At 42.1% G+C, this 59,781-nt stretch overlaps 1 protein-coding gene and 1 pseudogene across 3 annotated transcripts; one reads left to right on the forward strand and one right to left on the reverse strand.

The window, feature by feature from the left end:
* Positions 1–24,229: 24,229 nt before the first annotated feature.
* Positions 24,230–49,084, forward strand: Nmi (N-myc and STAT interactor). Of its 3 annotated transcripts, none has more exons than XM_021178105.3 (8): positions 24,231–24,577; positions 36,621–36,701; positions 38,307–38,402; positions 41,237–41,399; positions 44,765–44,871; positions 45,017–45,203; positions 47,498–47,604; positions 48,810–49,084. In XM_021178105.3, the coding sequence occupies exons 2-8, from the start codon at positions 36,627–36,629 to the stop codon at positions 49,008–49,010; spliced, it is 936 nt and encodes a 311-aa protein (XP_021033764.2). In that variant the 5' UTR covers positions 24,231–24,577; positions 36,621–36,626; the 3' UTR covers positions 49,011–49,084. The 3 variants fall into 3 exon arrangements, with proteins under 3 accessions (XP_085691043.1, XP_021033764.2, XP_085691042.1); XM_085834916.1 differs by lacking the exon at positions 24,231–24,577 and adding an exon at positions 24,753–24,899; XM_085834917.1 differs by lacking the exon at positions 36,621–36,701 and having other exon boundaries at positions 24,230–24,577.
* Positions 49,085–54,892: 5,808 nt separating this feature from the next.
* On the reverse strand, positions 54,893–55,955 carry LOC110305919 (T-complex protein 1 subunit theta pseudogene; annotated as a pseudogene).
* Positions 55,956–59,781: the final 3,826 nt, after the last annotated feature.

The raw sequence follows: 59,781 nt of genomic DNA on the forward strand, positions 1-59,781 counted from the left end.
TACAGTGAATTGTTTGCAGTTGCTGCTATTACATGTGGGGCCATTAGGAACGTTCTGTGTCCTTGAGTGAACATGTTTTATTTTGGGCTGGAGAGATGGCTCAGAGGTTAAGAGCACTATTCTTGCAGTATTCTTGCATCCTTAAAAGTAGTTTTGTTCGGAGGCAGGGTCTCAGTCTACGCTGCACTCTGACCTTAGGCTAGCAGCTGTCCTCCTAGCTCAGTCTCCCTCATGCACAAGCCGCTATCTCCAGCTTTAATCGGTTTCTTGTGAGTAACACCGGATTGGGGTCCTCCCTCATTGACCAGCCTTACAGTCTGTGTGTCAATGGCTTGTTAGATGGAGTTTCTGATCTGTAAGGTTTTAGTCAACAGTGGTGTCATTTGTTTCCCACTTTTCCCTGTCTCTTTCTCTTGCCTACTCTTGGCTGATATCAACTAATGAAAAAAATGCCCATTCCTTCTTATCTATTGACATGAGTTTTTTTAACCTATCCATTTGTTATTATTATTATTATTATTTTCCTTTTTTGAGACAGGGTTTCTCTGTATAGCCCTGGCTGTCCTGGAACTCATTTTGTAGACCAGGCTAGCCTCAAACTCAGAAATCCGCCTGCCTCTGCCTCCCGAGTGCTGGGATTAAAGGCTTGCGCCACCACGCCCGGCTATTATTCTTTTTTAGTGTTACTGAGAATATGAGAGTCATCTCTAATTTGTCACCAACTACAAATACTATTTTGCTCTTTAAAACAATATTATCATTTTATAACTGGGCAACAGCTCTGTTATTATTCTGGTTAACATGTATGTTACTTCTACAACACACTGCTAGTTTATTATTTGCTATTATTTATTACACATAAATAAAATGATAATAATGCATTGTGAGGTGCATATAAATTTTAGAAAATATAAAAGTAATGCCTGTAATTTACACTTGATTTACTTAATTATTTTCAGTTTAAGGCATCTTATATTCTATCTTGGATCTCAGAGTTTCATGTGATAACATTTTCCTTAGCTTTTAACTCGAAGAACTTCTCTTAGTGTTGGAGACAAATTCTTTACTGGATGTTTTCTTGGAAAAAAAAAAGCCTTAAGTAAAGGGCTGGAGAGACGGCTCAGCAGTTAAGAGAACTCTTAAGTTAAGAAATGGCTCTGGGTAGCTATACTAGGCTACTAGCTCCCATCTGCAACTCAAGCTTATGTAATCCAGCTCTGCTGGTTTCTATAAACACCAGCAATCACACACACACACACACACACTCACACACACACACAATTAAATAGAATATTTTAAAATATCTTCAGTTCGCTTTTAACATGGATATTCAATGAGTGCTTTTAATTCTCCATTTTTGAAAGTTTCCCTTCCCCTAGTATTAAATAATTTATCTTTAATAATTTCATATATTACATATTTTGTACATTTTACCCCTCCTCCATGACTCTCTTTCTACCCCCACTACCCACCATGACCCATTCTCAACCTTAATAGATCCTCCTCCTATCTTTGTGTCTTTTGTTTGTGTGATCTTGAGTTAGGATGCTTGCATGAGCTTAGGTATTGGAGCAGAGACAAATTAACAGTGGCTACGTACGCTGCTGGCGAAAGTGCTGTCACATGTTTGGGAGTAACGTTCTCTGTACCAGTGCTCCTCTGCACTTTAGTGATAGTACTCCATTAGCTTCTAGACTTTAGTACTAGTGGTATTTTTTGGGGGGTAAAAAAATCAGTAGTACTTCAAATTTTTGTTTCCCTGTTTATGTTGTTTTCTCTTTTTTAAGATTTCCTTTTCAAGGCTGGGCAGTGATGGCGCACACTTTCAATCTCAGCATTCCGGAAGTAGGTGGCTCTCTGTGAGTTAGGGCCAGCCTGGTTTATAGAGTGAGTTTCAGGACAGCCAGTGCTACACAGAGAAACACTTCTTGAAAAACCAAAGTGGGGAAAAAGATTTTGTTTTTGGTAGCTGGCCTGCACTGTAATTGTTGTCTGGGAGGCTTCCTACCTCTGTCTGCTAACCGAGGCCTTGTCCTGGAAGTATGTCGCCTGGGGGCCGTCTTATGTAGGCCTTGATTCAGCCTGAGACTTACTGCTGATTAAGCTCATCCTTTGTAGTTCTTTCTGGACTGAGGCTGGCTGGTTCAACTCAGCTGTTCCCGCTCAAACTCCTCTCCCAGCTGACTGATTCAATCTGGCTTTTCTCAACTTTGTCTCCTGAATTGCTTCCCTTGGCCTCATAATAACTTTGGCAATCTGTTCTAATCCTCTGGCTCCTCTTCATTCTCTGCTCGCTGTCTTTACCTGTGTCAGCTTGTTCTCTCTCTGCAACCTGTGTCTGGACAACTCTCCTGGTCTCTCTCCTTCTGTGCTGCTCTCCATGAACTCTACTGTATTCCTGCACTGTATTCTCTTCCTGTACTGAGTCTTCTGTAAGTAGCTTCCTTTCCCTCTCTCTTCTGGTGAGAGTGGGGTGTATCCTAATCTGTCAAATCGTTCCCTGACTCATCATCTTTTCTGTCACTCAATTAGACATCACTCGAAAAGGGTGCTTCCTTCCACAAACTAACTTTACCTTCATTGTTTGGCATTAAAGGTATATACTAAGGGTATGTCTGTATTCCAGCCAAAAAGATTAAAGGTGTGTGCTAAAAGAGCTGTGCCACACCACAACTAGAAACTAGAAACAGGTTTTTTTTTTTTTTTTTTTTTTTACAGTGAACAACACAATCTTGGGGTTTAGAGTGTGATCAAATATCCTGCAACCTTACCCTGTTCTTAGGATGTAGAGTTTTATTTGTTTGTTTATTTTTGAGACAGAGTCTAGTTACCTGTGGCTGGCCTGGAAATAGAACTGGATATGTAGACCAGGCTGGCCTTGGAATTTCAGTGTGAGCCATTGTCCCAGGCTTGTGTGTGTGTGTGTGTGTGTGTGTGTGTGTGTATGTATGTATGTATGTATGTATTTTGTAACAGGGTCTTATGTGGTAGAGGGTGCCCTCAAACTTGCTGTGTAGCCTATCCTTGAAATCCTGATCCTCTTGCCTCTGCCTCCAAAATGCTGAGATTATTGGTGTGTGTCACTGTGCCCAGCTATGCATATTTTCTCTATTAAGTTTTACTGAACTGTCTGTATATATAGAGAATAATAAATTTTAGAGAATTACTGACCATTAGTCATTTCACATGTTTCTTTTGTTCCATCCTCTCTCCTCACAGGAAATGTTGAGGATCCACCAGCATACATATTAGACCATTTTTACCCAATCTTGGATTATCTGTTCTATTTTTTTTTTTTTAATCTTTGTGGTGCTGAGCATAGAACGCAGGATTTATACATGTTAAGTGATCTAGTACTTTGAGTTGTATTCAAGTTCATTGATCCTTTTCTGTTTCAGATTGCTGTCAAACCCCTCTAAGTGATTTATTATTATCTATTTTTAAGTTTTTTTTTTTACTTTGTGTGTGTGCATGTGTATGTGTGTATTATGTATGTGTGTAGATTGTGTGTGTAGAGAAAGTACACATAGCTGGGCACAGTGACACACATCAATAATCTCAGTAATTTTGGAGGCAGGAGGAAAGAGGATCAGCATTTCTGGGATAGGCTACATAGCAAGATTGCACACAGATATCAAAGGAAGATTTGTGGTAGCCCTCCTTTTTACCCTATCGGTCTTCTCAGGCTTGAAGCAAACACTGTTAGCTGATGGCCCAAATTGATATTTAAATATTTATATGTGTAAATATATTTTAAAATTAAAATTAAAGGTTAATATACAAACATGAATATATACATTAAAAATTTAGATTTATTTATTTTGTTTATGAATGAGTGTTTTTCCTGCATGTTTGTAAGTGCACCACATGTGTGCCCGGTACCCGTGGAGGTCAGAGGAGGGAGTCAGAGCTCCTGGAAGTGGAATTATACTTGTGAGCCTCTATATGGGTGCAGGTCCTTTGCAAGAGCAGTCAGGGCTCTTGGTTTTTGTTTTTTAGAGAATGGATTTCTCTGTGTTACCCTGGCTATCCTGGAAGTCTCTCTAGAGACAAGGCTGCCTGTGAACTCGAAGATCTGCCTGCCTCTGCCTCCCAAATGCTGGGATTAATGGACTGCATCACTACTGCCTGCCCTGAATTCTTGTTTTTGATTCCCTGGACCCTTATGAAGGTTTCAAGAATCCCTCAGATTCACTTTCAACTTTGGTCTCCAGCTGGTGGGACTGTTTTTTTGGGGGGGGGGAGTAGAAACTTCAGGAGGCGTGGCCTAGCTACAGGAAATATTTGGGGTTGGGGTCCTTGGGGCATCTTATCTCTGATCCTTCCTTTCTCTGCTTTCTGTCTGCTCTGAGCTGAGCCTCTGCTTCTCCACATTGTCCCACAGTCAGCATCACTGTGGGGGTTCAACTATGGGCTGACCCTTTCTGAACCTGAGAGCCAAAAGAAACCCTTTCTCCTGTAAGTTGTTTGTGTTGGATATTTAATGCCAGGAATCATAAAATTAATACCGTTCTCTAGAAGAGAAAAACAAGGTAACAAAGAGTAAAGACCAAATCTGTGCCTGTAAGAGTCCTTGGCAAGACCCCTGAAAACCTTCATGTGTATCTGGTAGAACCATAGACAGCCAAAATGGTTTCTAAGGCTCATGCGTGTGAAGCCTCATACTGCAGCCTCATACCAGTCATGAACAAAGATCATCTTGCTGCCCAGCTCTCATCATATGGCCAGCTGTTCCTTCAGCATGTTGGCAAGGGGGATAATAGCAGTAGGACCTAGGTGAGTGCTAGAAACATAGTAGCTGGTAGCAACACACATGTATTAGTTCATACATTTTTCGAAGGCCAGAAATCCAGGAGTGGCGTAAATGGGTGGTTCTGGCTCTTGGTTTCTGATGAAGTCATAGGCTGTGGCTGGAGGCATTTCAGAGCCAAAGTTGGCCTGGAGAACCCACTTCCAAGCTTACGCACATGATGAATGACTGGCGTGGATTCTGTCATAGGCGATGGCTTAGGAGTCTCCGTTCTTTGCAAGGGGGGCTTTCCCTTGGATGCTTGAGTATTCTCATAAGATAGCTGGCTTCTCTAGGATGAGAGAGAGACAGAGAGACAGAGAGACAGAGAGACAGAGAGACAGAGAGACAGAGAGACAGAGAGACAGATCAGAGACAGAGACACAGAGAGAGTACTCAAGTAGGAAGCCAGTCTTTTGTGTACTAATCTAAGAGGAGACATCTGCTGTCTGCTGCTGATCTCACAGATCAAACTTGACCTTATGTGGGAATACCAGGAGGAGGGTGTTGGTAGCAAAAGACCAGTTTTGCAGATCCGGCTCCAAACTCAGGATGTCACACATAGGTGACACCTGTTGCTATGACAACCACATACCATCCTAGAGTCTACTTCACACACTTACCTGGGAACAGCTTAGTCACAGCCTAAATAAAAATCAGACCCTTTCCACCTTTGCCCCCCCTTTTCCCTTTGTCTTTCTCTCTTTCCCCTCTTCGTCCCCAGTAAACCTCTTCCACGTGGAACTGCTTTGGCCTGGTGTGGAATGTCCAGACGCAAGCCGCTATTCTAACACATCAGATATTATTTTCCTGTTTATTTAATACTTTTATATTCTATTTATTGTGTTGCTCAGGTGTGTTGGTATACACCTTTAATCTCAGCATTTGGGAGACAGTAGGGGGAACTGTGAGTGGAGCTTAGCCTGAGGTTAGTTCTAGGCCAACCAAGGTCACATAGTGACACCCTTGTCTTTCAAAACAGACAGACAAAACAAAAGCCCAACAAAACAAAAAGTTGTGTGTGTGTGTGCACACGTGTGTGCATGTGTGTGTGTACTGCAAGCTCACTGCACAGTGCACATGTGGAGGTGAGAGGACACTTGTGGATGCCAGTGCTCTTCTTCCCCCATGTGGGTCCTCGTTATAGAACTGTCAATCAGGCTTAACGCAGACACTTTACCCAAAGATCTGTCTTGTGGACTCCCACCTTGTTTGTTTGTATATCTTAAGACGAGTCTCTGGTAACTCAGGCAGGATTCAGACTCAATACATAGGGGAGACTGGCCATGAACTGCTACTCTTTCAGTGTTAGGTCTGCAGACATGCCTACCAAGCCTGGAAGCATTTATCCATCCTCACTAGGCTGGTGATGGACTGTTAGTCCTTAGTCTTTCACCATGCCCACACCCAAGATTCTGTGACCCATAAAAGGGCAGAGCCTTTCCCTTTGGTCTTAAACATTATTGCACAAGCTAAATCAGAGTGATATGTGATACCACTAGAATCGTCAGAGCTGGGCACCACGGTATATACCTCTAACTCTAGCACGTGAGATACTAAAGCTGGAGCAACACAAGTTTGAGACCTGCTTGCGCCATCAAGTGCTCTCCAGGCCGGATACCATGTGTCAGAACACCAAATCACATGCCAAACCAAACTGAAACCAAACTTAGTTATGTGGGACTTCTAGTTGTTCTCTGGTTCTGCGTTCCTCGGCATGGCTTTCAGCTGCATTTACTCATGTTTCCACAAGCTCTCTAAACCTTCCCTTAAACTCTCCTCTCCATATTTCTCTCTCTGCAGATATCCTGTTCCCCTACATAATAACAAAGATTTAAAAAGGCCTAGTAAACAAAAATGGAACAATTTGGAAGTGAAATTCAACGCTTTTCTGCCCAAGTCCCTCTCCTTTTAAAAACTAAAGAAGTACTTGCCCTGGGCCGTGGTGGCGCACGCCTTTAATCCCAGCACTTGGGAGGCAGAGGTAGGCAGATTTCTGAGTTTGAGGCCAGCCTGGTCTACGAGTGAGTTCCAGGACAGCTAGGACTACACAGAGAAACCCTGTCTCAAAAAAACAAAAAACAAAACCCAAAAAAACAAACAAACAAAAAGAAGTACGTGCGCACACTTCCATTCTCCTTGGGAATTAATTCTAAGGTCAGGAACTGCACACGGGAAGGCACAGAGTTTAGCACCATACTGAGTACTGTCCCATTGCTCCCTGCACCTGAGTACTGTCCCATTGCTCCATGCACCACTCAATCTCAGTCATCTGAGAGACAGCTCAAAGTTAAGCCACCAGGCCTGACAAACACCACCATCTGCCCAAGAGCTGTGCTTGCTTACAGTAGACTTGAAGATGAGAGACCTAAGAGCAGATGGAAGAAGAGGAGAATGAGAAGGGGGAGGAGAAGAAGAAAATGGTAGATATGATGGACACAGGAGTATGTATTTGCCATTTCTCAGGATGAGGCAGGAGAATGCTTGAAGCTACAGCCAGCTGATCTTAAACAGATGCAGCCTTCCTTATGGGTAACCCTGGGTGATGAATGCACAGTCAAGTTTGCCTCCCCCTCCCCCTTCCAGCCCCTCCATTGTGTGTAGAGTTCCCATGCATTGCTACCTATCTGCTTTGGAGGGTCCTATTTGACATGGATTTTGCTTTGTTTATTTATTTATAGTCTCTTTCTTGCTCCCTCCTTTTATTCCTCCCCTCCCCACCAAGTGTGCGTGTGCGAGCGCTTCTCATCTATTTCTCCTCTTCTGCAAGGCTAATCTTTCACCTTTGCTCCAGAGGGTCCCCACCATCCTTGGCTGTCTCATCTCCTTCACAAATGCATCTAAATGCTCTATCTTCACCCATGCCTAAAAACCTTTCCCTCCCTTGACTCCCTTTGGCTGTTGCTTTCCTCATAGCATAACGATAGCCAGGAATCTTCCTTCTGCCCCTGTCACAGGAACCTGAGGTCAGCTGACCATTTTCAGTATTTTAATTTTACTTCAATGAATTACGATGTCCTATATTCTTCTGACTTAAAACGTTATCTCTCCTTGCTCTGATAGAAATACAGAAAGTTAGATAGATTCCCCATTTTCCATCAATATTTTATTCATATTCTAATAGGAAAATGAGCCCATTATCCAGGGGTGAAAATGCTTACTACCAGCTTTCTTCTCCAGGCTCCTCATCTTCAGAGTTCAGAGACCTCCTAATACTTCTGTGAAAGAAAGGCAAGCCGTGATTCACTGCTCCGTGGCAGTCAATGACACAGTAACCGAGTAGTCACTTGCAGTGGTGGTCTGGATCTCAGCTCTGCCGTCCACCCACTGACCCAACACCACTGTCTCTGAAATGAGATAATTAGATAAGAAAATCTAATCTACATGGTGATTTGAGGCCAAATGCTGATCACGCCTGTCTGGCTTGTAGTTATTCATGGCGAATTATAGTTATGGTCGCTGTGGTTGCTGTGGCTGCTTTTATAGTTGTTGCCATGCATACTCTGTGTGGGTGGCCTCTGACCCTTTCCCTGCCTGTTTCATCTTTCAAAGTTTCCCGTTAGGCCTTTTCTAGTTGCACAGTGAACTAAGATTCTCTCAGACTCATTGTTCTTGCTAGTTTGTTCTCTGTAATTTCCTTTATTCCAGCACTTGGGAGGCAGAGGCAGGAGAATTTCTGAGTTTGAGGCCAGATTGGTCTACAGAGTGAGCTCCAGGACAGTTAGGGCTACTCAGAGAAAACCTGTCTTGAAAAACCAATAAGCAAACTATAAATATAAAAAATAAGTACTTGATTTCTGTATTAAGGAACCATGAAACTTAATTGACTAAAAACTAGAAGACACAAAAAAAGGCAGAAAATTAGTCATTCCTCAACATTATTTCCGAATAAACTGAATACATTTATGTTGGGAGCTTTTCAGTGTGTATAGAAATACCAGAAGTGGGGACAAAGGTGGGATTGCTATAGACTTAATTTATTTCTTCTCTTTACTTTTTTCCCTGAGACCTTATTGTATTCTGTCTTTTAGTTTAGCAGTGCTGTGGACAGATACTGGGCCTTAAGTACACAAAGCAAACAGTCTACCTCTGAGCCACATTTCCATGGGACACACAGGCACAAAGTAAATAGACATGGTTCTAAAATGCAAAAAATAATTTGAAGTTGGCTGTGTGTATATATGTGCATGTGTGTGTGTGTGTATGCACACGCTCATGTGCGCGTACACACACATGACATGATATGCATGTGGCAATCAGAGGACAACTTTGTGGGACTCAGTACTTTCCTTTTACCATGTGGGTCCTAGGGATGGAATTCAGGTCATTAGGCTTGGCAGTGGATAAAAAGCTGAGATAGCTCATCTTTTTGAAAAAAAAAATTAAAGGAAAATTATTCCGTAAACTTAACAGGGGAAATGAATGGAAGTCCACTAAGGAAGAAATCAAACCTAAGCATGGACAGAATGGTTCATGCTGGTAATTCTAGCTTTTGAGTGGCTGAGGCAATAGAGTTGCTAAATATTTGACAAGGCCAGCAAGGGCTGTGAGTTTCAGGCTAGTTTGAGTCAAAAGGTGTGTCCCTGTTTCAAAGCAAGCAAACAAACAAACAAACAAAAAGCAAAAACAACAGAAAACCTCTAAGGCTCTCTTAACTAACAACTGTGAAAAGTAGACCCAGGCGCTTGATAGATAGTTTGGATAAGATGAACGCTGATTTCCTCATTAGAGAGGTTCTGTGAATGAAGACAGGAAATGGGAATGTGTAACACTAATTGGACCGAAATGACAAATAGGCAATTCTCAGAAATTAGACTAGAAAGTCAGATTTGGGCTGTCATGACGGCCAGGCAGGCCAGAGTGCTGCGTTCAGAAAGTTGATTTATAGCCTGGTTGATTTTGTCTGTGCTCGGGAGCTGGGTGTGTTATGTGTACTGTGGGGGAAACTCAGAGGAGTTGATTTCCGTAAGTGATGAATGTGTGGTCATAAACATTTCTTTTCTTGTTCATCCCCCCTTCTGTCCTGCACCCCACACTGCCTTTCTTTCACATCTACAGGAGATGATCAATGGGGCACACACAATCAACTTTACTGTCAACTTTTAGCTGTTGAGTGCTGAGGTTTGAACCCAAGGCTTTCTGCAGACCAGGCAAATGTTTGCCATTGAGCTACATCCCCATTCCATTATTAACCACTTAAAATGGTCCAGTGGTACCCAACACACTCTCACTGTAACACAGTTCATCTCTGGACTCTTTGTCTTGCACAACGAAACTCTGAAGCAAACAACCGCTCATCCGTCCTTTCTTAAGGTTCTGGCAGCCTTAGCTGCACTTCCCTATGCGTGAATTGATTTCCCTAGGCACCACCTTAATCTGCTGTGAATGACAGATTCAGCCAGTATGCTGTCATCCCATAGCCTTTGTCCATGGTTACTTCTCTGAAATACAATAAACACCCAATAAGTCTCTAGCAAGTGACAGAATCATTCAATGAGCTGAATTTATCTGCGTCATCACTGTATGGCCAATAGTTCTTTCAAGGAGCCAGATTTCTGGGGCCTGGGTTAGTTTCTGTTGAACCACTTAAAAGTTGTCCAGCATCTTAAAGTTTCATCATCTGGCAGTCTACAGGTCTTAGAGACTTGTGATTTGTAGATAGATCTTCTATTCTCCCAAGAAGTAAGGCATTTTAGGGATAGAGTTGGGGTCAGACAGGTAAAGAGTAAAGTTAAGGCTATTTATTTATTTATTTATTTATTTATTTTGTTTTTCGAGACAGGGTTTCTCTGTGTAGTCATGGCTGTCCTGGAACTCACTCTGTAGCCCAGGCTGGCCTCGAACTCAGAAATCCGCCTGCCTCTGCCTCCGGAGTGCTGGGATTAAAGGCGTGCGCCACCACGCCCGGCTAAGGCTATTTATAAGTAAGCTCAGGTTACTTTATTCCAAAGGTATTTGTAGGTCATGTCTGTGAGGAGTAATGTTAACTGAAGTTGCTATAGTAACACTCCATCATGTTTCCCAGATGGTGTTTGATGGAGGAAGAAGATGTAAGTGCCTGCCTGATCAGGGGGCTTGACAGTACTTACATTCCGTGTACAGCAACCAAGACAGATGCTCGGAGGATGCTGTGTTTTTTACTCCCATGCAGCTGTGGCTGCAAAGTAAGAAGCAGCTAAAAGTGGGCAAGAGACTTTGCCCCACTCTCCTTTGCATGGTACCTGTCCCCACCCATCTCCTAGGTCCAACACCTTGCTTCTGAGGATACGCTGTCAATTAACTGCGGAGGAAAACCAGGGAAGATGCTTCACTTAGCTCTCTTCCTTCCCTGTGGTACCTGAGCCCAACCTGACCTGTACAGTATTTTTACTGTGTAAATGTGTCCATGTGTAAGGACCAGTACTGCAACATTTGGAATGACATAGAGTGGACCTTTCCCTTCCAGACACTTGGGTACATTATCACTGTTGCCACAGTAGATAAAATGGGATTGCCTCTGAGTCACAGCCCCCAGTCACATACACTCTCCCCCATGTGTCAGCAGACTGATGCAATCTCTTTGGTGATTTTCTGGAAAACAGTGACTTTTTTTTGTGTGTGTGCCTCTCTGTAATACTTTGATTTGTAGCCAACAAATCGTAGATGGGCTGTAATCTTCATAAGTACACACTGAGCTAATTTTTTTGTTGTTGTTTTCTTCTCGAGTTCTCCTTAATAACATTTTCATCATAGCAGCAGGCTCCAAGAAGTTTCAAACCATGGAAGCCAATCCAAAGATTAAAAACATATAAACCATTTTCTCAAGTAGTGAAGCCAACCAGAATGAAATCTGAGAAAGTGTCGTTTTTCTATTCTTTCATGTTTGCACCACGGAAGAGAAATTTCCCTGTAAATAAGTTCTCTTCTTTCTTCCAGAACAGAGTCAATTACAAAGGAGCTTTTTGAGAGCCTCTGCGAATGGAAATCCTGTTTCTTTGACTCATCCGAGTAACTCAGTGTGAATCGATGCCACAAACTTTGGTGGCGATGATCTCACTGTTTTATGTATCATGTCTACAACGTTAGTTTACATAGTAAGGCTGTCTTCTCTGATGAAACTCCTCCTGTCTGAGACCAAATTGTTGCTGCAGCTTAATAAATCCTCCCTGTTAGCTGTGACTCACTCTGCACTTTGGTGTGTGGTACCTGTGAGTTAAGTCAACCAGGAGAAGACGGTCTGGCTCCTGGTCATTCCTGGCGTTTGTCGTTTAGCTTCTGTGAGTAGAGCAGGTGAGAGTTACTGAGATGCAGCCGTAAGTTATCAGCATGACACTTTAGGAGAGGCAGTGGCCATGGCCAGGGCCTGGATTCTGCTTTTCTGTCTCCACGGTAAGGCCACTTACTTAGATGCAGTGCTCCAAGGGGTGAACAAGAACAAGCTCTTCTACAGTGTCTCCCTTACTGCAGCCAAGCTAACATTGCACTAAGTGTTTTAGTTCCGTAAAACATTACTCAAACTACAGTTCTTGGCTTAGGTTCCAAACGTCTATGGTTGGCATAGAGATAAAGACATTTCAGGCAGTTTTGTGGATTTGTGGCTGTTACTAGGAAGAGAATGCATAGCTCACGTCAGAGATTCAAGAATGCCACAGTTTTGCCTTCTGCCATAGGTGATCTTCACTGTCTACTTGAATTTAGAGTCACCATGGCAGCACGTGGCTGGGTGTGTCTGTGAGGGTGTGTCAGGTTCCATTCAGCATGGAAAACTCACCCTGAAAATGAACAGCATCACCCTATGGGCTGTGGTCCTGAGTTGAATAAAAAGGAGAAAGTGAGCCCATTGCCCGCTCTCATCTCCGTGTTTCCTGACATTGGCACGCAGTAGCCAGCCACCACTGGCTCCTGCCGTCGTGCTTCGCCACCCTGACTCTCCTTCAGAGAGAGAGGATGTATCCTTGAACTATAACAAGTCATAACAAGCCCTTTCCTCCAGAAGCTGCTGAGTCTGGTGTCTTTGCCTCAGCAGTACTCGATGTGACCGGTGCCTCTTCTCAGTGATTTAGGATGACGTAACTGGGATATCCGTAGTTTCTAATTATTTACTCAATTTGTTAAAAGATAAACAATATGAACGGGATTTAGCAGCTCACCCCTCTAATCCCAGCATTAGGAGGCTGAAGCAGGAGGATCACCACAAGTTTGAGGGGAGCATGGGCTACATGGTGAGTTTCAGGTCAGACTGGATTACAGAATGAGATCTCACCACTATTACCACCCTCCAAAACCAAGAAAAAACTCAAAATGCTTAGAGTAGGGAGTGAGTGAAGCCCTGCATGGATGTGTGTTATTTGCCATGGGAACATGCCCAGTGTCCAGAAAGGGTTCTCTGAGGCAGGCCATTCTCTAGCTTGCTGCCTGAAGCCATTTTGTGGGTAGGCTGCAACTCACTATGTAGCATAAGAGGGCTTCAAACTCATAGAAATTCTCCTGCCTCTTCCTGCTTAGAGGGATTACAGGCATGAGATACCATGCCTGGCTAGATAGCACCACTCAGAGGGTCTGGCATGATGCTGGGGCATCACCACTATAAATAAGAATGTGATGGGTGTTCGTTGAAAGCTCGATTGTCTGAGCATTTGCTGAAGTATAGGAAGAGCAGAAGCGGGGCCTCAAGCAAGGTGGGAGGGACAAGGGGCCTTGTTTGTTCTGGAGCTGGGTAGCTGACTTAGTCAGGGTTTCTATTCTTGCATAAAACATCAGACCAAGAAGCAAGTTGGGGAGGAAATGGTTTATTCCCTGGGCTGGATTCTATAAGAAAGCAAGCTGAGCAAGCCAGGGGAAGCAATCTAGTTAGCAACACCCCTCCATGGCCTCTGCAATAGCTCCTGCTTCCAAGTTCCTGCCCTGTGTGAGTTCCTGTCCTGACTTCCTTTGGTGATGAACAGCAGTGTGGAAGGGTAAGCTGAATAAACCCTTTCCTCACCAACTTGCTTCTTGGTCATGATGTTTTGTGCAGGAATGCAAACCCTGACTAAGACCATAGCTATCTAACTCTGTTGGGTTCACAGAAAGGAAGTGATGGATGCTACAACCAGAAAGGCATGTTTAGGCAGCCGATCATGGTGACAGAGGATCTTGGGACCAGGAAAGAGCATACTGAACACTCCGTGTTTGGACGTTATATATTGGCTGTCATCTGTAAGTGGAATAACATGATAAAAGTAGAAATTTTAGAAGGATGATCTTCCAAGGTGAGTAGGATGAAAGGAAAAGGGGTGCCCGATGTAAATTGGCCACCATGCAAAGCTCTGTGGCAACAAAACAACCAGCCTTGGATTTCAGTGTAAGGGTGTGGAGAGGTGTCATAGGCCACTGCCTATGACATTGGGAATAAAATGGCACCGAATGGCATTTCTCAGTTGCTCTCTTAAGAATACTGGGCTGAGCCGGGCGTGGTGGCACACGCCTTTAATCCCAGCACTCCGGAGGCAGAGGCAGGCGGATTTCTGAGTTCGAGGCCAGCCTGGTCTACAAAGTGAGTTCCAGGACAGCCAGGGCTATACAGAGAAACCCTGTCTCGAAAAACAAAAAACAAAACAAAAGAAAAGAATACTGGGCTGTCAGATCACATTGCTTCTGGGAGGAGGGCAGATTTGGTCAGTGGTCATGCATGCAGAGGCTCTGTGGAAGCAGGGAAATAGCACTGTGCTGTGCTGGGTGACTTCAAGGCGGCAGGCAGAATGTATTGATCAGATGGAAAAAAATATCTAATCCAATTACCAATACAGAGAGAGAGAGAGACATCTCAGACTTTTTAATTTGATTTACTGAATTTAAGACCAGCAGCTAACCAAGTTAGGTCTTGGCAGCCCAGTAGCTTTGCCTATCCATATTGCACAACTACAGTGCACATCAGGAGGCCTGTGCAGTACACCATGGGGAGATGACTTAAGACCCAAACTTCATTAAGTCATCTAGTTATTTTCTCCTGTATAACACTCACCCATTTCAGCTTTTCCAATCCTAGCTTAAACCTGGAAAACCATCGTAATGCTAGGCTCTGGTTCTGTACTGTTTAAAGGGCCGCTAGTGTTCTGTGCCTTACTGGGACTCAGATTCAGTGCTCTGCACACACCAGCCAACCACTGCTCAGCCGAGACTAAGCATGTTAGCTCACTTAATCCTCACAAAACAGACCCCACAAGATGACTCTGTGGCTAAAAAATCTTGCCTTGCAAAGCTGGGTAACCACATTCAGTCCCCAGAACCTTCATTGAAAGAAAGACTTCATTCCTAGTAGTTATTCTCTGACTTCCACACCAGTGCCATGGCACACATACACACACACACACACACACACACACACACACACACACACACGTACACACGCATACATACATACACACATACACAAACACACAAAAATAAATTTAAAATATTAAAAAAAATCTCCACAATACCCTATATTATTTAGGTGAACATAATTTATAATAATATTTATTATTATTATTATTATTATTATTATTATTATTATTATTATTTTGTTTTAGTTTGGAAGTGCCACTGAAAACCAGGTTTTCAGCCAGTAGTTCCATGGGGGGAGATATGGAACCTGTAAGAAATGAAGCCTTATGTTAGGAAGCTAAGTCACTGGAGGTGTACTTTGAAGAAGACGTTGACCCAGGACCCTTCATCTCTGTGAGTATTGACTTTGAGGAAGTGGTCACCTTTGCTGTGTGCTCTCTCTACCTTGAAGCTCTGACTTGCAGCAGTCCAGAAAGTAATGTGATCAGGCGACCATGAACTGAAGCCGCAGGATCCACCAGGCACCATGTCAGGCTTACACCCCTCTCGGAGTTGATTTCCTTAGGCATTTTGTCAAAGCAGTGTAAGATTAACACCCTCCTGGTTGAGGACTCAGAAAGGTGCGAGGAAGTATAACGAGCAGTGCAGTTAGGTTTGCTGAGCACTTAGGAGGTGCCAGTTCCACTGCATGTCTCCAAGGTCACAAAGCCACCAAGCCACCGAGGTCAGAGCAGAGACTCACGGAGTTCTCCTGGCATTCTAAGGTGACGTAGTTTCTGTCACAAGTCAACTTCCTGGTGTGTTTGCTTACCCGCTCAACTCTGAGTGCTGGCACCAGAATCCAAGCTCTTAGACTTCAGAAGATTGAAGAACAGTGGGGGTCAAACGTCCCTGAAGGCAACAGTGTTTCCCTTTCAGTTTACAAAGTCAGCAAGAGATAAAATCTGGAAGGATACTTCTGTGTTTTATTTTCTTAGGGGATGAAGTTTGTTTTTATTTATAATTTCCCTGGAGGAGTTTCAGTCCTAAGGGGGATAAATTAACACTGGTTTTATAATATCAAACATCATCAAACTGCCCTGTGCAGATATCATGTTATTAAAATGAGCCCTGTGTGTGAGATCATTTTATCTTGTTACACTGCACACTAGGGCAAACTGCTCAGAATCAATGGGAATGAATAATTAATTAAAGAGAAAAGAATATTCCTTTTAAGTTCCAAGATATATTAGTCTTGTTCTTCTTCCCCCTGGCTTCTCCCTACTTCCTCTTTCCACTCTACCGTCATTGTAAACCATTCACCCCCTTGGTTTATTCCTTCCTTTCTGGCTCAGAGTAGCCACAATGTCGCTCGAAATGCAGGCAAGGAGCCAGTCCTGAGGCCACAGGAAACCAGGACCGACGCTGTTCTTCCCTCAGGAAAAGGGCATCTTAGGCTCCGAGAAATAACCCCCTTCCCACTGATGGATCCACCGCCAACCAGGCTGGCTGACAGGAAGAAAGCCCTGGGGTTTCCGGCCAAATCGAGGCAGGCTTCAAACAGATTCTTCCCATGGAAGGGCCATTTCCTCTGATTCTTTGCTTCACCGACACACAGCCTGGTTAAGCTGAGGGAAATCAAAAATCCAACACCGTTCACACTATCTGGGAACCTTAGACCTGAAGACTCTTCAGCCCAAACCTATAGGATCTGCATAGATATTCTAGCAGGTCTGCCATGGTTGTCTGGACGCTGAAGTCTGAGAAGAGCTGGTCTACAGATGTCTTCTTGCAAACAAATATCATTTTTTTTTCTTTTCTTGAAACCATGACACATACTTGAAAGGAAACAAGCAGAATTAAGTATACTAAAATATGAATTACTAAAAAAACTGTATCTTTCTTTACATTAAATAAAGTTTACTAACATTAACTAAAAAGCAAATGTAACTTAGATTAAAAGAACGTTGAGCTATTTCTCCCGTTTTATTTTTAACACTGAATTGATTAATGACTTTCTTTTCCGAAACCATTGCTATCTCTTGCAAGTTCTGTTCAGGACAGGAAATTGATACTCAGGAAAATAATTAGAAACATTTCTCTAACACATATCCAAATATGGTCTCTTGGCAATTTCTAGAATATAGCCCTGTAGGCAAAGAGAAATGACAAAAATCTGAAGAAAAAAAAAAGTACAACTGAAGATTGTCCAGCAGAACAAGACCTTCAATGTTTATTCAAGTTTAAAACAAAACAAAACAAAACAAACTCAGCTCATTGAGAAACTGCAATGATTAATTTAATGCTCTACTTATTTTCCATGTGTGATTTTTGTAGTTAAAAAAGAAGAACCTTATACGTTGTATCTTCCCACTGTTTTTTGGAGACATTGTGTCCCTTAGCTCAGGCTGGTCTGGAACTTGTTATGCAAAAGAAGATGACCTCCAATTTCTCTTCCTCCTGCTTCTACTATTCAAGTGCTAGGATTATATGTGTGCATCAAACCCAGAGCATGGGACATGCTCAGCAGAGCAGGAGACTTCAGCAACATTTTCAGATTTCCTTGATTTCGTTTTATAGGTGGTTGCCCCAGGTTTGGGGGATCAAATTTTACATGTATTAGGGAAGTGCTCTACAGCTGAGCTGAATTTTGGTCATCTACATGAGGCTTAGTAGCACTCTTAGTTAGGGTTTTACTGCTGTGAACAGACAAGGACAACATTTAACTGGGGCTGGCTTACAGGTTCAGAAGTTCAGTCCATTATCATCAAGGTGGGAGCACGGTAGCATCCAGGCAGGCATGGTGCAGAGGAGCTGTGAATTCTACATCTTCATCTGAAGGCTACTAGGAGAAGGCTAGCTCCCATGTAGTTAGAAGGGTCTTTAACACCCCCCCCCCAGTGACACACTTTCTCCAACAAGGCCAAATATCCTAATACTGCCATTTCCTGGGCCAAGCACATTCAAACCACCACTGTACTTGATATCACATGAGATTGGATATTAACTGCTGTTTACTTTGAGTCTCAGGTTTGTAAGCCTCGGTTTTTCCCCTTTACACTCTGCATATACTTTAACAGCACAGAAGCTTCTGACTGATCATGGGTGTATATCCATGACCCAGGAAAGATTTAATAAGATGACACCTGTTAGTTACTCTTTAAGTTTATGATTATTATTTCACTAGGCCTTATTTATTTCATTACATTTGATTTATTTTACGGTATTGCTATTTTATATTTGCTTGCATAAATTTACTCACAGAAGTCAACATAAAATCTTACATTGAGCTTTAACATTAGGCTCAGATCAGTCAACTGATGCTGTGGTACCCAATTGGTAGACAGAAATAAATCACCACACAGCAGGCACTAATGTAGTAGATTCTGCAGGATATCTGATCACATTGTGAACCCTGAGATTGTATTGTTTGCTGAAAAAAACTTGGTTCTAGTTGTGGTGTGGTTCAGCCTTAGCACATACTTTAAATCCCTTTGGCTAGATATAGCCCTTAGCACATACCTTTAATTTCAAACAATGAAGGTAAACTTAGTTTATAGAAAAAAAGCACCCATGTTTGAAAGCGATATCTAATTGAGTGGCAGGCAAAGTGATGAACCAGAGAAAGATTTAACAAAATAGGATACTTCCAACTTTCACAAGGACAAAGAGGAAAGAGAAGTGACTTGAGAAAGAGAGTAGGCGGGGTAGCAAGAGCAGTTTTACTGGGACAGTTGTACAGAGAGAGGTTACAGAGAAAGAACAAGCTAGACACAGGTGAAGACAGAATGAGCCAGAGAATGAGAAGGAGTCAGAAGATTAGAGCAAATTATCAAAAGTTAGTTTGAGGGCAAGCAGAGCAATTCAGTCAGAAGCTGAGAGAAGCCAGATTGAAGCAGTCACCTTGAAGAGGAATTTTGAAAAGCCAGAAGAGCTGAATTGAACCAGTCAGCCTGAGTTCAGAAAGAACTAGAAAGGGTGAACTTATTCAGCACTATGCCTCAGAGGTTGAAACCATCCTAGACCTAGATAAGATTGTATGATGGCTGGAAGCTTCCAGGACTAGGCCTACATTAGCAGACAGAGGTAGTAAGCCTCAAACAGGACAATTACATCAGGTGAATAAAGGTTACTTTTACAAGATGCAGTCACAGTGTCAGTAACTGCAGCTAACACAAGTGAAACAAAACCCCACATTGCCTTGACAGTGCTCCTCTAGGTAAGAGAGACAGAACAACAGAGATATACTACATTGAGACATTGAGAGAAAGGAGAATAAGAAGCCAGGTGTGATGTCAAAGGCTAGTGATCCCAGCTCTTGGGAGGGAGAAGTAGGTGGATCAGGAGTTCAAGGCCAGCCTTGACTATAATGTGAATTTTAAGACAACCTGATTTATATAACACTTCTTCTAAAAGAAAAACAAACAAACAAACAAACAAACAACAACAACAAAACAACAACAAAAGCAAGACAAATCAATGGGGTTGGCTGTGTAGTTGAGAGTACTTGCTGTTCTTCCAGAGGACCTGGGTTAAATTCCCAATACTCACATGTCTGCATACAACCATCTATACATCCAGTTCTAATGGATCTAGTTCCCTCTTCTGTACTTTGCCAGCATGTACTTGGTACCCATGTTTGCATGCTGGCAAAATACCCATACACTTAAAAAAAAAGTAAGAAAAAGGCCATGTGTGGAAGTGCACACCTTTAATCCCTGCAACTAGGAGGCAGAGGCATGTGGCTGTCTGTGAATTCCAGGCCAGCCCCCATCTCCTTTTGGAGTTCTAGACCAGCCAAGGCTATACAGTGAGACCCTGTCTGAAAGGAGGTAGGGAGGGAGATTAAGAAGGGTAGTATGATGTTAATGATTTCTGGAGAGAGAGAGTCAACTTTCTTTAAGGAGGTGGCTCCTGGTAGGTTGCCTGCACTAGAGTGAGTAGTCCCATTCCATAAATATGTGGGCAGAAGACATTTAAACCAGTGGGCTATTAAAAAAAGGGGAGAGAACATGAAAATGAGAAGGATATGTTTGGGAGGAGTTAGATGAAGGAGCTGAGGGGACTGTGATCAATACAGTGTATATATGTATAAAAATTTCAAAAACAATACAAATATTATGTTTATGAAAAGAATGATCTGGTCATGGCTGTCAGTCATCGAGGCTCACCATGGACAGGGTGTATGTCCTTTGACATACAGCTCCCTGAGCTCCATTTTCCAGATGAGAACACTGAGTCAGGGAGACTTTGGCCATTAAAATTGATACTTAAACCAATATTTATCTCTGTTGCTCTGTCCATCTGATAGAGTAAAGCATTTTTCATACCATTTATACATTGAGATCGATAACCTCTTGATACAAAGTTTACTTTGTATCCCTCAAGGTCTTGCACAGAGCTGAGTTTAAGTGCCCACAATCCCCAAGGATGAACCACAAACTGGGTCACCATGTGACTATTCTTGGCTCTGCTCTGTCTTTTCTGAAAGGAAGAGCATTAAATGATGGGAATCAAGTCTCTTGATTTGCATCCCCTTGGAATTGTGTTGCTTTCTAAAATGTTCCATATTCTTTAGTCCATTTGGTCTAACAGAACACCACTCATTGGTGTACCTCATAAACGATAGACATTGATTCTTTATCAAGTTGGAAAGGCTGGAAACTGAAGACCTAAGTGCCACAAGATTCAGTGTTAGGAAGTGAAGATAGGTAATGCTTTCCCTGACTCACAGATGTTGCTTTAAATGGTTAAAGGGGCCAAGAGTCTTTGGGGCCTGTTTTATAAGGGTGCTAATCTTTCTTATTCATATCGATTTCCTTGATTTAATCCTCTGCCAAAGACCACAACCTTAATAATGCCAACTTGAGGGGAGGGGGTCAGAATTTTAACGTGTAAATCTTAGGTTATACAGACAATCTGTCCATTGCACAGGCTTTTGAGATTTTTCTCTTGACTTTTTGTCTCAGTTCACCAACTCTACTTCTGAGAACCGATATGGTCTTTACCACTTCCGTGATGGAAACTGCCCTGCCCTCCTCTCTGCCTTGTCTTCTACTCTTCCTGTTCTCTCAACTCAGTATAGCATACATTACACTTTGTAAAGGCCCCCCTCTTCTCCCCACTTCTCTGTAGTTATGGACTGTGTGGGGAGAGTTCATTCTGTTTGGTGAGGGAGACAGAGGTGTTACAGAATATCCATCTATGTTTGTGAGATTTTCCTGTGATACCTAAGCTACAGATGTTGTATTCAGTGAGGACGAGGCAGACACTTTATATACATTATCTGGTGGAATGTGATAAGGAGTACTCAAATGCTCCAGCAGAATTTCCCCAAGGTTTTGGGGCTGGGGTTGTAGCTCAGTGGCAGAGAAATGGTTTGGAACATATAAAGACCTAGGTTTGCTCTCTAGTACTACAAAAATAAATAAATAAACAAACAAACAAACAAACACACACACACATATATATGTATATATATATAAATAAATAGTTATCTAAGATTTTAATATCTGTTTCTTGAAAAGAAATGTTTGACTATAGTAGTCTGCCAAATTCCAGGTTGAGTAAAGTAAAATTATTATTATAATTATTCACTGTATCCTTGTATTAGTCATTGTATTCCCGGGTGGCCTAGAATTTGCTAACTAGACCAGGGTGTCCTCAAACTCACAGAAATCTGTTGGCTTCTGATTCTTGGGATTAATGGTGTGTACCACCATGCCCAGGCTAAAGTTAAAAATTGTAACGTGTGCTTAATTTTCCCCTGCAGTACTCCTGAGACTCTCAGTAGGTTAGTGGACACTATAACTCTCTAAAAGCAAACCCAACATGTAACATTCCCTAATCACATCTAAAGACATAGTTTATAAAACGAGTTATGTGTCTTAGGGTTTCATTTATGTGAAGAGACACCATGACCAAGGCAACTTTTATAAAGGACAACATTTAGTTGGGGCTGCCTTACGGTGTCAGAGGTTCAGTCCATTATCATCATGGTAGGAAGCATGGCAGTGTTCAGGCAGACATGGTGCTGGAAAAGGAGCAGTTGAGAGCTCAACATGTTGATCCAAAGGCAGCCAGAAAGAGAACGACTCTTCTTCACTGGGCAGAGCTTGAGCACTAGGAACCTTCAAGCTTACCTATGCAGTGACACGCTTCCTCTGACAAGGCTACACCTCCTAATAGTAGCACTTCCCATGAGCCAAGCATATTCAAATCACCATAAAAATGTTTGACGACTTAGATCCATCCCAGAGTCCAGATAAAAAAACCAGATGCAGTGGCCCACTGATGTCTGTATTTCTTGTACTCCCACTTTTTGGTGGGAGGGAAAGATGGGAGGGGATCATCTAGAAGCTCCCGTGGCACCTGGCACCGTGCCCTCCCACCCCCCCCACCCCGCCAACACGACAACAGCAAAGGATGGTTGTGTCTCAAAGTCTCCTCCCCACCCATCCCTTAGCTTCTCCTTAAGTCTGCATCAGATTAGATCTTTGTGGTCATTCTTATGCCTCCTAGTATCTCCTTCCAAAACAAAGATAAGGACAGGATGAAAAATTTACTGAATAACTCATTTTTTGTCCAAAGACAAAAATTACAACTATTTTAGTTTAAAAACCAAGTTGACTTTTTGTGATTCTAGAATCAGAGTCTGACAAGTTGGGCAGATACTTGTTTCATAGATCAAAAAAGCAAGGGGGTGACTGAAGAATGTACCCCCCCCCAAAAAAAACCACCCAAACATGCTGTTAAAAAACACATTTTTAGATTTATTTTTATTTAATGGGTTTGTGTTTTGTCTTCATGTATATGCATCTCTATTCTGCCCACAGAAGCCACAGAGGGCATTCATTTTCTGGAACAGGAGTGACAGCAGGTTGTGTGGAGCTGGGAATAGAACCTAGTGTCCCTGCAACAGAAACAAGTGCCTTTAATCACTAAGTGATCTCTCTAGCACCCCAAAGGACGTTTTAAAGATCTTGTGTTGTAAAGGTTAAAGCTATTATTCTGCCGTGTAGAACTGGTTTGCGTAGGGACTTGGCTGTGACTTCTCATCTGATTTCTCGGAACAATAACTTTCTTTTTGGCAACCTGGGATTTCAGCATAAGTGACTTCGCTTTTGCTCTGGAACTCGGTCCAAATCAATGACCTCTTATGAGTTTTAATTGACATATTCATGGTCCCGCTCAAATTCAGAAGAAAACCTAAGTAATACGCAGACCACTTGTTTCTTTCTTAAAATAAGTAATTTGTTTATTCACTTTATATCCCAACATCAACTCCTCCTCTCCTCCCAGTCCCACCCTCTCACATCTTCTCAGCCCCTCCCATCTCCTTTCCGAAGGGGAAACCCACCCCTGTGTCCCGTTCCCCCCATTCCTCATCCAGTGCACCAGTCACTGAGCGTTTGTTCTTTCCTATTGGGCTGACAACTCAAAAGAAACCCTTAACCCGTTTTAAAAGACAGGGTCTCACCATGTGGCTCTGGTGTCACTGAAAACTAGGTCCTATCACTGCCTTCACTCTTCCCTTACCCCCGCATATATCCCCCCCCCCCCTTCTGCGTCCTACCCAGACAAGGTCTCTCTGTGTAGCCTTAGCTGTTCTGGGACTCTGGCCTTCAACTCACAGAGATCCTCCTACCAACTGGGGGCGCCATCACTTTTTTTTTTTAAGACAGGGTTTCTCTGCATAGCCCTGGCTGTCCTGGAACTCACTCTTAAGACCAGGCTGGCCTCGAACTCAGAAACTCACCTGACTCTGCCTCCCAAGTGCTAAGATTAAAGGCGTGCGCCACCACTGCCCGGCTCCATCACTGTTCTTGATGGAAAGAATTTTGCTTCTGCCAAGTGCATCATTTTATTCCGAGCCATTAGTTACTATGCACAGATATAGAGCGCCACCATGTAGAAGGAAGGCCTTGATAGCTCTTTGCTGTCTTCCACAGCTCTGTGCTCATGTGCTGCCTAGCTGTGGAGTAACCAGTTCTTGATGTAGGATTAGGGAACACTGCTGTTCTTGACAGAAGCCAGCTATTTTTCTAGCAAAGGAAAAGTTCACATCTAGCGAAGTGTTTGTTTACAAAATCTTCACAACAAAAACAAAGCTTAGAAGATGACTTTCAAGGGTCATAAAATCCAACCCAGGAAGCAGCTTTCTCAGCTTCCTGGTTTATCTTGTGCGTGTGTCAAACTTTATAACCGTCTAGAAAGTTACAGAGAGAGAGGATTTGCATAGAGAGCTCTGGTTTCCATCCAGTTTTTCAACAGCGCGTTCCGCATAATGCACATAAATAAGCTTTTCTAAGCAGGTCTTGGAATTACTGCCAATATAGAGACAGCAGCAATGGCGCCTTGGACGAAGTCCTCAGGGCATGGAGCAGAAGCATCCTGTTTCTAAAATAACCGAAAGTGAAAGTAAGGCCTGGGACTGAGCTCAGCTCGTCGCTGAGGCCAGGTTTGTGTTTTCGAGGTGGAGTTCGGTTCTAAGGCTCCGGCTTCCGGGAGCTGCGTGGCGAGCGGGTGAGTGCTTGTCCCATCCGTTCGGTCCGCCGCGTTCCTGCGGTCCCACCACCCGCGCACAGGGATGCTCCACCCGGCGCGCAGTGGGCGGCGGCTTCCAGCCCCGCGTCTCGGGGTCTGGGTCTCCAGTGCGCTGCCTGGAGACTCGCCCGCTCCAGGCGCTCCGGCCTTGGGCTGCTTCCCTTCCTGGGAAAAGGAAACTTACAGTCATTGGGACTGGCTCCAGAAGGTTCTTAGAAAAATGGATTTCTCAGGAAGACTATTATTTGTATTTCGTTGGCAGGTCTGAGTTCTGTAGTCCTGCCTCACTTTTTCAGAATATGTAAGTTGTTGTTGTTGTTGTTTTTGGAAGGAGATGTTGAAAGGAGACTATTCAATGTAAGTTCTAGGGGGCCACTGGTTTGGACTAAGAGGACTCCTGCTCCAGAAGCACCCAAGCTAACTTGTGTGCCCCTGAAGGAAACTTTTCCTGTGTCCTGTCCAGCCAGGAGAGAGGGGAAGCAGCAGGTTCCACTGGGCCAGAGAATGAAATCACCTCTCCTTTACTCCCCACAAAAAGCTCTTGGACATTCACCAATCAGTTATTCTGTTTCCGTCTCCCCGTCCCTGTCTTGTAGAGAACTTTTAACTGTGAACCAATCACTTCAGTTTCTGCTTTTTCAGCTTTCTTCTCTGCCTATAAAGCAAACTTCTGCATAGCAGTTGAAAACATTTGAGGCAACTGCTTTCTATTTACATTGTGCTGGCGTTGAACTCTTGATCCTCCTGTTACAGACCTGTGCCACTACACTCAGACAGACCTTTACTGTATTTATTCAATCAAGTGTGCCCTGATTGTAAAAGAAATACAATTAGGATCTTTTAATTATTACAATTGTATCCATCTTTTGACCTGTTTCTGGTCTATATACAACATGGATACATTATAATTTCTTCCTTCCTTCCTTTCTTTTAATTTAATGTATATGAGTACCCTGTAGCTGTCTTCAGACACACCAGAAGAGGGTATCAGATCCCATTACAGGTGGTTGTGAGCCAACATGTGGTTGCTGGGAATTGAACTCAGGACCTCTGGAAGAGCAGTCAGTGCTCTTAACCGCTGAGTCATCTCTCCAGCCCATTTTCTCCCTTCCTTATGCTGCCAGGAACTCTGTGTACCCCCATCCCCCTACCCCCCACCACCATATAAGTATCCCTAGGAAAATGAGATGATTTTTTTTAAAGTTTACTGCCATAATAAATTACATGGCCTTGGTGGCTTATGCATATATGTGTGTGCAAGTACACACTTTTCAATTTAAAAATATTTACTTTTAGTACCATTTTAAAATTAGATGTGTGCCTGTGTGTGCCTGTGTGTGTCTGTGTGTCAGTTGTAGGCATCTGCTGGTCTCCCTGGATAAAGTAAAAGGGCTAGCAGAACTGTCTTCTGTTCTGGGAGCTCTCTCAGGATGAACTCATTCTGTCTCCATTTCCAAAGTTAGGACCAGCATTGCTTCTCTGATCATGTTTCTGCCTCCTATCTCAGTCTAACTCTGGTGTTATCCCCTTCTTACTCTAGAGGGCCTTCTGGATTATGTTAAGTTTTCACACACAATGCAGGATGATTTGCATATTGTGTGTGTGTGTGTGTGCACTCGTGCAGGCGAGCACGTGCATATGTGTACATACCTGAGCATGCACCTGTGGAGGCCAGAGGTGGAAGGCTGGATATTGTCTTCTCTTTTGCTCCAATTATTTTCTGAGTCAGGCTCTCTCAATGGACCTGGACTTTGGCTAGATTGAGAGTGACTTTCAGGACACCTTCGAACCTTGCCCAGGATGGGAAGTACCAGTGCTTACCCAGCAAGCTCTTTACCCTGGAGCCATCTCTCCAGCTTCCACCTCTGTATTTTACAATCAGCATCCTGAATTCAGTTTGCAGCCTTAAATCTTCTCTGCAATGTAATCTAATGTTTTCACAAGTTCTTGGGACTAGAACATAGATGTCTTTGAAGGTGTCATTTTTCTGCTTACTATAAGATTGCTTGAAAGGGAAGAATTACCACACATTCCACACAGTGTGAAAGGGAAAATATTTAGATGAGAAATATGATGAACATATTCTGGGGGCGCTATGTAATAGACCACTTACAGCAAGAGATTTTAAGAATATTGGTATTTTGGGCTGGAGAGATGGCACAGAGGTTAAGAGCATTGGCTGCTCTTCCAGAGGTCCTGAGCTCAGTTCCCAGCAACCACACGGCGGCTCATAACTATCTGTAATGGGATCCGATGCTCTTTTCTGGTGTGTCTGAAGACGGTGACAGTGTACTCATATATAAAAATATATCAAAATAAATAAATGAATCTTAAAAAAAAACAAAATGAATCTAAAAATGTTTAAAAGAAGAATATTGGTGTTTTAATAACAATATTTAAAAACAATTATAAATGTTATAATTTCTTTCTTAAGAAATGTAATAAGAGGAATTCATATCTATATGAACATGAATATATTTTCCTGGGAAGAAAAAATATCCAATATAAAATGCACAGTATAAAGTGTACAGTTCTTGGTTGCATAGGTTCCTGCCATAAATGTGAGCAGGAGTGCCTGCCTGTAATCCCAGTCTTTAGAAATTTGTTGATTATTCAAAGAAAATGACACATGTAATCAAAGTGCCTTGTAAGCAATCAAGAAGAACTAATGTCCTCTGGGAAGGTCAGAAAAGGCTTTAGGAACTTTCTGGAGGTTTGCTCTGATCCTTGAAGAACCAAAGGATTTCATTTGGTGGAGGTTGAGGCAGCGAAGGACCCTTGAAGAGATCTTTGTGAGTTCAGGATGTGCTTAATTAAGGCTGAGGGTTCAATTGTGGTGAGACTGTTAGATCTTAGATGCATGCATATGTCTACGTAATTTTAAAGAATGCACCTAAAATCATCTTACATTTATAGAAAAGTTGCATGTCATATAAAATGATATTTCTCTCTAGATTATTTGAGAGTAGATTTTCAAGCTAATGAGCTTGATCCAGCAATACTTCAGTGTATAGTTCTTACTAAAAGGGTGTTGGGTGGAAGTTCCTGTTTGAGTATATCACAGTCTGAAAAATCAAGAAACTAATTTGTGATATTCACTAACATCTAATCATTTTACCATTTGTCCCAATATGAGCATCATAGATTACAATAATTGTGTTTCTGTAGTTTCCTTTAATCTGGAAATTTTCCTATCTTTCTTGAAAAAAAAATTCACTTAAATAAAAAAATCAAAACAGACAAATTGTAGCATAGACAGCGTCTGACTCTGAGTTTGTCTGTGACCTCTTCCTGCTTTTGTTCAGACTGTGCATATTTGGTCACGGCGTCTCGTCAGCTTAGTCCAGCTTATCAGGGGCCATTTAGCCTATTATTTATTTTGAGGATCTAATTTTGGTCCCTTATGCTGGGTTTCCTGCACTGTGAAATTACTCTTGTTTAAAATTTATTTTGAATTAGTTTTCAGTTCGCATACAAAGAAAGGGTTTGCTCTATGGCATTTTCACATGTGTGCTACTGCACTCTTCATATTTGCTCTCTCGCTGCTTTGGCTGGCCTCCTGTGCCCCTCTTGTTGAGTCCCTCTTCTCCAAATACTCTTCCCCTCTACTTTCATAATATATGTATATATGTTAGCATAGTACAATACACATATATGTACATGTATGTATATATACATATAGATGTATATATGTTTTTGTGTGTATGTGTATGTATATATGTATACACACACACACACACACACACACACACACACACACACACACACACAGAGCCCAGGTCTGACATGGCTGTGTAAGGCAAGGGTGACACAGTTTCTGCCTCTGGAGCATCTCTGGAGCCATTGATCCTCACAATCCCCACATGTGCTGATGACTGCTGTTGGCTTGAAACTGATCTACTGTCTCTTCTATTTGACTTTCAAGCTCTCTTTCTGAGGAATGAACTTTCCCCATTACTCAGAGCTAATGATGTCATAATAAATGAAACAGATGTGGTTCTCAGGAATGAGGAATGGAGGTGGTCATGAGTCTCTGAAGGATGAGGAGCTGGCCTTCTGCTTAGCCTTTAGGGCCATGGGAAAGGATCAGGACGATGTTTTAACCACAGAGTCCATAAAAGCCTACATGGGCCTTTGTATAAATAGTTCATTGCCAGACTTGGCCTTGAATTTGGAATCATGAGGAGATACATTTCCCTCTGGGCCAATGGCTGTTGTATTAATTAATTAGCCAGGGTGAACTTGGGGACATCAAGGATAGAGAGGTAAAGTGCTCTCCAGAAGACAAGGCATGGATAGGAAAAGAAGGAATCTATTAAAAAAACAAGCAAAAGATAGATGTGTTTATTTTATAGGAGAAAGGCTTGTATACGGTCTAGAAACAAATGATATTAGAAGGAGAGTATGTGAGGCCATGGATGAGGAAACAAAGGTTAGAGAATTAAAAGATGATGTATAAGCATATAAAAAGTTAATGCTGAGTTCTCTTGGCTACTTGAAGCACTGGAGATGACAGTGACTGGAGAGATATTAGAGAAAGCTAACTGCTTTACTCGAATAAAATTTAAAACTTTGCGAGAAATCGTTTTAACCCTAGTCTGTTACCTTTCTGTTCTTACCTGAAAGTGGTTACTAAAGAATGCTGTCTTCTCTACCAGGAAACCGAAAGAGCTGTGCCCAGCTACCTGTGAAGAACAGGGTGTGTAGAAACTCTAGGGAAACGTGCTTTTGCTATGTGTTTAGTTTCTATTTTAAGGAAGCAGGGATTGACATTAATGACCCAGGAGTCATAGAACTCATGTACATTTAAGGATTTCTAGAATTAACATGTTAACAATGTTCAAAGCCTTGATGGTGCAGCAAAGATTGGGTTTAGGCTCTCTGGTTGGGAGAAGAAGAAGGCTAAAGAGTGGGAAGAGAGAAGGAAAAAGAATGAGGGGAAGAGAGAAAAGTAAAAGATGGAGAAGGGGAAGGCTAAAGCATGAGAGGAGAGAAGGCTAAAGAATGAGAAGGAAGAAAGGAGAGGAAGGAAAGATGATGAGAATCCTCAGGCAAAGATCGAGCACGTGAATTGACAGCTGCATCCACTTCTGACTGAGTCAGTATTGAATCAGCGCCACTCCCATTCCCGCCATTCTCAGAACCCTCCTAATGCTGAGGCTGGACCTCGGCATGCGTATAATATATATAACAATGTATACACATATATGTATATATAACATAACATATATACACACACTCCATTGCTCTCTTCTTAAACCCTCATCTGCCCTCCCTTTAGGCTACTTCCTTCTCTCTCATAGTGCCTTGTCTGGTTTTGAAAAAAATCATCTCATGCAAATTTAGGTGTTTTGCCTGCCTGCTTATGTCTGTATACCACATACTTGCCTGGTGGTGCCCTTGGAGGTCAGAAGAGGATGTGGGATGCCCTTACTCTCCAGCCCTGCTGATTCTCTCTCTCTCTCTCTCTCTCTCTCTCTCTCTCTTCTTCCCTCCTTTCCTCCCTTGCCCTCTCCCTCCCTTTCTCTTTCTCTCTCACACACAGAGACAAATATTTTCTTTTTTTGATTTGTATTAAAAATTTAAGGTTAACATATACAGTAATGATTCCATTATGGAATTTTTTATTGCATATTTTATTTATTTATATTTCAAATGTTATCCTCTTTCCTGGTTTTCCCTTTCCTATCCTCCCTTCCCCTACTTCTATGAGGATGTTCCCCAATCTGCTCACCCACTTCCACCTTACCGCCCTGGCATTCCCCTATACTGAGGCATCGAGCCTTCACAGGACCAAGGGCCTCTCCTCCCATTGATGCCAGATAAGGCCATCCTCTGCTGCATGGGTCTCTCCATGTGTACTCTTTGGTTGGTGGTTTAGTCCCTGGGAGCTCTGGTGGGTCTGGTTGGTTGATATTGTTGTTCTTCCTACAGGGTTGCAAACTCCTTCAGCTCCTTTAGTTCTTTCCCTAACTCCTCCATTGGGGTCCCTGGCTGCGAGCATCTGCCTCTGTATTTGTCAGGCTCTGGCAGAGCCTCTCAGGAGACAGCTATATCAAGCTCCTGTCAGCAAGCACTTCTTGGAATCAGTGATAATGTCTGGCTGGGTTTGGTGTCTGTATATGGGATAGATCCACGGGTGGGGCAGTCTCTGGATGGCTTTTCCTCAGTCTCTGCTCCACACTTTGTCCCTGTATTTGCTTTAGACAGGAGCAATTCTGCGTTAAAAATGTGGAGATGAGTGGGTGGCCCCATCCCTCAACTGGGGGCCTTGCCTAACCTCTGGATATGGTCTCGACAGGTTCTCCCTCCCCTTTGTTGTTGGGTATTTCAGCTAATGTCACTCCTGTTGGATCTCGGGAGCTTCTTGCTTTCCTGGCATCTGGGACTTGCTGGTGTCTGCCTCCCCCAACCCACATTGCTACACAGCTCTGTTCAATTTCCTGACTCTATGTATGTCATCCCCACTTCCTCCAATAACTGATCCTGGCCCCCTTTTCCCTTCCTTGTCCCCTCTTCCTTCCAAGTCCCTCCCACATTCTACCTCCTGTAAGTATTTTGTTCCCCCTTCTAAGAAGGACTGAAGCATCCACCCTTTGGTCTTCCTTCTTCTTCAGCTTAGTATTGTCTGTGAGTTGTATTATGGGTATTTTGAGTTTTTTCACCTAATATCCACTTATCAGTGACTACATACCTTGTGTGTTCTTTTGTGACTGGGTTACCTCACTCAGGATGATATTTCTAGTTCCATCCATTTGCCTGTGAATTTCACAAAGTCATTGTTTTTAATAGCGGAGTAGTACTCCATTTTGTAAATGTACCACATTTTCTTTACCCATCCCTCTGTTGAGGGACATCTGTGTTGTTTCCAGCTTCTGACTATTATAAATAAGGCTGCTATGAACATAGTGGAGCATGTGTCCTTGTTATATGTTGGAGCATCTTCTGGATAATTGCCCAGGAGTGGCATTTTCATACATGTGTCACTATAGTTTCCTCCTAGCCCCCCTTCCTCTGCTCTCACTCACATTGCTTCCCACTTTTTGATGTTCCCTTCCTCCCAGCTTTTGCCTTTCATACCATATGTATTCCATTACTCCCTCTTCCCTGCCCTTCTCCCATTAAAGTCATTTATAGTCTTCTACACACACACACACACACACACACACAGACACTCAGACACACAGACACACACAGACACACACATAGACACACACACACACAGACACACACACACACACAGACACACACACACACATACTGATCCCACACATGAAAGGACACTTGTAGTATTTGTCTCTTTGGCTTATTTTATTTAGTGTACTCATCTCTTGTTCTACGTATTTTCCTATAAATGCCATAATTTTTATTTGTATTTATAGCTTAATGCAATTCCATTGTATCTATACTACATTTTCTTTATCCATTCAATTTTGATGGATGTCTAGTTTGGACCCATACCTTGGCTACTGTAATCAGGTAGCAGAATATGGATATACAGGTTTCTCTGTGGTATGCTGTCACAGATCTTTTGGGTTGGGTGTGTATATGTATCCTGGAGAGGCATTTCTGGATCATATGGCAGTATTTATTTATTTATTTATTTAGGAGCATCCATACTGATTTGTTGCTAAATTCCTTCCCAGGAGAGAAAAAAAAATTGCTATTTTTCCTAAGGTCCAAGCAACAAATCTAGCGTCATTCTGCTCAAGTTCACAGTGGAAAACCAACGAGTTCCTTACAGAGCATAGGTGAGAGGTTGTGAATCCTCTTCTCCAGTAGGCCACACCCCAAAAGCCTTCACCCAGCAGGGTTGAGGGCTTTCCCATGGTCTCAAGGGAGCTAACTCCTCCCATTTATTGTGCTGTCTCCTTGAGAGTAAAGCAATTAAGGCAGAGATACCTACAACAGGTAGTAAGAAGTGGGTGGACACTCAGGTGAGGTTTAGTGACAGTCCCCCACATCCTCAGGGCTGAAGGAAGCTGGCAAGTCCTGCTGGGACAAGCTTTTGTTAGTGGCACAGCTAAAAGCCAAGACTGCAGTCGCTTGGCTGGGAGGACAGTCACTCACAGCAGGTTTTCCAAAGTTTCAAGTCCCATCCACAGGCCCTCTCTCCCCATGTCATTGTCAGCCATGGTAGCCATTGCTAGTAGCTATGGTGACTGGGGGGAGAAGCAATCCAGAACACTTAAAATTAGCCTTTTTCTGGTCTTTAAGGATGTTAAACACCTTTTCAATAAGTTTTTGGCCACGTGTATTTCTTCTTTTGAAAGCAGTATGTTCTATTCATCAGCCCATTGATTGGCTGGATAATTTGGGGCTTTAGTATTTAATTTTGCAGTTTTTGGGTAGTCTCCTGACTAAGACTAAGACTAAATTGCCAATGACCCTTTTCTGTTTGTTATTCTGTCTCTTTACGCTGGTAATTGTTTCCTTTGGTGTGCAGATGCATTTTAATTTCATGCAAGTGCAAGCCTATTTGTTAATTCTTGGGACTATTTTTTGTGCAACTGAAACCCTTTGTAGAGTCTCTCTCTCTCTTGCTTTTCATTAAAGTTTTTCTTTTGAGACAAAATCTCATACAGCCAGACTTCCCTTGAGTTTGGTATGTATGCAGCTGAGGCTAGCCTTGAACTCCTTATCTTCCGGACTCCAGCATTATATCATAAAGCATTTTGCATGTTTCCCTTTAGCCATCTCAAACTTTACATTAAGGTCTTTGATCTATTTTGGGTTGATCACTGTGTGGAGTGAAATGTAAGGACTTGACTTCACTCACGAGGCCATTCAGGTTTCCAAGCATTATTTGTGGAAGAAGATTTCTCTCTGTCATTTTTTTTTTTTTTTTTTGTCTTTTTCTCATTTGAAATGTTTTTGACATCTTTGTCAAAGATTAGTTGGCTGTGCAGGCTTGCTTTTTTTTTTTTTTTTTGGTTTTTCGAGACAGGGTTTCTCTGTATAGCCCTGGCTGTCCTGGAACTCACTTTGTAGACCAGGCTGGCCTCGAACTCAGAAATCCGCCTGCCTCTGCCTCCCAAGTGCTGGGATTAAAGGCGTGCGCCACCACCGCCCGGCTTTTTTTTTTTTTTTTAAAGAATTATTTACTTTATGTATATGAGTACGCTGTAGCTATCTTCAGACACACCAGAAGAGGGCCTGGGATCCCATTACAGATGGTTGTGAGCCAACATGTGGTTGCTGGAAATTGAACTTAGGACCTATGGAAGAGCAGTCAGTGCTCTTAACCACTGAGCCATCTCTCCAGCCCCACAGGCTTACTTTTGATTATTCTATGGCATTGGTGCACATAACTGTTTTTGGTGCACATAACTGTTTTTTTGTGTCAATGCCTTGCCGTTTTTGTCACTTTACTTTTGTAACAGAGTTTGAGATCAGGGACTGGGATGCTTCTTGTATTGTCCTTTCTCTCATTGGTTACTTGGGGCCTTCAATGCTTGTGCAAACCTTAGGATGCTTGTTTTGTTTTCATCCTGTGAAGAATGCCAGTGGGATTTTGGTGAAAATTGCGTTGAATCTAGGAGTAGCACAATCATTTTCACAATATTAACTCTGCTAATCTATGAGCATGAGGTGTCTTTTTGTATCTAAATGTCTTATTTATCTTTGCTGATAAATATATTCCTAGTTTTTTTTAACTACTGTGAATGCTTGCTCTATGTCTCTGTCTCTCTCCTCTCTCTCTCTTCCTTCCTTTCTTTCTCTCCTTCCTTCCTTCCTTCCTTCCTTCCTTCCTTCCTTCCTTTCTTTCTTTCTTTCTTTCTTTCTTTCTTTCTTTCTTTCTTTCTTTCTTTCTTTCTTTCTTCTTAGCCGGTTTGTCATTGGTGTACAGAAAAGCTAATACTTTAAAACATTTACTTTTTAAGATAAGGTCTTAACTGCATAGCCCTGGCTTACTTAGAACCCATTGCGCAGAGCAGGCTGGCCTCCAATACACAGAGATCCTCCTTCCCTCTGTCTTGTGTGCTGGGATTAAAGGTGTGTACCGTCAGGCTTGGCAAGTTGCTAATGGCTTATTATCCTGCCGTCTTGCTAAAATTACTCATCAGATCAGTGGTTCTCCACTTTCCTAATGCTGTGCCTCTTTGAGACAGTCCCTCAGGTTGTGGTGACTCCAACCATGAAATTATTTTGTTGCTTCTTTGTAACTGTACTTATGCTATGGTTATAAATTGTAATATACATATCTGATATGAGACCCCCAAAGAGATCCCACAGGTTGAGAACTGCTGTATCAGATGGGAAAATTTTCTGGTGGAGTCTTTTGGGTGTTTTTAATAAAGAGTCATATCATGAGCAGCTAAGGATACTTTGGCTTTTTCCTTTCATATTTGTACCTTTTTTGTCTTTCTCATGGTCCAGCACCTTACTAAAGAGGAATGGAGAGAGTGGGCAGTCCTTGTTTTACTATAGATTTTTTGAAAAAACTTATCCAGTTCTCCACTTAATATAATGTTGGATGTAGGTTTTTTTGCATTTAATCTCTATATGCAGAGGCATGTTCCTATTACTCCTGGATTCTTCAGGCTTTTATGTTATGACCGTGTGGTTTCTGGCTGTAAGTCTACAACACGTGCTGTATCACACCCACTGGCTTGTGTATGTTGAAGTAAGGAAACCAACTTGTCATGCATGATATGTCATCTTAATGTTCTTGACTTTGGTTTGCAAGTCCTTTGTTGAGAAATTTTGCTTGAATGCTCACTAGAGTTGTTGCTCTATAGATTTTCTTATTTTCTGTGTGTCCCTATTCTGTTTTGGTTTCAGGGTGATGCTGGCTTTGTGGAATGAGTTGTTAGTTTTCTTCTTCTTCTTCTTCTTCTTCTTCTTCTTCTTCTTCTTCTTCTTCTTCTTCTTCTTCTTCTTCTTCTTCTTCTTCTTCTTCTTCTCCTCCTCCTCCTCCTCCTCCTCCTCCTTCCTCTATTCTATTTGGGAAATCTCTGTTTGGATTCTCCACGTATCATCCTTGCTTGATCGGGTTCCTGATTGGTATGGCTCTTTGAGTACTGCAAGCTCATTCACTGTGGTCTCTCCCCCCCACCCCCTGTCATATTTCTAAAGGTGCCTTTAAATTGTCTATCATCTCAAGCTATTCCAGGTGTATGTTGTGTATTTTCTGTCCCACATTTATGGTTGTCCATTGTTTCTTGGTTCTTTTTATTAGAGAACAGAGTTAGAAAGCACTGAATGTGCCATGATCCCTTGTTTTTCTGACAGTCTTGTATTCACATTGGGTAAACTAAGGCATGGCTAAATTTTTTTAACTCATTTTCCCATTTTAGTTTAAAAATTAGATTTTTCTGTTTCTTTTACAAGAATACTGAGACTTTAGCCACTCAAAGTCTTTGAAAAGTATATTGTATGCAGCTCCAAGTATACTGAAATATGGAAGCACAGAATATTTGAGCAAACTTTTAATTTATTTTTATTACATCTTCTTATTTATTTTGTGTGTTGATGTGTGTATTTGTGTGCACACTCGTGTGTGTTTCTGTGTGTGTGTGTGTGCCCACGCAGGTGCTACAGCATGTATGCAGAAGTCAGAGGACAATGTATGTAAGTCAGTTTTCTTTTCCACTTTTAGGGTTCCAGAGCTGCAACTCGAGTTGTCATGCTTGATAAAAAGCATCTCTTTTCTAAGCCATGTCTCCAGTCTCAAACTATCGATATATTAATATGTGTCGCTGTGTTCTTATATAGCATGAAATCTAGCAGAGAGTTTAATATCTCCTGCAAAAAAATGGGATAAAAACGACAGTACAGCTGCTGTATTAGCTGTGTTAGCAGTGCCTTTACTGAGCTCCCTCCTATACAATTAGAGATTTCTTCAAATTACACATGACATTTGGCTGTAAGTCACATGACAGTCAAGACTTCAACGATAGGAAAAAAATGACTAAGAAGACAAGTTTCTTCCATAGAAGGGTAAAAACTGTTATTTCTCTATTCATGGATTTGTGTAGTATACTGTTTTAAAAGTCCTCCTTTTTTTTTTTTTAATTAGAGAGTCATGGATGCTGATAAAGACAACATAAAGCAAGCTTGTGATGAGCGCTCAGCAGAGATGAGAGGCGAACAGAGCATGGTAAAAAGGAAAAGTAGAAGACACTGACAGATGGCTCATGGCCATTCTTTTTTTTTTTCCCTTTAAAGGGAGACAGTTTATTTGGCTTACAGGTCCAGAAGAAGAGCCCATGGTGGGGTGAGGGTGGGGATAGAGGGTGGGGAACACAGCCAGGACAGAAAATAATCGATCAGGAAGCTGAGAGACCACATCTTCAGTCTCACACAGGAAGCCGAGAGAGCAGAAGGGATGTGGAGTGAGGCCATGGGGTCTCAAAGCCCACCCTCAGTGATGTGCTTCCTCCAGCACGGCTATACATCCTTCTCTAACAGTGCAGCCAACTGGAGACCAGCGTTCAAATACCTGAACCCAGGAAAGACATTTCTGATTCAAACTGCTGCATTCCATTTCCTGGATCCTTTAGGCTTATGGTCATATCATGTTGCAAAGTATATTTAGTCCAGCTTTAAAAGTCTCACATTCTTAAACAGTTTATTTGTTTTTAAGTGAGGTGCGCTTTCTGTCTTTGGCATTGTAAGGCTAGTTGACTTTTCAAATCCTTACATTTGTAGTATTGTAAAGGCTTCTCACTGACAGTTGTGTTCCTGTTTCTTTTCTTACCAAAAGTTGTTTTCTCACCTCCTTCTTTGATGGGGCTTATACCAGGAAGTGAAGTATGAGTAACATCCAATGAGGCCCGAGTGGAAACAGAGGCCCAAGTGCTCAGCTGTTAGCAAAGCCTATGTTTGGCTTGTCAAAGCAGCTGGCTACTGTCGCAGGATATTTGATCACATTGTGAACGCCACGATTGTGAACTGGAAAAGTCTTGTTGTGGTGCAGCTCAGCCCTAGCACATGCCTTTAACCTAAGAGCTAATTGAAGTCAACCCTGGGTCAAGAGGCGGAGCAAGCAACCAGCTGACAGGGAGTGAACATAAGTAAACAGAAACAAAGGTCTTTGAGCTGAAGGGTATTTAAGATAGCATGGAGAAGGAGAAGGGGATTTTATCTTCTGGGGCATCAGTAGAGTAAGAAGGTCAGCTGGGTGCTTTCTCTGCCTCCCTGAGCTAGCTCACCCCAGCATCTGGCTCCCTAGTCTTCATTGGTAAAAACTGAAAGACTGGGATTTTTGCTTTTTAAAACAACTGGCTATTATTGGAATCATGGCTGATAAGACAAACAAACAAACGAAAACAAAAATAAATAACCACCCCAGAAACAAAAATATAATGCAGATGACAAAACAAAACAAAAATCCTGCCTCAGTAATAATATGTCCCTGATTAGAGTACAATTAAGTCATATTATAGCTTCAGATAACTTAGGAGTATTTAGCTAAGTCCAGAATATCTGGGACTCATTCTTTGCCTTAATTATAAAGATTTCTGTATCTATGTGGAAGATATTGGTTTCTCTGTCCATATAATAGAGCTAAAATATCTTAGGAATGGAAGACTCAGCGGGATGTGGAATAAGATGGTAAGCAAATGTACTGTTAATATGGGCAGATTCACTCTGAGACTGTCCTGAGGCTGATTAGGCTTAGGGTAGGGAGATTGGCAATTAATTAATTTAGAAAAAGGAGTTAAAGGTGTTTCATTTTTTCCAAATATTTGGTGTTTTTTAGGGATTGGTTCATGAAATTATGAATGAAAACAAAGAGCTAGGCGAGGAGATCAAAAAACTCGAAGCTGAATTGGAGTCGGATGCCAGAGAATTCCAAGTACTGTGATTATTTTATATATATTAATGTTTAATGGACATGCACATGAAACAGTGATTTAGTTAGATTAACTGTACAGAATTATAGCCTCCCACCACCAGTGTTTCTTTTGTTTTTGTTTTTGAGACCACATCTGGCTGGCCTTGAACTCATTATGTAGACCATGCTGGCCTCAAGCTCACAGAGATCTACCTGCCTCTGCTTCCTGTGTACTGGCCTTAAGGGGGTGTACCATTCTGTCTGGCTTGGGCCACTCAGTGTATGCAATAGCCTCAAATGGAGAACAATCCAAGTGTTCTTCCATAGTAGAATGAAGAAATAAATTACGGTATAGCTCTACAAGTAGATGCTAAGCCATAATGAGTAAACAGATTGTATACAATTCTACGCCATAATGGGGATAAACAATTGTATACAACATGGATGAATGTGACAGACACGACATGGATACATGGATACATAAAAGGCAAAGCAGGGCATTCTATATGTTCCCATTTAAATAAAGCATGGCCCGAGCAGTATAGTTGTTCCCTCTGGAGGCAGGCCAGACCCTTGGGAAACCAGGAGGACTTTAGTAGTTCTATCTCTTGTCTGAGTATTAATTTCATATTATTTCTTCATGTACTATACTTGTGATGCATTTTTTTTCTTACTACCTATGGATAGCATGATGAAACTTAAAAACAATTAGTAAAATTAAAAAAAAAAACCAGAGCCTTGCTTATTATAGATTACTTTTGGATGAAACATTTAGTCTTCTTACTGGTTGCACTTAAGGTGCTGAAGTAGTTTAAATGAATTTCACAGTTTAAAGAGTTTGGCGTAATATTGACATAGGGGCACACACCTTTAATCCTAGCACTCAGGAGAGTGAGTCACAGGGGATCCCTGTGGGAGGCTAGCGTGGTCCCCATAGCAAGCTCTAAGCCAGCCAGGGCTATACAGTAAGACCCTGTCTCAGAGCAAACAAGTCAGGAATATATTAATCTCTGTCATTAAAAGTCTCTCCTAAATTTTCCTATGTTTGAATTGTGTATTAAGCTTTTATCCCTATTTCTTCTTGACAAAGCAGGTTGTTACAGCATTGAAACTGTCACTGTTTTTGTTCCTGGGAGATAGGATGTCCTGTGGTTATGAGATGGGTGACCAGGTGCAAGACTATTAGGATTTAGATACTCTCTGGGTCTGGCTGGATCAAAAGGTCCTGGGAATCCTTGTCTTTCTCTGGAAAATCCTTGGTGTCAGAAGGTTTGAATACTGTGTGTTTCCACATGATTAGTAAACACTGCCTCTCTGCAGGCTTGACAGATTGTTTGGAAGTTGGCCTACTGTTAACTAGAACCCCACTGATTCCTTGTAAAGGTATAGGCAGCTTTAGGCACCATCCCAAGACTCATTCACCACGTGCAGCTTCTTCCTTATAACGTATTTTATTTCAGTGTGTAAGATAACCATGGTAGATGGATATGTGTGCATTCATGCATACTTACATATTTGTGGATATCAATGATTTTAAACAGGTAGGTATAACCTTTTATTCTTTGGGTTACAATTCTTGTTGACAATATTTGCTTCATAGTTACATAAATTATGAAAATGGTTGATGGGTAGATTAGATATAGTAACTTGCCCTTATCAGAGATCTTAGAACTGGAGAGGCTGAGGTAAGAAGAATCCTGAGTTCAGGGATAGCCTGGGCTATATAAATCCTGCCCTCCCCCATAAAAAAAAATCCCAAAACAAGCTAAAAAAGTTCTTCAAAGATTTGGGGAAAGTTGGAATTTAACTTTGGCAATTTTTATATCATATATATCATACCCAGATATGATATATCATATCCGGAGTCTTTCAAAAAAGTGAAATTATCTGGGTTTTCTAGGAAAGAAAATCACCCATAATAGTAGAGTTCTTGCCTCTAAATGGAACATCTACATTCCCTGTTCCTGACTCAAGGAACGTTGCTGAAGAGAGTGGAAAAAATGTAAGAGCCAGAGAATAAGCAGTGAAAAGATGTTTTCCGGATGTGTCATGGCCATTATGAACTTGAAGATGTGGTTATCTGCCTGAGATTGGGCAGTTAGCAATTCACCACAAATGGGGGAAGGGCCCAAGAGGCCCCACCCCTCCCTGAGAGTATACTGACTGTTAACCTTAGGTGGGGGTGGGGTGACATTTCCCTCAGTGGAGCAGCCCCTGATAAATTGCCTTGCTCCAGTAAATGACCTCGTGCCCACACTCAGACTCAGGGGTCACCATAAGGTGTGAAGGGAAGGAGACTTGCTGGGTTGAAGAAACGATGTCATTGGTAGACAGGAGTGAGATGAGATGGGGAAGAGGGTGACAGTACACGCCATTGCACGAGTGTATGGAGCTGAATGAATACAAGAAGCCCCACAGTGTGCACAGCCTGAAGCTTACCTCACTTCCCGTGCTTCCTCACCATGAAACTAAACATAGCTTTTAGCGACTTGCTTCTGAGATTGTGCATTAGCAGCACGGTTATATAAAAGGTACTTATTTCCATAGACAGTGGGCACTTTGGAATTGGACACTGTATGGTATTGATCAGCTTAAACACTGGTCAGGGAAAGTGAGAGGATTATATGCTTACGATTTCATCTATAAAATGACATTCAAGGATCAGTATTTGATGACCTTACTGAGAAGTGACTCTGGAAGAAGCAATTAGATGTTAAGTAAGACCACAGCCAGTATCCCATGAAGCTCTAACGTCAGCGGAGAACAAATCATTGGACGACTAGACCGCACTGTCATTGGAAGGCCTTAAGTTATATCTTGCTTTGGTTTTAATCAAACATGTCTGTTTTAATTAGATTAAAGAGAATGTACCAGAAAAAAAGCTTAAATTCACCTCAGTGGAGAGTCCTGAGGATGGCTGCCATTTCTCAAATAGCTCCTGTTCATTTCAAGTGAGCTCACAAATTCTCTACGAGCTGCAGAAAGGCCAAGCGCTCATCACCTTTGAGAAGGAAGAAGGTATGACTGTGTCACTTTCATAAGCATCCACATCTTCAAAGATCTTCCTTAGATGTTTGCTGTCACTTTACAGTTTGTGTATTTGCTGTTTCTTCTTGTTCTCATAGTGGCATTCTGGGACAGATGTGATAGTCTCAATTTACAGAGAAGGAAACCAAGCATTAGGGGCACCAAATGTGGGTATATTAAATATATAATATATATAATTATTATAATTATATATAATATTATATATAATATATATGTAATTATATAATGATGCTATCAACACACATGCATATATGTATATGTGTGTATATAACATCATTATTATATATATAATTATATATGATGTATGTATGTAATATATATACATATGTAATATATATAATGTATGTATATATTTGTGTGTGTAACATATAGTATTATGTATATAGTAATGTGGAGTACTGACAGTGTCATATGTGCAGTGATATTAAAAGACACATGTTTATTACACATTCAAAAAGCACTGACTCTGGAAATAAAATATAGATAGGAATTGGGATAGCCAATGTCAGCCTCTTTCTAGTCCATATGTCTAAATGATAATAAGCATATTAGAACATTGTGATAATTCTATAAAGAAGTAGAACTTGGCAGGCATAGCGGTGTACAGCTTGAATCATAGCACTCGGGAGGCAGGAGCAGACCTGTCCCTGTGAGTTTGGGGCTAGCCTGCCCTACATAATTTCAGGCCAGCCAGGGCTACGTAGTGAGACCCTATCTCAAATTTAAAAAAAAAAAAAAGAGGAAATAAAATTTTGTAAGTATAAAAGTAGCAGACTGCATTTCTCCCTGTGTTCTATGAGACATCTCATTTCATACTTGTATAATTCTATAAACACAGGACAGAAAAAGTACTTGTGTGTATTTGGTTGTCAAGGAAACAGGTTCTAAGGATGTTAAAGTGATTGAGTAAATTGGTTAACCAGTAACTAGCCCAAGAATGAGACAGGAATGAGCGCTTTGGATGGGACTGGATGTTGGTCAAAACCAGGATGGACCCCTTGAAAGCTTGGCTCCCTTTTTGAGCACGATTTGTCTTCGAGTGCCAGCTTTGTCCTGTCATGCAGGCATGCTCTTGTTCTTCGTAAGCCTCAGATTTTGATGACAGGCTTTGTGATACCCTGACTTCACGAGCTCTTTGTGTATGAAATGAGAAAATGTGCATGGAATGCACACAACCAACCGACACACCCATGTTGGCTGCCACGGCTGCTGCTATGTGAGGGGTTTTCCTTATAGAGAAGAGCATCCATTGCTGAACTCCAGAGCTGAGAGGTACCTAAGGGCCTGAGCACTTCCTATAGGACCAACACTCCTGAGGGCAGGCCACTGATAGTCTGGTACTGCAAAGCTACAATGTGGGCTCATGTGCTCCTCAGGACCATTTCAGGGCTCTGAGAATCTGATTTTAACCTGTGTCTTCTGGCATCTGGTCCATTACACTGGCCTGGAAATAAATGTTAAAAGGAAGGATACAGTAAGTCATGACAAACAGAGATGAGTCCTCCACCCATAGGGTAATTTTGTTACCTCCTGGAATCCACAACTGAGGGGAAGCATTGCTGGAAATGGATAGTCACTGGGATATTACTAGCAGATATGAGGGAGGATATGGAAGCAGGTTTCTGCATGGCAGTCACTGTATGGTAGTCACCTGGGCTTGCTGGGGTTTGGAGTCGCTTCAGTGGCAACCTTGAGGCTGCTTGCTCCCTGGATGTGGTTCTGAGTTCCCCATGCCAGAAGCAGCTCCAGGGGAACAGAAGTAAACAGGAGTTGCTTTGACAACCATAGTCACCAAAGTTGGGCTACCAAGGTCCCGCTCTGTTGAGTCAGATCACCAGATGTTAGGGGTTTGGGGATAAGGAGAGGATCATCTGAGTGTTACTTCAGTGAGGGTTTCTGTTGTCATCTGTTGCCATTAGCAAAACAAAACAAAACAAAACATCTAAACTCTAGACTCATATTGTGGTCCAGGGAGCCTGAATTCCCACCCGACAGGGTCCTTCCCTTTCGTCTTGTTTCCTTCTCAACCCGTGGTGTGCTCCCTGGTGTCATAATCACACTCAACATTAGTAATAGAGGAAGCAAACATCTCTTATCTTCATGACAAATTAGAATAACAGGCTCCACCTATCAACAGCTGGAGTGTTATATAAATTATAGCACGCAATTAAGAAGAAACACCTAACCACATACATTTTTTTCAATCAAATTTAGTGCTTATATTTATTCAGGGATATGAAATGATAAGAAAATCATGTTAGATAAATACAGAGAAAACTGACAATCTTTGAAAATACAGGTGCTCACTTATGACAGTAATTTAAAATTTCCCAGACTTTTGTCTTCTAGATTTTCTTTTCTTTTTTTTAAAAATATTTTTATTAGGTATTTTCCTCATTTACATTTCCAATGCTATCCCCAAAGTCCCCCATACCACATTTAAACGAGTATGGCGTTGTTCATAGAACTTCCCCTGGCTTTGGTGTAGTTATATTACAGAGCTTCTCCGGTCTGTGTGGAGAAATGGGACTGCCCTGTGCTGGGTACCTTGGGGATCTCAATGTTTTAAAGAGTGTTTGTGGAAAAATAAAAGCAAAGTAATGTATTTTTTTTGAAAGACAGAGACTAAAAAGATCATTCTCTTTGTTACTAGCAATGTACGAGCATGACATAGAATAATCTAAGATAAAACTGATTCTCAAAATGATGCTGGCTACAAAAGTATTTATAGCTCATAGAACAGGGAGGACATTGTGACTGAGAATTTACAGTATTAGAGGAACTCCTGGGGAGTGCTGTGGAAAGGAGGCAGGTATGGCTGGACCAGAAGGGGAAAGAGTCTGCAGAATTATTAGGCTTATGTTGTAAAAGAAAAAAAAAGATAGATTCATTCTTTAAGATAAATTCAGAAATTGAAAATTTCTATGTTGCCATTTTTGCTTATACATTGTGACACTGAATTTTCCTATTTTGGTGATAAGACTAATATAACTTGGAAATCCCAAGGGGGAAAAATGTTAAGATTTGATCCCTTAAAACTGAAGAAAATGGGGCAAGCAAGATGGCTCAGCAGGTAAAGGCATTTGCTGCCAAGCCTGAAGACCTGACTTCCATCCCTCGGATCCACATCCTGGAGGAAGAGAAGCACTCCCGCAAGGTGTTCCCTGACCTACACGCAAATGCCCACTCACAAGAACACACATAAACACGCAACACACACACACGTAATAAAACAAAATCGAAGAAAATGTAAAAGACAGTAACTTTCCCTTGAATAAAAAGCATGCAGTTTTCTCAGGATATCATGAATGAATACTTCTAAAATTATGTTTCAGTTGCACAGAACGTGATATCGATGGGGAATCATGTCGTGCAGATGGAAGGCACCCCAGTGAAGGTCTCTGCACACCCAGTCCCACTAAACACAGGCGTCAGATTCCAGGTGAGACCGTCTTTTTTTTTTTTTTTTTTGTCTTTTCGAGACGGGGTTTCTCTGTATAACCCTGGCTGTCCTTAAAGCTCTGGCCAGTCTGTTGGACAAAGGCATTTTTCCTATCTTTACTTGTGACTCTGAAATTCTTTCTCAGGTTCATGTGGACATTTCTAAAATGAAGATCAATGTTACGGGAATTCCCGATGAGCTGTCTGAGGAGCAGACAAGGGACAAACTGGAGCTGAGCTTCTGTAAGTCCAGGAATGGCGGCGGTGAAGTGGAAAGCGTGGATTATGACAGGAAGTCCAGAAGCGCTGTCATCACTTTTGTGGAAACTGGCGGTACGCAAACACCTCGCCTCCCATTGTGGTATTCCTGCCTGCCAACACCTCGCTGCCCATTGCAGTATCCCTGCTGTTTGTACATTTGAAATGCATTAGCCTGATAAGGGGGGGGGGGGGCGGGGAGTTTTCTGCTGATTTTCTTAGATTTATTTATTTACTTAATGTGCATGTGTATGTGTGTGGATGCTGGTGGGCCTGCCGTGGCACGAGTGTAGAAGCTAGAGGAGAGCTTGCACCGATTGGTTCTTTTCTTCAACCGTGAGGATCCTGATGCTTAAACTAAGGTTGTTGGGTTTGGCAGCAAGGACCTTTACCCATTGAGGCATCTTGCTGGCCCAGTTGGGGTTTCCTTACTCATATATATTTAAAAGAAAAGAAAAGATCCAGCAGTGTCTCGATGTCCAGGAGTTTGGGAGCCCCTGGCCTTGGGCTCCTCATTCCAGGCCTGTGGACCCCTACCCTCCGTTCCAACTCCTCGGCACCGTTTCTAATGGTGACTGGACCCTTGGGAGTCAGGGAGCCCCCCTCCCCGATCTCCCACATCTTACGCTGTGTGGTATATTGGTACAGGGTAAATGCAGTCTAGCGTCTCTGCAGTTCATCCGCCCAGCAGCATTCTTATACTCTAGCATTGGGGCAAAAGGGAAACTTCATTTTTCCTCTGGGTTTCTCTGTCTCTGGTCTTCTGGTTTTCTGGCCTAAGTGGCCTGGAGTTCTGGTGGCCAGTGAGTCCTCTGAGTCAGTAAAGTGCCTCTGCTGGGTACTGGGTGCCCGCATGGCCTCTGGGGTTCTAGATACCAGCATGGCAGGTATCTAGAGTAGTGTAGGAGGCTTCAGCTGGATTTCAGATGGAGATGAGGGAGGGAGAGCTGTTGAGGGGAGGTTGGGCAGGCCTTTTATAAGTGTTGAGAGTCTTTGGGAGGGGCCTTACCTGGGGTTCTGGGTACTATAATGGCTTCTGGTAGAGTACGGCAAAGATAATATGTGTTTAAAAAAAGAAATTGTAATAATGACAGTGAAGTATTAAGTAAGTATCTTCTCAAAATTCCCTTACCTCTGGTGGATAAGTAGTTCTGGTTAGTAGCAGATATTTCCAGATCTTTCTATGGACATATGCAAACCCACCACTATGCATTTTTTGGCCTGAGTCTTTGAGCAATGGTCATGAGTTCTCCATGGGTGTGTCATAATGAAAAAGTCTAAATCTGTAAGTTTAATTTATCTGTTTTATGTTAGTTGCTCCAACCCTCACATTTAGAAACAACCTGGAGAAACTCAGCTATAAATCACAGTGTAATTTGACACCCTGTTAGCGCGTAAGCACATTATTTTTTCCTCTGGGGAGTCCTTCCTAGAAGTGGTATCCAGCCAATGTTACAGTTTTAGGTAATTTTGAAAGACTATAAAGTTTTCTGAAGGTAGATATTCTGGTCACTTCATAACTAGTGTCTTATGGCCTGACCATAACTAGGTAGGTGCTATAACCAATTGCATTTCTCAAGACAGCCAAAGCTGCGCAGGTTACAACCAGTGCAGTTGCGGCTGAGGCAGGCCTGTTCACCTGAGGATCTTCTCTCCCTCCTCCCTCCTCTGCTCCTGTCTCCCCTTACCACTTGAAATACTTTTATTGCACTATGTAGTGGTCTCAAGATGGCTCAGCTGGTGAGAGTGTCTGCTGTCAGGCCTGTCAACCTGCGATCAATGTCTGGAACCCACAGGGTAGATGGAGAGAACCAATTCGTACTTGTTCTCTGACTTCTTGTACACCATGGCATGTATACACACATGCACATATGAGTGCACACAAAGTTAACTGAAAAAATGTGTACAGGTTAGTGGCATTAAGTAAAAGCATTCACAATATTGTGCAGCTAACACTATTCTCCGTCTTCAGAGCGTTTTATCATTTTAAGCAGAAACTCTACCCATTAAGTAGTTATTCTTTTCCAGTTCTTCTTTCAGTCCTTAGTATTCCCCTATATTTTGTCTCTACAAATTTTCCTCTTTTATGCACTTCATAAAATGGATTCATGCAACATTTGTCCCTTTCGTATTTGGCTGTTCAAGACAGAAGGGTCAGCTTTCTTGTTATGCAGATTTGTATTTTCAGACTTATTACTGTGAAGTCTTCAATATGAACTATAGAGTTTCTCAGAAATGAACTGCTCACCTCCGTGGTTATTTTCACAGTATTCCTTTGGAGGGAAGTTTTAACTATGATTAAAAATGTTTACGATATTAAAGCAAAATACGTTTTTTGTTTTTTTTTTTTTTTTTTGGTTTACTTTCAGTTGCTGACAAGGTTTTGAAAAAGAGAACCTACCCTCTCTACATGAATCAGAAGTGCCATAGCGTTGCTGTGTCTCCATTTATAGAACGACGCTTAGAAAAGTACCAGGTAGGATGGTCTCCCTTCCCGCAGCTTGGTAGCGCCGTACTGCGCCTCACCCCACACAGACCGTAGAATGAACAGTGTGCGATGTGCATCTTATCACTGACGGCTATCAGAGCCCTTTCTTCACTTCAGTTTTGCCCAGTTGGTTCAGAGCGAGTTTGTGTTTATAAACCACATATTAGTGCAAAGCTGTGCCTTATTTAAACCTGATGCCAGGCCTGGTGGTGCATTCCTGGAATCCCAGCTTTTTGGGAGGCGGAGGCAGGAAGATCTCAAGTTCAGTGCCAACTTGGGCTAAATGAATGAATTCAAAGATGACCTGGGCAACCTGAAGATCCTGTTTCAAAATAAGTAGAAAAAGGGCATAGTATGGGGGGTTGGGCTATAACTCAGCAGTAGAGTGCCTTCTTAGCACGTACAACCCCCTAGCCTCTATCCCAGGATAAAACAACAAAGACTTCCACACCCTTAGAACCCCTGAGATCAGTCAGATGATATGATTAATCCTTAGTTTATAAACTTTTTTTTTTCATGTGCCTGTCAATCACTGGGCTTCAGACAATATTTTGCTTAACGTCATTCAACTCCTCTTATTCTAAACTTGCTTCCATTTCCTATTCCTCCATAGATACTGGATGGCAATATCTATCTACCTATTTTTTCTACCGACTTTCTGAAAACGATAACACACAACAACCCCACATACGTTTTTTGGGGGAGTCTTGAACACTGAATCCAGGCCTTCATGGAAGCATGTTTTGTAACCAGTCTACCATTTCCCCTTCACCCACATTTTTTTTTGAGTCAGGGTTGCCATGTAACTTAACCTCAAACTCATCATCCTACTGCCTCAGCTTGCAGAGTTCTTAGATGACAGGCATGTATCACCCTACCTGCTGACAACCAATTATCTTAGTCTGTATTTTTAAATCCTCCAGCATATCTGATCCTTGGTATTGCCAATCAGTCACACCTCTGACTGCACGTGGACTGCTCATCTGGTCCTTGGTATTGTCTCTCACACCTCTGACTGTTCGTGGACTGCTCTTTATGTCCTTTGAGATGCTCTCCTCCCTTTACTTTCATAGCACCATAGAGTCATCTTTCTCAAACTCAGGTCTCCTTTTGGCATTCTCGTGCTTGAACACATCCCTTCAGTTGCCATAATAATTTAGCTCTTACAGAAGCTGATTTTTTTTCTTCCTTAGGTGTTTTCAGCTGTGTCCAAGAAGACAGTGCTTCTGACCGGATTAGAAGGCATTCGTATAGATGAGGAGACTGGGGAGGACTTACTCAACATCCACTTCCAACGGAAGAATAACGGAGGGGGAGAAGTGGAGGTGGTCAAGTGTTCTCTAGACCAGTCCTTCGCAGCATATTTTAAAGAAGAGGCCAGAGAAACCATATGAAACTTATAGCCTTGAACTAAAATCACTGCCAACATTTACAAAATATTGTTTTCCATAAAACAACAAAAAATTAATTTGTCAGTGTCTTCTTATTCTTTGATGCAAAATCTATTCCGGACTCTTAACATTCTTCTTTGTTTGAGCTCTGCTGTGTGTTTACAAATGCATGAGTGGCCCGTGTGGGAAGAGTTTGTTTTTCCTAATCTTTGTGTATGAACTTGTTGACTCTCAGTCAACACTCAGCCCCCTCGGATGTCCCCTGTCCCTGCTGTCTGCCTCTGTCATAATCACATGAGCCAATTCCATTTTGGTGCTTTGCCCAGCAATATGTAGATCTGATGCATAATATCTTCCAAAAGAACTCCACTTCAAATTAGCAGTCTGTGGATTTAGAAGGACTTAACCAGATTCAAGGGGCTGTTCCACTTTGCATAGCCTTTCAAAACTCCACAATTCCCAGGTTCTCAGAGCCAGGTGGCTGTTTTCAACACTATTCCGAGTCCCAAGCACCTACTGACTCCCTAAACACACCCTGTAAAGGCCAGCATTGCCTTTCTTGTACATCTTTCCTGCTGCCATCCCTCCTCCTCCTCCTCCTCCTCCTCCTCCTCCTCCTCCTCCTCCTCCTCCTCCTCCTCTTCTTCTTCTTCTTCTTCTTCTTCTTCTTCTTCTTCTTCTTCTTCTTCTTCTTCTTCTCCCCCTCTCTCTCCCCCTCTCCCTCTCTCCCTCTAGTCTTTCTTTTTTTGAAATAGAGTCTCATTGGGTAGCCCAAGCTGCCCTTGACCTCCTGATCTCATGCCTCTTTGGAATGTATCCTTGCCCAGGTGGTAGGTGCTGTGGAAGCCTGGAGTCAAAACTCAGCACTTGCCTTCTTGAAGTTTCCGTTCTGTTGGCGAACGTACAGAAACCTTAGTGATAAAATTCAAACTCCCCAATAGAGAAAGTACATTTTTTTTTGCCAAGGAATCTTTGCACAGATTTTATTCTGACATGTTTCATGACTGGAAAATAAGATTAAATTCAAGCCAGGCGTGGTGGTACAGACCTTTAATCCCCACTCACATTAGAAAATGTTCTATGGCCAGAAGGGGAGATTTTTTTTTTGTTACTGTTCCTGATATTTTACTTGTAAGTTTTAAGGTTATTGCCAGAAATGGTCATCACTCTTATATTCTGTTAGAAATGAGATATTGCCTTCAGCTGCATAATTTGTAGCAAATATTTGTATTTATCAAAAATTTCATTTCTGCTATTATTTGGGACTATTAAGATCATTTATAGCTTTCAAAAATATGAAGAATGTTTCAGTCTGTTTTCTATTACTGTAATAAAATACTTGAGATTAGGGAATATATAGAATAACAGAGGGTCAGGGACTAGAGTGGTGGCTCACAGGACCTGCTATCAAGGTATGCTGATTTTTAAATAACACTTTATCAAGTCTACTTACTAATAATAACAGACATACGCTACTAATTTTTTGTTTTCCATGCACTATTTTTAAGTCTAGAAACTAAGTTTATTATCTGCTTTCTGGAAACTAATTAAGTTTATTATCTGCCTTCCAAGCTGTCCCATGCAACAGTCTGGCCAGTTTCTTTTCAGACACATGCTATAGGCCCAACCTTCTAATTTCTTATAGCTAAATTTACTACCTGCCACTTGATCAGAAAGGGTGCTCCTGTTCCAGGACCTTGAGTTGGAAGCTAGATTTCCAGGACAGCAGTGTTGCGATGGAGGAGACTTTAGGGGCGAGCTAGTGGAGGGTGTTTAGGTCATGGCAGTGCTACCCTTAGGATGGACAGCATACCAGGCTCTTCGGGATTCAATACTTAGCAACATACACAGACACATACACAGAGAGACACACTTCATTTTGTTTGCCCACTTGTCTGTTGGAGGAGATTTGAGCTGCTTCTACCACTTGGCTGTGATGAAAATGTTACAAAACATGGATATAGGCTTACATTTTTAAAAATCTACTTTTAATAAGGGTTCTCAAACATTTCAACCCCCCTTCTAGCCCACCTTCCAGAGGTAGGGGAGAAAAGTAAATAGGACAAGGGGATGTGGACCTCTTTAGCAGTAGTACTTTGGGGCTATTCCAATCTCCGTTTATCAGGATACCAGCAGTCCAGTTCACTAGTGTCAGGATAGCAAACATGAATGAGCAACACTTAAGTCAGGGGGAGCAACCAGGACCAGCCAGGATGGCAGGAGAAGTTCTCTGCCATGCCTCCTTCAACGAAGTGAAGATCAATGAAGCTGAAGAATCGCAACCAACAAAGTGTGGCAAGGCTAGCTATGTAAGCACATTGTAACTGTTGAATCCTATTTAGATGTTCTCCAAACATCGCATGTCCTCCCACAGGTCTTGCCTCGGTAAAACACCACGTGCATTTGTATCACCTGACATATCCAGAAACTTCCATTTCACATGAGTGCAAAGCAGGTCTTCAGTTTTAGGTGTCTATTGAGAAATGGAATTGCTGGTCCTATAATTCCAATACTTTGAATACGCACATTGTTTCCAGGAAGCTGCGCTGTTTACTTCCCTTCTAGCAATAAGCAAGTGTTTCAGGTTTTCCTTTTTTAAGCAACTGCTGTCCTAAAAGCTATAGTGTATTGCCTCATTGTAATTGTGATTTGTGTTTTCTTAGCAATTGGTGATGTCATCTTTTTAGGGGCTTGGTTACCTGCCATTTGCATGTCTTCTTTGCAAAAGTGCTGTTCAAGTGCTTTATCTGATTTTATTATATCAAAAATTTACATTCATTTGCTTGTATGTAAAGTAACTTTTTATTCTCCTGTTGTAATTGCTGTCTGGGAGGCTTACTGCTTTTGTCTGCTAATTTAGGCCTAGTCCTGGAAGCTTCTAGTCTCCGTATAATCTAATCTTGACCTAGAATGTTTTCACCTTCTGAGACTTACTGCTTAATAAGCTCACCCTTTCTTGGTCTTTCTGAACTCTAGCTGGCCAGTTCAACTCAGCAGTTCTGGTTCAAACTCCTCTCCATGCTGACTGATTCAATCTGGCTTCTCTCAGCTTCTCACTGAATTACTCTGCTTGGCTTCAAACTAACTCTGGCAATCTGTGCTAATCTTCTGGCACTTTCTCATTCTCTGCTTTGTTCTGTCTTCATCTGCATCTAGTTTATTATCATCTCTCTGTAATCTCTGTACCTCTGTGCCAGTAAAAACTGCTTACTCCTCCCTCTCTGTGCTGCTCTACTCTCCCTCTCAACTCTACTGTGTTGCTCCCCATGAACTCTACTGCATTCTTGACCTATACTCTCTCCTTCCTATATGCTTTGTTTCTCCCTGAACTAGTTTCCCTTTCCTCTTTCTTTCATGAGAGTTGGGCATATCCTACTTTGTCAAATTTTCTCTGATTCATCATTCTTTCTGCTAACTCAATTAGATATCACTTTCAAACATAGCTGCTTCCTTCCACTAACTTTACGTTCATTGATTGGAATGAAAGGTGAGTACTAAGGGTGTGTCTATATTTCAGCCAGATGGATTGAAGGTGTGGACTAAGGGCTGAGCCACACCCTAACTAGGAACAGGTTCAAATCTTCTATAACACTTTTATGTGTATGAAGGTTTGCCTGTGTGTAAGTGTTGTGCCAGGAAACATTTATGGACCCCCCAATAAAAAAGATCACCAAGGAGCTGATTCTGATGCAATCACATCACGGTCTCTTTATTCAAGCTCGAGCTTGGGCTCCCTGCCAACCCTGACACAGCAGGAAGGTTGAGCCCTGAGCCTAGTTTTAGGCAAGCATTTATAGAGGCAAGAAGTGGGTATCTAGCGTAATACTTACCTGATTGGAAGGGCATTACGGCCTTTAACATAACTGGTTGTTGCTCAAGAGCCAAATCATAAACTTAACTTCCATTTTCCTCCTGATTGGTGGTGGTTAGGAAGTGAAGTGTCAGGGGCTGACTTGTAACCTGGAGGTGCAGATTTGTTGGGGAATAACCCGGAAACTGATGCTAGGTACCAGCCTGTTAGTTAACTTGAGTTCAACCTTAGATCAGGTTCTCTAAGATGGAGTCTAACCCAAAAGATTTGGTCTCTCATAAGTATGCACACTATGTTTGTGTCTCATGCTCAAAGATGCCAGAAGAGGGCATTGGATTCCCTCTAAGAGGAGTTACAGATGGTTGTGAGCCACAATGTGGTGCTAAGAACTGAAACCAAGGTCCTTTGTTAAGTGCTCTGAATAGCTGATCCATCTCTGCAATCCCATGTCTAATTTTAAATCAACTTGTTATTTTACTTTAAAATTTTTATACTATATTAATCCCTTACATATATTCAATGTGCAAATATTTTCCTCTCATCCTATGGGTGGTTTTGCAAGTCCAATGACACATTTTTTTTTTATAAAATTTTTAAAATTTTGTATTTTCCTCCAGTATTTGTGGTGTCATTGCTTCCCAAGCCCTGTCCAAATCCAATGTCATGAAGTCTTCCCTGTACATTTTCAACTTAGTGCTTACATGTAGGTCTTTCCATTAGCTTGGGTTAATAGCTGTTGGTTTACATATATGTTTTTTAGGCAAAGGTCCACTTTCATTTGGGGGAGAGTGCTGGCTAAGTTAGTGCCTATACTAAGTCACACCCTCAGACTTTTCTTCATTCCTTTGTATGTGGCTGTCTCATGTCTTAAAGCCATTATTTCCCCAGTGAATAGTCTTGGTGCTCTTCTTGATAATTATTCAACCACATAGTTTATCAGAGCTGCAGCAGCTTGTGATGCCCACAGATAGGGTTTCGTTATGACGGTTTGGCTCTTGGAGAGAAGCCCCATGATCTGCAAGCCACAGGCACAGCGAAGCTGATGATATGGCTGTAGTCTGAGTTTGTAATGGTGGGAAACAGATGTCCCTTTTCTAACAAAACAAAAAAGGAAAAGATAATTAATAAAATAAGTTGAATTTGGCCAAGTGTTGTGCTGTATAGTGTGATTCTAACCCTCAGGAATCTGAGGTGGAAACAGGAATGTTCTGAGCTCAAAGCCAAAGTGGGCTGTGTAGTAAGATTTCTAGTCTTAAAAGGTGTCTATGGAAACTTTGCCTTTCTTCTGTTTTATTCTACTAGAGTCACAGTAGATGAGACAATGCTACACATTCTCTTGGGAACATTCCCTCGCATATCCAGAAAGGGTGATTTACCAGTTACCTGCTCGTCCCTTAGCCGGGGGTAACATGTCATCATTACATCACTGGAGAAGTCAGCTGTCAGGGGAAAACAAACCTTAGTTCAATTTCAGAGACTTCAGTCGAAGTTCCCTTTGCTTTGTTGCTTTGGGCCTGTGGTATGGAAGTGCACCGATGGCGGAGAGTAAAGTAGAGTAAGCTGGTGGCCACGAAGCAAAGGCAGGGGAAGAGGCCAGGGTCCCAGTGTCCCTTAAAGAGTGTACCCTCATTGACCTACCTCTGATGAGGCCTCACTTCCCAACAGCACCACAGATCAAACCTTCACCATGTTGTGGCCTTTGGGGGCCTTTCAGATCCAAACCACCAGAGTCATGTAAATGGGAATTTTTTCTGGCTGGGATTGTCTTTATGTCATTTCTGTCTCATTTCAGTCACTGTAAGTTTGAAGTAATACTTTAAAATTGAGATGTGTGAGTCCTCTGGATCTGTTCTATTTAAAGACTGTTTTGACTATTTTGAAATGCCCTGAGCTTCCATAAAACTTTCAGATAAAAAAGGAAAAATTTTCATCATTCATCAGTGAATGGAAAAATCAAAGCATTTATGAATGTAAGAAGACCATAAAACCTTCATCTACATAAAAAAAGCTGTCAGACATGTTGGTCTTCATCCCAGCCTATTTTCTTCTTAGAGATTTGTAGCCCTGAGATGGTTTAGTCACGATGATTGACCCGATCCACTCTAAGTACAGCAACTGCAATATTAGTAGCCAACTTAACTGCCCAATACTTTTCCAAGTAAGTATCAAGAATACCAGCTTCCAGCATGGCTTTTACAGCAGAATTTCTGCCTTAAGATCTAACCCAGCAGTTTTATTTCCTTCTTGGTTCACTACACAGACTTAAGAGATTATGTCACTGGCTTTAACCCTAGAAATTTCTGACAGTGCCCATATAATAGCTTCAAACGCTACAACAAGCTTCTTTCTAGTATACTGTTCAAGTCCAGGTCTTGGCTCTCCATATGGTGTGATGTGCTTGGCTAGTTCAATTTCCAATCATGCACCCTCCTGCCCCAAAGCAAGATGTTTATCCCCTGCGAGAACTTCAATGCATTAACACCATCATCTTTTGCTCTTCCTATATCAGTCATCAGATCATCTATAGAACCTCAACATAGTATAGTAGAAATGGTACCACCTTCTTTTTCATGGGAGGTTTCATGCAACCTCCCACGCATCTCTATCTTAATGGAGGCAAACTCTGTTCCCTCCATACCTTGAAGAAATGTCCTATTTCTCCAAGAGTAAGAGGAATCAATCTGGGGAGAGCTGTAGCTCCAACTCTTTTATTGTCTTCTGAGATCTCATTTTGAGTTGAGCCTTACCAACATGGTATTGTATTTGCTTGCATCGTGAAGAGCCATGTTTGCCACTTTGTTGCCTGTTATAATGACATCTTCACCACTTCCGACAGTAGTGTTGCTTTGTGCACCAATGAGATTTTCTTCTCCTTTAATGACATCCAGCAGCTATCCAACAGTCTTTCTCAGCACCATTCTCTCTTTTTTGTTATCACGTCCTCAAAAGGACAAGAGTACTTTTAGTTTCTTCCTTAAAAAAAAAAAAAAAAAAAACAATCCATGCTTTACCAGATCTCAGAAGTTTACAACTCTGATGTGTTCATTATTGAAGTTACTGGAATCATGGGAAATAGATACAGATGGATGAGCAGTAAGTGTGACCAAAACTGTGTTGTTCACACGGTGTGCGCTCATTATTGGGGTAAGAAGTAGAGATGATACTTCATCAGCATCCCAAGAGATTTACAGGATCCTGTCATCCAATCAGAAGGATGCTCATAGGCTTTGTGTGTGTGTGTGTGTGTGTGTGTGTGTGTGTGTGTGCTGTTTCATAATCTTCTATCATCTCTAAAACTCTAGCCCTAAGAAGTTATTCAACTAGTTCCGGAAGGGCTTCGGCCAGAACAGAGTTGGTGCCACCTCCAACTTCTTGCTGTTCAGTAAGAGAGGCCATGATGTCATTTGTGCAGCAGGGTGCTGCACTTCCAGATCTTTCAAAATGGGTTCTGTATCATTTGTCACAAACCATTCTCCAGGAGACTGAAAAAAAATTTAATTCATTCTACTTGGTTCCTATGCTGTACAAAAGTTTGGGAAGATTCCTTGCAAGCTTGTGTTTGTATATAGACGAGGTCTCCAGCCTCTTCTAATGCTCAAAATATTTTGTTTCATCCTCAAGCATCTGGGAGAAGCCCAGAGGCCTGGGGACTTGAAGTGATGTGGTCAGCCTGCAAGAAGCTGTTGTTTATGTGCTCCTGTAAACTCTGGAGGAACTAAGGAGCAGGCAAGCTCAGTTGCTCCCTTCCTTCTCTCCCTCCCTCCCACGTGCCTCCCTCCCTCCTTCTCTTCCTTTCTTCTTCCTCCTCCTCTATTTGCCTCCCCTTCCCTCCTTTCTCCTTTTCTTCCTCCTGCTCCTTCTCCTCCTCCATCTCCCTTTCTTCTTCTTCCTCTGAGACTGGGTCTTTCTACGTAGCCCAGGCTGTCCTTAAACCCATCATTAAGCCTTAGGTTCATAAATGGTGCTATCATAAATGGTAGCTCTACCTGTTATACTTGTTTTTTAGTTTCTATATACAGTGCTTTAGAGATTGTGGGAAGAACAACATTGACTCTGTAGGTGTGTATATGTGTGTGTATGTGTGTGTCCAAGTACACCACATAGCATATGGAGAACTGAAGATAACTTGTAGAGTCTGTTATCTCCTTTTACCATGAGGAGCCCGTGGATCAAACTCAGGTTGTTAGGCTTGCGAGACGTTTACTCACTGAGACATCTTACTGGCCCTATCCCGCCCCCCTACACACACACACACACACACACACACACACACACACACACACACACACATTTCTCTCACACACACATGAAAGAGAGAGAATATGTCTAAAATTTATTCAAGAGGTAGTGATTAAAATTTCCCCTTTGCTTTGTCCTCACCCCTTTCTGTGCTGCCTCCCGAGCTGTGGGCTGTGTCACGATCAAGCTGAATATCCCTCCCAGCCACCAGCTACACCACAGTGGACAGTGAACACAAACTTTGTACTTTCTATGAGAAGCCAAGAGTTGCAGACATTCCTGGTGATGTTCTAGATGAAGGATGGGAGGGCTACGAGGTCTCAAGCAGTGGTGGGAATGATAAACAAGGTTTTCCTATGAGGCAGGGTGTCTTGACTACAGCAGACCCTCTTTTGTTGTTGAGAAAGGGACATTCTTATAGAGACCAAGGACCAAAGCACACAAATCTGCCCAGGGATGGATTGTGGGTGATGTTCTCAACGTGGTTATTGTAGAAAAAGGAGAGAGGAGTGCTACTACGCTGAGGGACACCACTGTGTCTTGGTAGTTGAGACCCCAAAGATCTCACAGAATCTGAAAACCCCAATCTCTCTAAAGACAATGATGTCCACTAGTATGTCGTCAGGATGTCCTTTAACAGAGAAGGTGGGAAGTCCAAGACTAAAGCCCCAAAGAGCTGGTGTCTTGTTACACCACATGACCTACCACACAAAAGTTCACGAAGCTCTGAAGAAACAGGGCAGCAAAAACAAAGAGCAGGCTGCAGACTACGCTAAACTTTTGTTTGAGAATGAAGGAAGCTGAGTACTTCTACTTAAATGTCAAGTCTACTAAAAAATAATTCTTTAAGGGTAATAAATAAATGAATAAATAAATGATCAGACTTGGAAAAAAGAAAGTTTCCATTTTGCTATTCCCAGGTATGTTAGGGAGGGGGGAAACTTCTTACAGTGTCACCTTGTGATTCTTTTTTTGCCAACATGAATGTAGTTTATGAAAATGTCAAACATTGTTTCAATATTTTAAAACTTTAGAAAGGGTCTTTATAATTGTATATTAAGTTTAGTTTTGCCAATTTGTATTGTGGATTGTCCTGGTGCTGTTTGTATTTTGAGACTAATTCCACTTCCCCCAGAGGGGCTGCCTGGGACAAAGAGTGAGTCACATACTCAGGTAACTGCCATTTTAACTTGTAAAATAAAGGCTAGAGCTGGTGATTGGCAGTGGAAGGGAAGGTGGAGCTAAAAAGTTTTAGGGAGAAGGAGGAGAGGGAGAGAAGAGAGGATGACGGAGGAGGAGGAGTTGGAAGGAAAATGGAGCAAAAGCACGAGGTTTAGAGAACCCACAAGTTATAAGGGATCTCACAGCTGGAGAATAGAGTAGTGCAGTGACAGATCTGCCCAACCTAGGCGTGCAACTTATATTCATACTAATTGAGTTGTGTTTTTTTTTTTTTTTTTTTGCATGGGGTTACTTGGGTTGGGGATTTACCACAACACATTTGACACAATGTAGCTAGAATCACCTAGAAAAAGTTTCAGTGAGGGATTGTTTAGGCTACTGCATCTCTGTGGTTATAATAACATTGGTGGCGCTGTTCTCTGAGCAAGGGATCCTGGGTTGCAGAAGTTGCATAAGAGAGGAGGAATCAAGCTAAGCAGTTGGTAGTCCATTGCTTTCTGCTCCTATCTGTGGGTGTGGTGCTATTGGTTGTCTCAAGTTCCTGCCATCCTGCAGATGAAGCTGTGAGCCAGGAGAAACCCTTTCTCCATAAACCTGATTATGTCCAGGGATTTGATCGCAGCAAAAGGAAAGGAGGCCACCATGCTGTATCAAGAACATAAATGTGGGGTGTAAGCAAGGTGACAGAGTAGGAAGCAGGGAGTCAGGAGGATAGCGCTGGCCTCGCGTGCACAGGCACTGGCTTCAATCCAAAACATAGGGGAAAAGTGTTCTTTCTGTTTGCTCTCATTACATTTTAGATGTTTGTTAGGCATTCAAATTGGCATAGTGGGGATGTGTCAGCATGGTGGCATCGGCTTGAAATCCTAGCATTTTGAAGGCCGAGACAGGAAGATCTGGAAATAAACTATAAATTGAGGAACTATATAACTACATGGAGAGGAGACCTACCTCATTCTGTCCTAAAATCTTCATAGCCTTGAAGTACCATCAAGTATATAAGTAGGTCCTTTCATTGGTCAGCTGAGTGGACTCCTCACTACAAGCAACATATATTCATTTCTGTCCGGCCTCATGGGGTCACTCATGCACTAGTGTTGGAGGGGAACTTCTAAGAGTAGAGCTGCTAAGTTGGAGGATAATTGCACACTTTCACGTTTGCATGTCGTTGTGTTTTGATAATGCTACAACAGGAAGACTTTACCTTAGTCACGGTAAAGGTCACAGCTACCAAACCTACTGAAAAGAAGAAGAGCATCAGAACAGCATACTAATTTTATTAATAGCTTATTAGCATTGAATGTGACACAGAGGTCATCCGAGAGAAACAGCCAGAGGCCCGAAAAATACAGTTTTTATGCTCAAGGTAGATAAAGATTGGACAGCTTTGGGAACTGTGACTGGACAGAAGTTTGCTTTCCTGTTCTGGTTTGATCTCTATTGCTGGGATAAACTCCATGACCCAAAGCACCCTGGGAAGGTCAAGGTCTATTTTAGTTTACAGGTTACTAGTTTAGTTTACAGCACAGCAAGCCAGGAACC

Source organism: Mus caroli, unplaced genomic scaffold (assembly GCF_978045245.1).
Source record: "Mus caroli unplaced genomic scaffold, Mus_caroli_1 scaffold_2, whole genome shotgun sequence".
In the NCBI taxonomy this organism is placed as follows: domain Eukaryota; kingdom Metazoa; phylum Chordata; class Mammalia; order Rodentia; family Muridae; genus Mus; species Mus caroli.

Coding starts and splice junctions, on each gene's coding strand:
- Nmi (XM_021178105.3), top strand. CDS start 36,627: ATGGATGCTGATAAAGACAACATAAAGCAAGCTTGTGATGAGCGCTCA. Junction 38,403..41,236: donor CGGATGCCAGAGAATTCCAA/GTACTGTGATTA, acceptor TGTTTTAATTAG/ATTAAAGAGAATGTACCAGA. Junction 47,605..48,809: donor GACGCTTAGAAAAGTACCAG/GTAGGATGGTCT, acceptor TTTCTTCCTTAG/GTGTTTTCAGCTGTGTCCAA.